Source organism: Schistocerca americana, chromosome 10 (assembly GCF_021461395.2).
Source record: "Schistocerca americana isolate TAMUIC-IGC-003095 chromosome 10, iqSchAmer2.1, whole genome shotgun sequence".
In the NCBI taxonomy this organism is placed as follows: domain Eukaryota; kingdom Metazoa; phylum Arthropoda; class Insecta; order Orthoptera; family Acrididae; genus Schistocerca; species Schistocerca americana.
Window position 1 is genome coordinate 169,243,503 of NC_060128.1, and position 72,089 is coordinate 169,315,591.

Sequence of the window (72,089 nt, forward strand, 5' to 3'; positions counted from 1 at the left end):
TTTTCCGTATTTAATTATTTTTGTGCACTGAAGACATAAGTTTTATCTGGTAGAAACTGCCTGCATATGGCAGGGCGCACACAATTTCACACATTTTTGCACTCAGGTTGCTAAGTAATCGAAAAAGGATTTCCACACTGTATGTTGACTGAAATACTTTATCACATTTCCAACCTTATTCAGGTTGGCTACTCAATCTTGGATTAAAAAAAAAAAATCCCCGAGAATTCCAGGAGTGAGGAAGAAGATGTCAAGAAGATCCTGATAAATTAATGGTGAAAATGGAGATGGAGGGCAGCATACCAAAACAGTGGCCTTTTCTTTTCCCCTCAGTTCAGTTATATGCCAGCCATAAACAGCAGTTTTTAAACATCGATAATTTATATGGAATAATATTCATATAATTAACACACTTTGAGTATTTCAAAATCTGTTATTTGTAAAACTCAATAAAATTCAATTTCAATGCTAGGTCAAAAACACAGAATATCCTGAGTTTTCATGAACTTCCCTGAGATTTCTCTGATTTTTCCAGGCGGAATGTAATTCTCTGAGAATTCCAGGTTTTCTAGAAGAATTTGCCGCCATGTTATTATGGAGGCCTGGAAACTCTTCCTGAGGAAAACACTATAGACCTCCTGGAGAGTTCTAATTTCCATGAATTTGTCTTTTAAACGGGAATTACACTGTAGATCAATCAGTTCCATGTGCACATGAACAGCGGGTTCTTTCAACTATAATGGCAAATAGTCTCTACAAATGATGTAGCATTGCCAGTGTTCTCAAAACATTTAGAAAACTATCAATGTAATTATTTCATGGCCACAATAAATCCTTCAAACATCATGTTTTCTTCATGGCAGTAAACTTAGGAAAATTGATGGTGTTTTTTTGTCAGAATTCGTTCCTTCCACAAATGCATTCCCATCAAATCAGAAACAAGTTGTTTCTCATAATAAAATGTCTTATTGTGGGCAGTCAAGCCCACTTAAAATGCGAAGTATTCAATCCATTCTGTATGTTCTAATTTTCATTCCTACTCTCTTTTCCTTCATAAATTCAACAACAGCATGACCCTTGACCTGACCAATTTACTTCACAGTAAAAAGTCTCCATATTCATAATTCAGTTCCACCGACAACTGTTCGAACTGACAGTGGAATAATGTGTGCGACATCAGAAAATTTGCTACTTATTTTCCCAATATCATCCCATGCTCCATGCCTGCAAATTTAGCACAAAATGCTCCTTGACGTATAGAACAATGAATCCTGTCAATCAATTGTTATAATCTTTTGCTCTTCCAACATCAACTAAATCTTTAAATTCTTTCACACGGTGTTGTAACAAGTGTTCCATGGCAAATTTGCAGTACCCATTGATTATGCAACTATACATTACATAATAGATAATGAGAATAATTATCCTAATTTTATGTCATTCTCATTTACTTTTAAAGGCTTGCGATGATAAATGGCTACACTGCCTCTTTCTGTGCAAACAGCCACTGGAACTGTTAACTACTTTTGTACCTCGGACAAATAGTTTACGATTAACAGTGTGAACACCACTATTCTGCCAAAATGTGTCATGCAGACCGAAGTGTGCTGCAACGCAATGCTACATGAAATGTCGCACTGTACCAAGTACTTCTTTTCACGCAAACCCAAGACAAGCCGAACCTCTGCCCAAAAATCGTGCTCTCATGACATTTGGCACAAAGTGGCCAACTCTGCTTTAATGTGACAGGCAAAAGTTAATAAACCTCCAATTCTCACGTATGGTGGCCATTTCTCTCTCCCGAGAACCTAGATTGATTAAATCTTCAGCACCACTACACACCTCTACACAGCTAACTATAAACGCAACAGTCTACAAACAATATAGTGGCTTAAGTTTTCAACATATATCTTCTATCCATCTAAAGTGTTTACACTACTGAATTACATTCATTTTTGACCCTACATCATAATTTGATCAAATCACTTCCTACATAAGTGGTTTCTTAATACAGTAAGTGAACAAGACTGTTGCAATGATATGAAGAAGAATGGAGCTTCGTGGTTGGAATGCAAGCACGAACCATACTAATAACTTTCTAGCCGATTTCTACCATATGTGCTCATCTTTGAAGAGCTCCAACAGAAAATTAATCTCTTACACAAATAACTGATCCCACTATTTTAATATTATAGGCCACAACTTGTATTGATAGCTCACCAGAGACAACAATCCTCCAAGCACGGTTATTCTCCTGCTTTCATTCGACTGTACTACCTTTGTGTGCTTTTAACAGTGAAAGGAACCTTTCTCAGCTCTTCACAAACTACGTAAGTCTATTCAGTTTTTCCTTTACTAATGTAAACATCTCACCATTATCCACCTCCATGAAAAGATATGTTATCAAAAATTCCAAGAGAATAGTCTCCCATGAATTTTCTTCAGTACTTTGTGAAATGCAATATTCAAATGTAAGATACCAGATCTTTACAGCAACTACTTCGAATCTCACTCTAACAGTAATTCAACTTTGCTACCATGACTGTCATAGCACCTTCAGCTTACTGAGAAATTTCCCACAGAAAACGACTTCTTACCATAAGAAATATGCACTCAGAAGTCGAAGGCCTCAGACACAACCAACTGGTTTGGCTCACTTTATGCAGGTCACTTGTCTTGGACAGAGAGTCATCATCAGTCATAGAACTAACTTCAGGTGTGCCCCAGGGAAGTGTGTTGGGACCCTTGCTGTTTATGTTATATAATAATGACCTTGCAGATAACATCAATAGTAAAATCAAGCTTTTTGCAGATGATGCAGTAATCTCTAATGAAGTATTATCTGAGAGAAGGTGCATTAATATTCAGTCAGATCATGACAAGATTTCAACATGGTGCAGAGATTGGCAACTTTATGTCTATGTTCAGAAATGTAAAATTGTGCACTTCACAAAACGAAAAACTGTAGGATTGTACGACTATAATAGCTAAATGAGTCACTGTTGAAATCGGCCCACTCATACAAATATCCGAGTGTAACACTTTGTAGGGATATGAAATGGTATGATCACATAGTTTCAGTTGTGGGTAAAGCGGGTGTTGGACTTCGGTTTTTGGTAGAACACTGGGGAAGTGCAATCAGTCTACTAAAGAGATCGCTTGCAAATCACTCATGCAACCCATCCTAGAATATTGCTCAAGTGTGTGGGATCCGTACCAGATATGACTAACGGGGGATATTTAACTTAGATAAGAGCAGCACATGTGGTCGCAGGTTTGTTTAATTCATGGGAGAGTGTCACAGAGAACCTGAAATGGCAGACTCTTGAAGACAGACATGCACTATCCTGAGGAAGTCTGTTACAAAGGTTTCAAGAACCTGCTTTAAATGATTACTTTATAAATATACTACAACCCTCTATGTATTGCTCACACGGGTTAGAATAATTACTCCATGCACAGAGGCGTTGAAACTACCATTCTACCCACACTCCATATGTGAATGGGACAGGAAGAAACCCTAATAAACTGGTACAGTGGAATATACCCATTGCCAGGCACCTCACAGTTGTTTCCAGAATACAGATGTAGAAGGGGAAAGCACAATAACAGCGAACTAGTTTGGCTCATATTTAGGATGTCACTTGGGGACAACTTAAAATGAAGGATTAAGATGTCTTTGTGCAATCCCCCTTCCACTCCACTGGTTCATTTTTGAGAAAACCATGTCTCAAGCCCATGACACATAATCGACTCAAAATTGGCGAGACTGATAGACAATCGAGCATTTTTCGCCATTATATATGGGACCAACAAACGTGTACTTTCTTAGAAACTGAAGGAAGAAACAGTTACGACTTCCATGTACGTAACCATGCTGTTCAATGAAAGCAATGCTCATGAAATGACCAAAGTGTCCGGCTGGGGGGAAGCAGCCTGTTTTCAATTCACAGATACATATTGCTGTTTTACTTTTATTCTTCCCTCATCCAAATTTGTAGGAATAAACAGTTTAATTAAGTAAGCCATGTGGAATAATAACAAGGTAGGCAAATAAATTTCTCCAGCTTTAATTAGCACAGAATTCAGATTTTAACCCCAGCTTCCTTACAATGGCTCTGTCTCCACTCTGTAATATCTTTACTTTCTTTGAAAGACATGAATGGTACTTGTCACATAAACATACAGAGCAAATAGTCATCCAGCACCAAGAACATGTAATGAATGAAATGTTTGCACATCATCATCATTACTTTTGATGTTTAGTAGAATATGGACTTTGTTCACATTTAAAAATACATTTTTTTCTGAAATTTTAATGCATGCCATGACACCGTCTGAAAAATTTGTGCTCAAAGTTGATCAAGAATTACATTATGAATCCATGCAGTTGTGCAATTCCAGCTGGGTTTCCAGAAGCACACAGACAGCTATTTTGAAACCTCCACATAAAGTTCTGTATTGCAGCTGTCTACAGTCCCTCACAACAAATTCACACCAGTATAAATCTGAATGGTTCGTACACATCATGTTTTGGTGACGGTGAGGAATCCGTTGATCCATCTGATGTAAGCATTCATTGTTGCAACAGCAGCATCAATGTCATCCATTAGGATGAGGTAGGAACAAATACTCTATTCACATGCAATGTACCTTTGTTACATTCGATAATCAATCCACAGCATAGTACGACATTACATTGCAATTATGTGCTACAGAAAATGGGGTGTTGCTCAACTGTGCATGAACCAGTCATTCTGCAAGAGTAACACTCCAAAGTTACTGGGGAGAGGGTGTATCAGTGATGAGAAGCACCTGTTTATCTATTTGGTACTGTATATGGCCCTGTGAATCTGTTACTGACAATTCCTGCCCTGAACTTTGGGATTATTGAAGGAATAAATAAGTTTCCACGTGCAGAAATAGCTTCAGCAATAAGCTCTGTCACTTGTGGCAGCAGTGCACTCAATGTCCAGAGTGGAGTATAATCAATTTAATAAACACACTGTGTGTGATTAATAGAAGCAATGCACCTGGGTAAGCACAAATCGTATGTGTCAGCATATTCCTTCAATAATTCCAAATCCCCCAAAGTTCAAGTCCGGAATTGTCAGTGACAGATTCACAGGGCCATATACACTACCAAATAGATAAACAAGTGCTGCATATCACTGATCCCCTGCCCCACCCCCTGTAAATTTGGAGACTGTTACTCTTGCAGAACAACTGGTTTATGCACAGTTGAGCAATACCCCATTTTCTGTGGATCTTGCAACGTCTCATAAGAATGTTCCATGGGTGATAGATTGGTAGCGATCTGGTAGTGTGACCTCTGTTCACTGGGCCTGAATCCAGTCAATTTCTGGATTAGGAACATTTAAAGGTATCAGTGTACACAACCAATCAATGATGTGCCAACATTACAGAAGCGTGAGATCTTTGTATGACACATTACACATGGAGACTTGGAAGAGAGCACGATTTTCTGCACAGATCTTCCTAAAAAGTTACCATTTCACCTATTCTAAAACTTTGTTGTCTGCATCATTGCAATACAAGGAGAAATAAAATAAAGAAATTTTTTACATTAATTTTATCTACACTGCCTCTTGTTTACCTTCTCATCTGGTTAACTATTTTCGATTATCATTGTCATCAACCTAACAGAACAATTGTGAAACTCAGTCGTCACAAATATTTGGCTGTTTCTTCTGAATATGCTGTATGTTTTTCAACACACAGTGGATTTACCTTCTATACTGACACGAGCAGAATGTTAAAATGTTCTTTGCTACAAAAACACAGTGACTTCCCACTGCTCCCTCATTGGCTGTGTAGAACCAGCAGCTGATACACCACCTTCCATACGCGTCATACCTCACCTGAGTCTCGACAACAATAATGCACAAAACACAAAGTTATACCTCACCTCTGGCTCTAGTAGAGACTGTTAGCACCTTCTGCATAAATACATGCTATTGTTGGATATTTGTCCAATTTTAAAATTGGATTCAGGCAAACTGCAGTTTAAACGTTACAAGTGCATAAAAAGCCAAAGTGGGCAGCACATATTGCCATGGCTGGCACAAGAAGAAATTTGCTGTCCCTCACCATTCACCTCGACACATTCATTGTAGTTCTCCACTGAGCGCATCACTTTTCTCCCTGCAGTCCTTCCAGAGTGCTGTGCTTGAGCAACAGTGAATGTTTCACTGTAGATCAAACAGCACTATGGAAAGCCTGGAGGGGTAAGAGCGTGACATGAGCTTAGCTAGGAACTACAATCAGGGTGTGGAGGGGAATGGTGACGTGCAGCAATTTTCATCTTGTGCCAATCATGGTAATGTGTATTGCGTACTTTGGCTAATCTTCTAGGTCACAGGTCACACATCACAGCAGCAACCATTACATAAATAAAGACTAATCACGACTCAGTCCAATCCTCGAACTTTCGGTCATCTCGTGATCTCTTACTGTCTGTTGGTTCTATCTCCACAAGTCTTTCCGCTATAATTTATCCTTGCAATAATTGTAGACAGCTTACTGTGATGTGTTTCGTTGTTAGTCATTTAATTCTGGATTATTTTCTTTCTCACTTCATCTAAATATCACCATCTTGTTTTAAAGCTGATTAAAACTTAGTGATGTTTTTCCCCAGTATTCTAATATGAGAACAGCCAAATTTTTGTTTGCAATGCACGTTGAAAATCAATGTCTCATAACCAAATAAAATACTGACTAGGGACTTTTGTCTCAATGTTACCTTTCCTTAAAAAGCAGTATAAATTTATGTGTATGGTATGCAGTATGTACGAGAACTATTGCATACCTATTCAAATACAACACAAGTTTGTGAGTTGAAAGAATTTAATGCTGTTTCCACCTCTGTTCCACAAAATTGTCAACTTTTTGAGCAAAGCTTTAGACTATTGTTGTGACTAGTTCTTAGCTTCTCAGGTATCCACCTGTGCACTAGTGCCATGAATCAAATGTCGCAAGTGCTTGGAACGAACATACTGTTTAAGAGCTTCCCTTCGAAATTCTTCAAAATAAATTCATACAAAACCTGAATAGCCAAAGCTGCATCTGTACGTGTAAAATGAAGACACAAAAACATTCACCTCAGCAACTATAGTTTGGTCTGTGAATATGAAAAACCCCTATTTTTTGAATGACAAATTTGGGAAGAAACCATGTCTTATAATCGGCTAAATATGGTCTTATACAGGCTTTCGACCAATACTGCCTCTTGTAGGAATATGCGACTTATTTTTAACATCATCCATGAGAGCCAAGCACAAAATGCCAAATAAAAAGAAATGAAACTACTGGATCTTGCTTCAATCAGGTGGGAAGTAAACTAACGTCAGTATATATCTATTACAAGTAACATGAAATTAAAAATATTTCAGAGAACATATCATTCTCAAGGCTCATGTTGAAGATAGCTGGATCACCATTATTTTAAAAACTGAGATAATCAAAATGACAACCTCCACTCCAAACATACCAGATTCTGTCGAGTAAGGTTGAGAATTTCATAAGGTTCAAGAAAAATAGACACTATCACTATCTCTCATAGAATCTTGCAAAACATAGCCCTCTTAACCAAAATAGAATTTAGTGAACTGTTTGTGTACGAACTATTTTCTATGTGTGCACCTACAGGGTTGAGCTGCACAGTGATAGCTGTGGATGTGATAACAGAAAAACAGTTTGGGCGGTATTCAGAAATAGGTAAATTTTAAAGTTTTCCCTTGAATAAATTTTATTTCTTCCATTGAATTAACATACAATTTGTCCTTGTTTTCGATGTTTTATTCAACATCTGAAAGTGGTATGTCAAAAGTAAGATATAAACCATACTTATGACAACTTACAGCCATCAATCAACCTGTAAAAATGAGCTACTCAGACTACCCAGAAATATTCCACAGTAGTTCAAATAGCAAATTTTATCTGCTTTTGGGTTTTGAAGCTGCAAACTGACAATGCAAATTCCCTGAAATACTTAGGGATATAATTTTCTCATTGCCTCAATACTTACTTCAAATCTGGAATTTAGTATAGCTAATTCACATTCACACCAAACAAGTTAAACGAACAGATTTTCATGGTGTGTTTGGGGCCTGCCAATTGCATGCAAGCCATTCGGTGATATGGGGAATGCCATTGTTGAATGCCTATTAGCTCATTTCACAAGTCTTACACTGCTGTCCTGCCACACCACTCACTTTTTAAGTCTTAATCTGTACTCCAACACTCAAAGGCCTCACAGGATTGTGATGTCAGAAGGATGTGTACATCATAAGGCAGACTTTACGATAATGTGTCGAGAAGTTTGAGAGTTTCCAGTCTCAATTTCCCATTTATACCACCACACAGGTTATGCAAGAGGTTAAAGGAACATTTTCATGTAGCATGAATTTTGCTTTGACATCTTCCTTATGTGCATTTCCACAGACTAAGCACTTTTATTAGGAGACTGAGGACATTATCCAATACAAAAGCAATTTAAATGTAATACAAGTACTAACATCAACTGGCTTCAATTGCCAAGACCCAAAGCATATAGTATTTTTTCAAGTTTCATTGCTTGTGCCACTTTGAAATATCGCCCTATATTGCAATGAAAAGCCAACCAAAACTATCAACTGAGATATGCACATATTTATAATAATGTTAAGAAAGCTGGGGTTGCAGAGCTGTGATAAATCCACTACCTCCACACTTGCACAAAAATGCAGACATTTTTTCTCATCCATAATTTTGCTGGTTCTGTCATCAGCAACAAACTCAACACAAAATCCTATCTTAATATCACAGTTTTCCATTGCAACTGGGGGGGGGGGGGGGGCGCATGCTTGCTACACAGAGAGTCAAGTTAGTAATAGTAAACACTGACAAACTGTTTACAAATTACTGTTCACTTTCATTTGGTGTAAACCGAACTTGAGAGGTAAAGGGGCCCAAATCCCAATATCTGCAGTTTAACACCCATTTGTTATTTTCACTGCTTAAAATTTGAGAATTAAGAATACTAGTTCTGTTTGTGCCCAGAGTCAATACAGACACAGCAAAACAGTTTTCATTTTTAAAATTATTTTAATATTTAAACCATGGAAATGTGACTTAAATCCCTTCACTCAGGCACGGGAATATTTATTAGTAGCCTAGAACTGTTTGTATTAAAATCTACCCTTATACGAGAGCAACAATTCAATTTTCAGACTTCAGACAAATTTTAAAAACATTTTATTACAACAGAGATTGATACAGAGCTTTGGATTCATCTTAGCTGACAAAATGAAAACTGCAAAGAAGTAAGTTTGAAATGACCCAATAATTTATAGTATGTGCAGATCACAGAACATTATCACTAAAAATTGTTGCCAAGTAGAACTTCAGATTTGTTAACTATGTTGCCTAGAACAGTTGTGTAACGTGCCATTCAAAACATTTAACAAATTTATGGGGTGTAAAGAAACTTTTCTATATAATTTAAGAATAAGAACAGTGTATTACACAGTTATTTAATATCAATAACATAAGTCATCCTTCCGAGGCATTGTCAGATTGTCCAAGGAACCAAACAAAGGAAAAGCAGTATGGTCCTATGTTGTACAACAAGGAAAAACGAACTAAAAGTAATAGATTACGTGATCCACCCAGCATGAAACCATATAAAATGGACACAAAAGTAACAGGATATTAACCCATCTGTCATAAAAACATAAAATGTAAAGTGGACCTAGTTGAAAGAAAAGAAATGCAGTAATCAAAAAGGTAGAAGATGGTGGAAAAATTTCAACAACTGTTGCATGTTACCTTAAGCACACCAGCTGATTACAGCAGCACAAAACAATGCTACACTTACAAAATAATGTGCCATGAATGGACACAGCACAATGTCCATTTAGCACACACAAATATTACTGTTAAGGGTTCCTGCACCATCCCACCACAATGGAATGGAATAATATTCCTTCTCAGTCTTACGTGATTAGCTGCTGACCAATTCTAAATGTTCATTTACAATAAAATTTTGTTCATAATTACCTGCAGCCCTCCCTCCCACTGCAGAAGCACAAGGGTGTGTTCAGTCATACACCACACACAAAAATTAGTTAATGTTGATTTTTGTTACTTGGCTTTATAGGATGAACTACCCTGTACACCATTTCAATGATTTTCAATCAAATCTTAATTGCATATTCATACAGCATGAGCTTACAGTAATCTTAAAAATACCTTGGGAATTAATGGAGCTTAACATTAGGATGAACTTTTATAATAAAAGTGAGACACCTATACATGCAATTACAGGATTTATTCAGGGTGTATTACATTAACATTTGCAAGCTGTGCAGTCATGCAGGCAGTAAGATATTGTACTTAATATATTACAATCCATTACTAAACACAAATATAAAAATTACTTTAAGTTACAGGCCCAAGAGACTCATCCATATAGATGGGTAAGTGCTCTTAATGACCAGGCATCACACTACAGTTAATACGATGCAGTACAGAATGCAACATAAGCAAACATTCAACAACGAACAAGTATTCTGATGTAAACTAGACTTCCATGAAAAAACACTTTTAATCATATTCTTTTCACATTTGCTTGTGTTCTACTGGTTAGTCTTTTAGCAAACCTTAAGGGAAGTTCACATTCTCTCCATTTCACACAGAAAGCTTTCATCTGCCATCTTTCTACTTTTGACAACACAACTTACATAGGTGATGGAAGTGGTAAGGAAAGACTAATGTTGCTGACAGAACACAGATGCAATTGCAGGCTTCCTCAACATATTCCAATGATAAAATCTCCATGATCAGCTCAGTGGTGGTGTTGCCATGTTGCAACATTTTAGTGAATTTCATGCTATGTTCTGCATATCTATAGCTGCTGGCTCATTGACCTCTTCTGCAGGTGGGTCAATCACACTTTCAAAAGAGGGTGCCACACCACTGGAGTAGGAACGTAACAGCCCTTTTGACACCACCTTCAGGACAGAAGGACCCTGTTTGATTATAATTGCAGAATACCACACTGCTGAGTTGATATCTGGTTAATAAGTTGTCATGAAGACACTTCTACCACCTCAGTGTACCAGAATCCATTGGCACTGCTTAGCTTCTTAAGTTTGTTCCAAACTGAAGCTGCATTGCTCACTATACCACTATAGATTTGTCCATCTGCCCTGCCCTAGTCAAGAATTTCCAATATGTTCTGTACACAGCTGTGACATGCATCACTGCATCCCAACATACTGCATCTCACATTCACACACTGTGTGGTAAACATACAGAATCTGCAGTATATAGGTACACAGAACACAGCACCCCAATACTTTGCCTAAGATGATGGGTACAAAACTCCTTGGCACATTGTGACAAGACACCAGCACTCTGCTGATCATCCAAAAAGATTGCATCAGAATACATATAACCGCTTCTGGGATCACACATCCACAGCAAAAATTCACAAGAAAACAAAATATGATTGCTAGAAAACTGCAGAAACACTAAAAAAGGTCCCACTGTGTACATGAGAAAAATTCATCAGCTCTGTCAGATGAGCAGAATGAATAAGCATACTATTTGCTTGAAAGTAACAAGTGGGAATATGTACACATTTCTTATGCTTTTTAAAATTAAATGTACAAGGTCTCATTCTCTTAGCTTACATAGATGGCTGATTTATCACATCTGTAGAGTTTTTTTTGATAAGAATGGTTTACCTGCAACAATGCTGTTAACATACTATACCAGATTGTCAAATATGTTGTGTGACATCTATTTCAAATTTCTCTAACTATTTTGACATCTTTCCTATGCATAAGTTACTAAAATCTTCAATGCTTTGTATTTTACAGCACACAAATTATGAAATATACAACAGCATAGACACAAAACCAATGCATGTCAAGCTGCTAGAAAGCAGAATGTATGTGTTATCCTTTCTTATTTGGTTATGTTCACAAAGTCAGTAATACAGTGTTCTGCTTTTAAATTTCCTCAACTCTGGTGAGTAGCCAGCAAAACATGTCAAATATGTGCAAAGTTTGACTAACCTTAGGGAAAACACTGTGCAACTGATGGTTAAGCACACTACCTCTACACATTACACATTTATGTAGAATGTGAGAAACCTGAATTCTTTCTTTCCCATGTCATTTTGCTTACATCACTGAAACTGCACTCACCCCACAAAATAATTATTTCTGAAAATCATGATCTTTCTATCCTGGCTCTAACCATAATTCAGGTGCTTAAAACCAATAATGCAATCATGGTTGATGCTTGTTCTAGTATTGTGAATTCACGTTTTTGCTTCTATTCACTGTGACGAGAATAGAAAACTAGTATGTGTTATGTTTTCTGTTTGTTCCCGTAAGAAGTGTACTGCCGTATATTATTTAGTTTGTTAAAAAATTATGACGTCCAAAGCTGTATTCTTTCCCTACTCTAAGTCTTAACTGCAACTTTGCATCACTCCAGGTTAGTTGGACCAGCTAGCTGGCCAGTGCTCTTCAGAGTTAAATGCAGCAGTAAAGCTGTCTTCTCACATCACCAAGTCAAAAATAAAACATACCTTATCGTACTTTACTAATCAAGACAGCTTTGCTTCCTCTCCACCTGAAACTAAATCCAACGAGCCTCCAAATATTAAAGCATGTATAGTGTAATGTCTGCATCAGGTTTACTCTTCATGATGAACACAGTATAGTAATGATAATTGCATCATTACAGTGGCAATTCATATCTCTCCTGGAATCATACAGGCTCCATCAATGACAGTTTACTGGGAGTCTAAACTGCTGCCATGACATCTTGCTCTCCTTAACAATTCTAGAACTATGCTCTCAAAATCAATAGACTTCATTGAGTGATTACTTTCTGCTATTTTGCCTATAACTGACATGGTGAGACGTGAGTGTGGCTGTGTACAATTAATGTAGGCTGATTCTTGCAAAGACAGAAACAGCAGTATTAACAGTGGCTTGTTGCTGTCTTTGTTGTAAGAGTCTACCTACAGTGATTACTTCCTGCAAGGAAAAGTCAAAACAGGCCATAACCAGTAAATCCTTCAAAGTGCCAAGTTGTGAAGTAATGAGAGCTTTCCAAGTTGCCTAGCTTTTTCTTCCTACTCCAGCTTTGAAAAGTAAATAATTGTTTAAACACTGGGTTTGCTCTTACAACCACGAAGTACCATTCAGATGTACACTTCTGTCTAGAAGTTTACAAAATAAATTCAAATTTAAGACACTATTCAGACTGCTGCAAAGGCAATCTTAGTAACATCACGTTATCTTACGCTATTTTACGTAAGGTGTCAATTTGATGGTTCAAGCATAACACTATCATTTTTAAGAAATTGAAGGATTAAAGAGTTACTGCATTCTTCGAAACAAGTAACCCACATTAATCTAAAGTGAATGTTTCCCACTAAAATACAATTGAGTAATTGAAGACTTTGGTAATGTTTCTGTCCTTATAGTGTCAGTTTAGAATTTCAATGTATCAATAAGCATTGCAGAGCTTTCACTATACAATGTTCAAAACTGTTCATAATATACTAATGTGAATTGCAATGACATTGCTGTATACAGAAAATTTGAGATGCAGGCAATTTAATGTCACAAGCTTATTGAAATTGCACAGAGCGAACAAGTGCATGTGCGCGCGCACACACAGTCTCATGTACTTAAAACATTCTGACGAACACCACGGCACCTTTATACCTCTTGTGACCTACACCAATTCTCAACCATTTTGTCAGTAGAACTTTGACAACCACCTTTTTTAATCTCACTATCGATTTGAAATTAAATTTATCAAGTTGTGTGAACAGCAGCATTTAGAGAATCACCTCATCTTGCATGACAGAACTGATTAAAGAATCTTAATTATCAATACCTCTATCTGACATCTGTTAAGTCCAGAACAAATTTAAAGAAAACCAAGTACTGGTGACAACCATCAGTTTCCTATGCTACAGAAGTTATGAAAACTTAAAACTAAAATTTTATTCAGCATCAAAACTGCTTGACATCAAGCCTACATACCATAAACACCTGAAACACTTTTACAACTCCATGGAATAGCAACAACTGCACTGCCAAGATGCAAAACTAACAACCACTGCACTGAAAGATGTACATACTTCTTACCATGCAAGACTTGTATCCTGTCACACAATCCCAAATACTTCTGCCAACACTACCACAGTGAGAAAGTTCGACACCTAGCGACAAAACTGGGTGATCAAGAAACTAAAGCCAATAAAAGTGATTCATATTTATTTAAAATTTGTAGTCCCTTTATTCTAACAAATGGCAAAGATTCTTGAAGTCTACATATTTAAGAACAAACATTTGTATACAGTTTCCACTAAAACACAAATTGATAGTGACATACACACACAAAGCAAGTGAAACTGGCTGACAAATATAAAATGCAGATAAAAAAAATGAACTCTGTGGGACGTCCTTCCCTACTCCCACTGTTATGAATACAATAAGGAAAAAACCACCGCAGTTCATTTTCTCGTTCGGCCAAACACTAGGGCAACCTTCTGAGAGATGATACTTGCAGAACCCTAGACTCCGGCAATGACCCTGTCTGTCAGCTATCCTAAGGTGAGCGGTGGTTCGAGCCTGGACAAAACAACACACATAACAGGAAACTATCAAAACACAATAAATTTAAAGTAAGCATTACACTCTTCTTCCTACAGATACAAGTACTTCAAATTTAAGAACTACAGATCCTCAAGCAAGAGCTAAGGCTTCATTTATAAACTTAATTGCAAAATAAGATTGACGACCTCTCAACACACGAATGACTTTCTGATCAATTCTGTGGTGTTGCCTCACAAAGCATATGGGCAATTAGTTTTAAAAAAGCAGGCACCTAAATGTACCAATTAAGTAACATGAAATATGACATGGTGTACACAATTTCAGAATGCATCTAAAACCTAATTAAGATAGTCAGAAGTTGAGCTTTACCAGCCTTAAAAACCTGGGGTTCCTTCATCTAATCCCAATATTACCAACTCTTACACAAGGAAAGTCACCCTGCCCCTCAAAACCGAAGGCTACTTTCCCACATAATTCTCAAAGTGTTTCCTCCGCCTATTTCCAAAGCAATCCCAGGTTAGAAAAGCTAGTGAATCTAACTGATGTATAGTTACACTTATCATATTTGATAATTGTACTATAGTTTTTAAATACTGCACTGAGGCCAAGCAACCACCTTTAAATTTGGTGCATTTCATTTATGCCTTTATAATAAAAAACAGCAAATTTGCCACACCAACCACTTGTGCAGTGTAGACAATACTTACCTCTGGCTCAGGTTTATTAGTAACGTCGACCACCATAGCCACCACCTCCATAGCCTCCACCTAAATGCAATTATGGACATTTAGAAATGAAGCACACCCAACAAAATCTGAAGTCTAGTTCTATTGCTTATTTAAATGGATAATGCAAAGACCTTACACCACTCAAAATCTATGTTCATAATTTCTGTTCTTTGACCTGATTCCTTTCTTAATCAAATATACGGTCATTTGACGACTAGCAACAGTTTCCCTTTTCAAAACGTACCATCTACTTGCACTTCATGTAAAAGTGTTACATGTCTAGTTATGAAAACAAAATTCTGAAATTCAATTAAGAATTTTAAAGCCTTATCTATCCGTGCAAATCTCATTTGAAATAAGTACAACAAATGTGAAATTAGTTCTACAATTTCAATGCATACAGATGGCAATTTCTGAAAAGTTATGCTTGCTGAATATGTTCATGGAAAGGATGATACTCATGTTTTACAGTACACTTAAGTGCAATTTTTATAACAAAATAATCTCCCTCACAATCAGTATTTTTTATCAGGTGTGGATTCACATAATTGAAGATTCCACTGACTGTACATAAACAATTGAAATTAACAAGGAAACTACAAAGTGATATGACCTAATTGCTGACTTATGCCTGGCATCAAGAGCAAATTTCACTGCAGCCGAAAGATGCAAAACTCACAAAAGTGGTAGGTCACACAAAGTTAAAGAAATAGCAGAACAGGGCTGCCTATTTTTGCAACAAGTGGATTTCAACCTGGGATCTGAGTGACCTACTCTATTAGCTCCAAAACCCAAATTAATTATGCATGTACTAGCTGTATTGAAATTACACCTGCTGGAAAGTGAGTACTTAACAACTCTTAAGATTACATTTGATGTTCAATCTATTTCAGTGATAAGTGTCAATATATTGCACAGACATTACTAATGGCACACCCATTATGATTCTATGAATTAGCCATTTCTTTTAAGAACATTTTTTTGCTGGCACTCAGACATGCCAACTACAACTCACCTCCTCCGGAGTACGGTGTTGCACGGCTGCCGCCACCATAGCCTCCACCAGCTCCATAGTTGCTGCCACCTCTGACTGGGCCACCACCGTAGCTCTGTTGGTAACTGCCACCAAAACCTGTGTCTCCAGCCCAGCTGCCACCACCAGCACTAGCTCCACCGCCCCAGCCACCTTTCTCCCAAGGATCAATGCCACCTGTAAACACAACCTTTCTCAACTTTTCTACATCACCAGCACAACTAATACAATCTTAATATGACAAATTAACAGTCTGTGCACAACACCAATCAGCTGTTAGTAAGCAATAACATCTTATTCGTATATATTAAACATTGTAAGTTGCATTATATACTGGAACTATAACCAGTTTACAGCACACTGGTACAGTGTTACTAGTGCTGAGTATCAAGCAGCATATCAGTAAGTGGTTTGGCTATGTTGCAGCATCCTTAACAATTATGCACTAATGAGCAAAGAGCTTAACACTTGTTCAGAATACCATCTCACTGACAATTCTTTACAATTTAGAGACCAGATTACATGCATTTGAATGTTGCATATAGTGTTTGCACATTTGATTTCTTGTCATTAGTACTGAATATTTGAACTAAAAACTAATGTGTATTTTGTTCATTACAATATTTTAAAAATCTAGATGGGTGGGTCCTGGCTCAACCTTGTTACGATGTCTCAGTGACAACCTACAACTGCATGTGATCACTAACACAGAGGCTACTAACTGGTAGTTGAGCAGGCACAGGCAATCAATGCACATGCCACTCACACCCCCCCCCCCCCCACTTAATTCCATCCCATCATACTGATTCCATCCCATCATACTGCAAGCATTGACAACAAATTACAGAAGTTGTTAGACAAGTATCCATTGTTTCAGTTTAGTTTTTTTTTTTAATTTAAATAAAGTTCAGTGTGTATGTGTAGTTGTGTAATGTGTCCTACACCACACCACCAGAAAAAAGTTGTGGATAGCTTACCATCATCATAGAACGTTTACAAATGACAAATGTTTTGTATTGTCTCATGTCTACAACGAAGTTTCAAATAGACCACAGAATGTCAAGAAAAATCTACATGTCAGAAATGCAACATGAAGGCCCAAAACTTCCAACAGCAGCAAGTAACAATAGCTGGGATGTGACAGCAGCAAGTAACAATAGCTGGGATTTAACCTCCTATGGTAAACAAAAATCACTTGCTTAAAATACAGAAGATTAATCGAATGAATTCAAGGGCATAATTTGTATACTTTGTATTTCAGTCAACTAAACTACCAACACGTGACTGTTACACTTCATATTTAATTGTTGGTGCATTGAAACTATAGTCCTTCCTATTTACCAGCCTGCAAACAACTCTGAAAGAAATCACAATCATATTTGGGAATGAGGATATAGAAAAATATTTCCAGAATCTTCTGGATTAATCTTTTTCAGATGTTACTTCCTACATGATCTAAGTAGGAAAAGCCCTCCAAGTATTTTGTAACATAGTACATTGTCTTGCTGAAGTATAATCCATGTTTGGGAATGTACATAAACAGACTGGATCCACAAAGAAAATGTTTACAGCACCTGCTTGCAACAAGCCCTGTAAAAAGAAACTATTAAATGTGCCTTTACATCCCAAACCAGTGGTAACTTGTTGGGGTACATGGGTCAAAGCTGTGTTTTACAATGCACATTTAGAGACCAGGAGAGGTGTAGTAAACGACTTCAGCAGTGCGAGGCTTTGGCAATTTGCATGTGCAACAAAACATTAAATGATTCAGTATTAAAACATTGCTATGATTGTCACCCATTTTCCCCATATGCCTATGAATATTAAACAGTTTGAAACTAAGGCTGGCTCTGAATGAATATTCAAGTTAATCCAGTGCCAATATAGCACCCAGGGAACTCAAATAATCCCAGTTACCTCAGTTTATGTACAACAGCCCTTTTCTGCTCAAAAATGTTTTTAGTGAGCAAAGACACTACTGAACATTTGGAACAGTACTTCATTTATGTTTACAATAACAAATTCTAAATTTGTAAATGACACTTTAATCTTATTTAATGTTAGCACTAATCAAAAATTCCTAATTGTACATTTCTTAAATAAAATATTACATATTTCTTGTGTGTGGGAAAGTTGGATCTGCACATATCAATTGTTTTGCAGTGATTTACGTGATCACATTCACTTGTTACCAACATTATCGAAGAAAGAACAATATTTGAAACATTGCAAGAAACTGCAGAAGGATGATGTGCACAAACTAATCTCAGAAACAACCCTACTTAACCTCTACTACAAAGCATGCAGATAATGAGATTGGAATTCTAAATGTCCTGATTTCACATGTGGCCAGAACTTCCTCAAAATCTATATGCACAGGTCAAACTTTAAGATATATCACACTCAGCAACTTATTTTATCTTCCATGTTTCAACAATTTTCATGCATATTTAAGCATTTTTTTTAGCTTTTTACATCACATAATTTAGAAAGAGACATAAGAAAGGGCAATATTTATTTCTTTGAATAACTTTCACACCTGTTCTTATAGCACTATCCCTCCAAATCAATTAGCAATGCCTAATATCAAGTGTCAATCATCTATTCATTCTGTCAACTACCACACCAGCACCGAAACTGAAGATAACAGAAGGCCGAAACACTGAATTTGGTCTTCCAAAGTACTTTCTCCACAGAAGATCATAACACTGTCCCTCCTTTCAGTAGTCTTACAAACTTCGAAATGGCAGATTGAGATAATTGATTGCAGAATTGAAAATCAGCTACAATTGCTCAGTAGCAGAAAGGCTTCAGGACCCAATGAGATACCACTAAGATTCTATAAAGATTAGGCGAACCAATTTCTCCCCTTCTAGCAATAATTTATCGTAGATTACTTAAGCAACGAAAGGTACGTAACAAACGGAAAAAACCCAGGTCATTACTGTTTTAAAGAAAGGCCATAAGACAGATGCACACAATTATAGGCCTATATTGTTGACGTCAGAGAGTTTTAGAATAATGGAACGTATTTTACACTCAAGAACTACGGCATTTTTGGAAAATGATCGTCTCTATAGAAATCAACATGGTTTCACAAACAAATATCCTGCCAAAAACAGCTCATTCTGTTCCTCCATGGGATAATATGGTGGACAATGGCACTCAGGTTTATGCCATGTTCCTTGATTTAAGCGAGGCATTTAACACTTTCCCACATTGCCGTTTAATGAACAAAATACGAGCTTACAGAGTATTGTAGCTGACCTGTGTTTGGAATGAAGACTTTCTTGGAGATAGAACAACACCTTGCTCTTAACACAAACCAACAGTACCACAGGGAAGTGTGATAGGACCATTTCTGTTTACAATATATATATAAATGATTTATTAAAACACGTGGGATGCTCTAAGGCTGTTTGCAGATGATGCAGTTGTCTATACAGAAGTAGCAACAGCAGAAGATCTTAAGAATTTGCAGAACATGCAGAGAATTTATGAATGGTGCAGGCTCTGGCAGTTGGCCCTGAATGTAAATAAAAGTAACATATTGCACACAGAGGAAAAGAAATCCACTACTGTGCAGCTACACCACTGATGACAAAAGAGCTGGAGACTGCTGTAAAATATCTAGGCATAACTATCTAGAGCAACCTTAAGTGGAATGACCATATAAAGCATAGTGGGAACAGCAGACACCAGGCTCAGATTCATCAGAAGAAGCTTAAGGAAATGTAATTCAACCACAAAAGAAGTGGCTTATAAGGCACTTGCTCACACAATTCATGAGTATTGTTCATCTAACTGGGATCACTATCAGGTAGGACAGATAAGATCCAACGAAGAGCAGCATGTGATTGTTTAGCTGGCAAGAGAGCATTACAGATATGCTAAACTCCACTGGCAGACATATCTGAAGACTCATTGTGCATCACGTGAGATATTTACTATTGAAATTTGGAGACAGCACTTTTCAGGAGTCAGACAACATTACTCCCCCCACCCCACATCTCACATATTGAGCACAATGAGAAAAATCAAGAAATTAGAGAGCCAATATAGAGCCTCACTAACAATCTTTCTCCCTACGCACTATGTGCTAGTGGAACAGGGTTGGAGGGATCTGATAGTGGTACTGAAAGTACCCTCCGCCACACACCATTACGTGGCTTCCAGAGTACCATGCAGATATGTACAGAGCACACCTTCCCATCCCAAAATATTTCAAACAGTTTGCAATATAAGCACATTCTGACCAGCCAAGTGAAGTGAATTAAGAGCATGTTTAACAGAAAACTGGTCACCAGACATCACTGAACCAACAAAACTACCTCTATAAATATCAATCGCACCATAGTCACCTCCCCATCCTCCGCCACGTCCACCCCAGTCGCTGGTTCCTCCTCGACTGCCCCACGGCCCCGAGCTGCCACCACCTCGCACATCCCTGCCACCAGCTCCACCACCTCTTACTGCATCTTTCTTCAGAGCCTTCTTCACATCGACTTTCTTCCCTTTGACTTCATGGGTACGTTGCACTGAAAACAGCAGTAAATGTCATGCCACAATTTATAACAAGAGAGTTAAGGTGAAGCAGAAAATTTTACTCACTGCATATTTTGTCAACTGGGTCATAGTCATCAAACTCTACAAAAGCAAAGCCTCGCTTCTTGCGGGTCTCTTTGTCAACAACAATTGCCACAGAGACAATCTTGCCAAATGTCTTGAAGTACTCTTTGAGATCATCTTCTTCAATGTCATCTTTCAAACCACCCACGAACAATTTCTGAACTGTAGCACTTGCTTCAGGTCTTCCAACATCCTGCAATTAATAAACACTGGTATTAGGAGTACCTCAACTGAGAACAAGTCAATGTGAAGAAACTTCTGGAAATCAGTACTACAGAACACTAAGGGCACCTTTGCACCTTACAGCTAAGTAAGTCTGTGCAGTTGTAACAGGAGACAGTACAAACAGATGTGAATGGAATCACATGCTTATTGTCAAGAAAGAGGCATGCACCTACACAAATGTTTCGTCTTGTGTGTGGTGGCCAGCAGTCACATGACAAGCCACACAGGGTAACATTTAAGCAGCACTAACACAAACAGAAAAAATTAAAGTTTAAATTAACATACGCTGAACCATGGACCTTGCCATTGGTGGGGAGGCTTGCGTGCCTCAGCAATACAGATAGCTGTACCAAGGTTCAACCACAACGGAGGGATATCTGTTGAGAGGCCAGACTAACGTGTGGTTCCTGAAGAGGGGCAGCAGCCTTTTCAGTAGTTGCAGGGGCAAAAGTCTGGATGATTGACTGATCTGGCCTTTTAACACTAACCAAAACGGCCTTGCTGTGCTGGTACTGTGAACGGCTGAAAACAAGGGGAAACTACGGGCGTAATTTTTCCCGAGGGCATGCAACTTTACTGTATGATTAAATGATGGCTCATCACACAACTCATCTTGCGTAGAAGGAAATTTACTTTGAAATTAACACTTTAAAAACCACCATTCCCAATATTTTCCCCACAACCAGTAAATTGGTTCACTTCCAGAGTTGCCAGCATGTGGCAGAAAACATGTGTTACTGGCATGTGCAGTTATGATTAAGAAGCCCATGCATTCACATATATATATATAGCATGAAGAGCTCTTACATTATGTCATACATGAAACAGAACATCAGAAGATACCTCAAGAGCATCAGGATCTCTGAAACCTCATTACAATGCATAATTTGGCTTAAAGTGCACATTCATAAGTCCAGATTCACAATGAAGTAGGCTCCAACCTGGTATTAGACTTCAGTGTGGTTTTAAGGAAGGAAATGTTTGGTTCTTTATTATGGCATAATGCCATATGTGCCAGAACATTAAAATGTGCACTTGCAACACAGAAAGCAGTAGATAGTAGCCAATGGTGTGGAATGAAACTTCATTTCAAATAAATGACTGCCTCCACAGAAAAAAATTCCTTTTGCAAACTGAAAAATAACTTCACTGTTCTGCAAGGCAATTAATGCTAAACTGCCGAAAACATCGAAATAAAATAAAAAAACTGAAACCTGTAACATTTTAGTGTCTACAATTAGGTGAATGTACTTAAGTTCACTTCATAGCTCCCAGTCACAGAAATTCATTTTGTTTTCATTTGACATGAGAGCTGTAAAGAAGTAGAAACAGTGAAATCGCAATGTTAACAAGGGTCATGACTAGAGGCACCTGTTTGTGGTGAAAATTTTTGCCCAATTTCATCATTTTTAAAAAGTTATTTCAGTGTATTTTCACTAGTTTTTTCCATTTTGTCAACAATTTTGCTAAATTTTTCCACTTTTCAGCAGTAAAAGGTAAAGGAAATACATTTATGGCACATTTGCAGTTAAAAATCTTATTTTACATAAATTGAAAAGCATAACAATTATAAATCTTATTAAAACACAAATACCAAATCATGAAAGTTTCAAAACATTTATCCTGTCCTAGTCTATGTACACAACAGTCTGAGAAAAATAAGGATAGCGTAACTTCCATATTACTGGGAGTCAGAGCTGTTCTCCTGTCAGACATTACATTGTAATATCTAGAAAATGATCTCACTATCGACATTACTGACTGGGATCCACAAAGCCTTCATTGCAGCTTCCACAAAAAGTCCATACTCTGCTTTCAGGGAAAGAAGAATACCAATCACATCAACATCTTTACCTTCTCAACAAGAACTAGATACTAAATCCCTAAACCATATGTATGGTACAAGAAATTCTGACACTGGAAGTTCTTGTAGAATGGGAATTTTCTGTATCAGCTGAGAGATTTCAGCACTGTCTAAATTTCCTTTTATTATGTTTCTCAGATCAAACAATTTACCTATACAAGAAATGAATTTTTCCTGTATCACACTCCAAGTGGTTCAGTTTTGTAAGACTTGCTCTACTTACAGACTGGAAGAGTGATGTTAACTGTACTTGCATATGCTCTGGCAGTTTAAGAAGTTTTTCTGAGGTCGCCTAAAAAAATAATTAAAAAATGCATCCTCTAGTAACAAAGCCCTTTGCAAGTTCACCAAGCATAGACTCCAGAAGATTAATTAATGGTATCTTTGAGCCCTCTAATGTCAGCAGCAAATTGCAACATTTTGAGCAGTGCTCAACAAGAAAAACAGCTAGGCATTGAATTTTGTTTCAGCAGAAGTCAAAGCTTTAAAATAATTGACAGCTACACTCATCTTCAACAGTTTCTACAAATTCTACTATATCAGATTCTCCAAGGTACTCGACACTTGGAAACCACGAGTTCCACCTGGTGATGACAGGAATAGGGAAAAGTTTAGCTTTTGTGGGTACACCTATATATTTCTGAGCTAAGAACTGAATGTACACATGCTTTCTCTTTCGGGTATTAAGGAAGATGCGTTTTGTCTGCAAACACAATGGTTCAAATCACAAAGTTCCACAGCCCATACACTGCCAACCAAATTTAATTAATGAGCCCAGCAGTGTGTGTGTGTGTGTGTGTGTGTGTGTGTGTGTGTGTGTGTGTGTGTGTGTGTGTTTACACGTGCTAACCCTTCTGAAACTAAAACCCTAACTGCATTTACACACTTGCCCATATAACAGGCTGAATCTGCACTGAATTTCAAGTTTCTGTATTACACTTAATTGCTTGCACACATTCTGTAGTATTTGCAATAACTTTCACTCCCCAATAAGTAATTTCTTACCCAATTATAAGACTTCAAGAGTGCTCAGGGAAAAATTATTTTTAATATAGGCCTATTCTGAACAACAAAAATTATTGGCTATCAAGATTACCTAACCTTTGCTGCAATTAGCAGACAGTATAATAATTACACAAACGTGGTATGTATGTATGCATAATCCATTAAATTTCGGGCCTGCAGCCGCGCAAATAAAACTTCTACTGATATTTCGACCGCGTATCGTCCGCCCATCTTCAGAGCGAGTCACAAATGGTGTACGATTGATATCTGGATTTTATTACCATAACTACAATCAAATTTCTGCAGTTACGTTCAAATGACTAGATTTTCGTCAATTATTTTGCGATTTGCCTTAAAAGTAAATAGTTTCGCGTTTTCAGCAAAATGTGTAAAATTTTGTGATTTCAAGCTCTGCGAAAAACAGGTGCCTCTAGTCATGACAAGATTACCCCTCTGCACTCCAACTGAGACTACTCTGCATATGCAGGAATCTGGCAGCTTTGGCACAGCACAAAACTTTTTCAAGTAGCCAAACATTGTAACTACTCAAATGAACCTAAGAAACAGTTGTGGCTTCACTCATCTGAAGTAGTTCATTATGAAATATTGCACCATAGGAAAATCTTACAACAATGCAAAGACTTAGGTAATTTCCAAGAATGATTGCCTATTGAAATTGTGCGGTGCAAACGATACATATCGAACGTGCGATTGTAAATCGGGCAGGCGACTTCGGTCGAAGGCGTTATGAGTATTTACAGTGGTCACTACAGCAACATCAAAGAAAGGGCGTTAGAAAAATACGACGACTTATCCTACTCACTGTCGGTGCTGTCATGTGACAATCCATGTGATGTATACACTTCAAGAACAATACCCTTTTCGTCATAGCCTGGGTAAATTCGGCCAATATCAGGCAAGATTATCAGTATAGTGTCACATGCGTTAACTTTTCTTTGCAAATGCATGTTGTGGAAATAGATGTACTGGAACAAGTATAGTTTGTCTCTTTGTCCAGGACACCCTTCTCTTTTAATGGAAGATTTCAGATTTCCAAAGCCACTTTTTTTGCACGTGCACACTGAGGCCATCCGAAGACAAACTCTACAGAGTGGTTGGACTCTTGATTGAATTATCCTGCTTTGAGTGTGACAAATTCGTCTAATGACTACTACCAGGCAGTATGAAGTGCTTTAACAGATGCACTAAAGCGACCTTGTCTCTGGACAATACTCTGACAATGAAACACTTCCAGGACTATTCCACCAAATACCCAAATATGATTGGTTTCACTCTTTGAAAGTCATCCTCTCTGGTTGTTCCTTCTCGCCATGTAAGATTCGTCCACTTAAACTTTACTTTGTCCAACCAGGGCACTTGTTCGTCACTACCACATAACACACTTCTCAGCAAAACCTGAAATAGTCCCACCCCGCATTAGCAGAAGTCAGTTTCTGATGCTTTTGCTTGCAAGGTGTAGTTTCGAACCCAGCAAGATAGACAGAATTAGGCTGGTCTAGATGGATAATTTGGAAGAGTTGAACCATGTATTCTTCCTGATACTCATTTCCCACACTGTCCACAATGACATTGTAACTGTATTTCAGCATTGAAACTCTTCTTACAAAGTTTTACACACTTGACAACACAAGTTTACACATTAGATTTTTCCATGTGAGAGAATCCGCCGAAGTAACGCCAAGAACACTATACATCTCAATCACTACCGACAAATCGTAGGGTTTCCCTAGCAACTCACAATTCGCACAAATGTGTAATTTATAGCAACCAAGGGAATGACATGAAACAGAAAAGTGATGATCACAAACAATTGATCATAACACCTGCCACCAGAGCCACACGATCGATTTACAATTACACATTCGGTATGTATCGTTAACAACCCGCGACTTCGACAGGCAATCACCTGTTTCTTTGTAACTGGGGAGGGAGGGGGGGGGGGGGGGGGGACGCAAGCTCCCATTTCCTCTAGTTGGAGAAAGCAGTTTACAACCAAACAATATATACATAGAAGATATGCTAGTCCACTGTAGGTTCATCTGAAAGGCTGTGATGAACTTAACAAGCATCACCACAGAGCTGATATCATGAAATACAAAACTAAGAATACTTCCACAGCAGTGATAGTAAAATTCTTCCGTTTGTCTTACCACGTCATTGTATAAAAAATTTTTCCATTTGAAGCTGCTGTCAGCATAATCAATGTAGATGTTGCAAAAACTGGACAAAGCAGTTAACAGCAACATGAAGTGTTCAATAAACCCATCTGTCCACATTGAAGTACTAAGGCCATTGTAATAATCTTAATTGTAAGGACATCATGTCCTATTTCTGAACAGTTACCAGGACCAGATCAGAAAATGCACGGTGACCAAGTTGCATCTGAAATCTGGTGATACCTACTACTTTGCTCTTTCTACTTTTGTATGATACTTTGGCAACATACTGCTTCAGATGAACTTTTTTCTTGGTATCACATAATGACACTACTGCATTAGCAAATTAAAAATCACTACATATTTGCATACTGATTGTTGGCTTTGAACTCATGGTAAAGTCACTGAGCACTTATTGGATACATTTCATGAGCCTGACAACCCTTTACACAGTATGAAATTTGATGAAATTAGAACAAGAATTGCTGAACCACAGTAATGTTCTAAAAGTAAAACAAACTACACCAAAATGCTTATGCTTATAATGAAATAAATTTCTCTGAATTTGTTTTCTTTAAACAAAGTAAATGCATAATTAACATATGACACATACTTCAGAAATTGGAAATGATTGGCCTAATCAATGAGCAAATAAGTAAGGAGTACTGTTAACCCACTTGTTTGCAAGGTTTCTGTACATCATGGAGGCATTATGCCCTTGCCTTTCACCAATCCCGAAACTGACAGTATGCAGTAACTGGACAACTAAGTTTAAAACAATATTAACCACAACACTATACTTAACCATGGCCCCAAGTTGATGCACTAAGTGAAAAAAGTTGCAGGGCAGGTTGAGGTTTCATCGCCAAACATTGGCAGCTTTAGTTCGAAATCCAATTTCCATGTACAAAACTTGGAGAAATGTTAATAAACCCTGACTCTTGACTAAGAGGTCAGGCACCAAACCCACTACGAGTCCAGTCCTACTACCCCACTATTGATGTTGCAAGTACCCAGGTGCGGTACATGTTCTCAATAATAATTGCAGTATCACAAACAAATGTCAGTGATATTGCCTTTCAATCAACTGCTGTCAATCAACACTACAGACTTGTTTACAAAATTTCTATACTCTATATGAAATTTTATAAATGAAAAAACAAAGAAACTTAAAGTATTATTAAGCAGCATTTACAAACCTGGCGAGAGATAGCTCGCTTTGTTTCCACAGTTCTCCCATCAATCTTGTGAGGTCTAGCTGCTTGAGCTTGGTCAACCATAGATGCCCTTGAATAGGTGATGAATCCAAATCCCCGAGACCTACAAAAAAGGTAAAGTAATACCTCCCTCGCAAAGCAGAAATTACAGTGGGCTAAATGTTACAAGTGTATGCAATAAAAATGCTTGCCTTTTGGTAACTGGATCTTTCATAACAACAACATCAACAATGTCTCCCCATTGTTCAAAGTGTTTCTTCAATGATTCATCTGTGGTCTTATAGTTCAGACCACCTATAAACAACTTCCTCATTGGTTCAGGTTCTGGTCTTCCATCCTGCTGAAATAACATGACACTGTAATAAATACTCTCAATAATCTAACTTCGGAAAGCTTCAGAATACTCAACTTCTATTTCAAATTGTACACCTTAGCAATAACTAAGTTATAAAATTACTATAAACCACCCCCCCCCCTTATGAGAAATTTCACAATTGACAAAAATCAAATTTAAAAGATGTAATCTTTTGAGAACTAGTTCACATGTTTCACATCCAAGTCATGCGACAGTACATGTAAACACTGGCTACTTTCCATTACCAGTAATTACTACCTCTCTGCTAAAGACGCCGTGACATCAGGAAGTAACTTTCAGCATCAGCTGCTTACAGGAAATGAGAGTCAGGCTTCAATAAACCCTATATTCAAAATTTTACGAAAATAAAGGAATTTACAAGATTATGCATAGTTTCACCAAATAACTGTATCGCTAGCGACATAACACCAGAACGCGAAACACGTGGACCGCATCATGGTGTCGCTATTGCACAACGGACTCCACACCGAACAATTTTTCCCCACCCACTACCAATCTATCGCAATTTTTTTAATAAAAATCACCCACAGGCCTAACATGGTGCAAAACTAATGCTTTCAGCAGTATCCACTGGAAATGGCCTGTAAAATAGTTACCGAAACACACATATATATATATATAATTAATAATTAAATTCGTTACGAGTAAAATGCTTTTACTCAAACCTTAACCACCAGCCTAGAAAGAAAGCAAACCAAAATAAACTCTATATTGTATCCCAACTCCCGAGTTCACGGAAAACATGTCCGTCTACCGCTACATAGCGGGCAGATGACATAGTTGAAATTTCTTATCATTTACCTCGTGCTCCATCTTCACCATCGTCTAGAACAACAGACTTAGTCAAAATACCAAATGCGCGATGGAATGTTATTTCTCGTACACGAATGCACACTCAGCAACCAAAATACATCGCCAACTACCCTTCGGCTTGGTGTACGAACAATGGCAGCTTTCCGCCAAAGAGGCTTCGGGATGGCGTCAGACAAAGATATACGACTAGCTCAACTTCCTGTGGTTGACACGCTTCCGGTAAAGACAGAACACAAGCTACAAATCAAAAAGTTTATACTACTCCTTTGATAGAATTGCAGAGCATTACTTCTTTGTTATTTTATTCAGACCATTTGTAGATTAGAAAATTTAATTTTCAGTTACAAGCATAATCTGAAGATAAAGTGCAAAGATGGATATGGCGAATGTCTTTCGTTAGACATAAAAAAGAATGATTCGTGAAGCTCTCAAATATTATCTCTGATAGTTTTCGAAATTTTACAATTTTGTAAACATGAAATATAAATTTATGATAACTTACAGAAAATACTCTTTTTTCTTTATTAATGAAAGATATTTTGATATATGTAGCTCTTAATGCTGAAGAATTCGCTTTATTATTTCCATGTCTTTTCACACTATACGATAACTTAAGTACTAACTTAACTTAACTACTAAATTAAATTATGATATTTCTTTTTCACTGAAAAATATGTTATATTCACTGCAATTTAGTTTTTGAGAAAATTCGTTGCGGCGTTAACAACTTTGGTGTTTTGAGAGTGAATACCTTTGTTTAGATTTTAGAAGCTACAGCAATTTCATCCCGCCAACTTCTCTTTGGCGCCGAAAAATTTCTGAAGGCTCAAATCAGGCGAAGATAAGAAGGTTTGTAGCTATATGAAACATCGTTTATTATAATGTAGTCTATTTAAAAATAAATTACGAGCTTCCTTTTACGTAATTGTTATTTTCATTGCCATTTAATTATTAACGCTATTATCGTTATGTCACGCTTTCAAATCTTAAAATATCGAACTTAATTTGTATGCAACGCAGAGCAGACATTCTTTCTAATGCAAATTTATTGGTATTGCTAATAACTCATATGTTAAAAATTGGCTGTTGTTTCAGATCTTCTGCACCAGCTCAACAAAATGTCGAAAAGTAAGTAATACATAAATTGATAGTATTTTAATTAAGCAAAAGACTTGCTTCCATGTAGTAGATTCAAATTATTCGTCATTTTAAGTATTCATGTTAAGAATCAACATAGTGTTGTCCGTCCCTGCAACGTCGGCAGTATGAGTTAAAATATGTTTAATTAAAGACTAATTCATTTGCAGTGTGTAGTTTGCTAATTCTGCCTTATGTTCATGAATGTATAACTGTAAAGTTATGTAGGGGACCATAGTCTCCACTCTCCAGTTTTCATAGTTTGTTTACGGTATGTTTAAATAATACGCGTTGGAATACCTGCTGGAGCCTCATAAATAATCTAATACAGATTTTGTCGTGTTAACATTCAGTTTTATTTTTTATGACGAACGTTACTTTCGATATGACGCGAACGTAAACATTAATATGTTAAGACTGGCAGATTTTTTTTTTTTTTTTTTTTTTTAACCATTGATATAGCACTCCACTAAAAAAAAAAAATCGGAACTGAATATCGGTGCTTCACTTTTTCATTGATTCCAATGCGAAGTAGTAGTTTGCTGACGTCCTTGCAGTGGCATGCTGAAATCATAATATGAAGAGTGCGTGCCTGGAAACATGATTCATCATTGGTATTCTGTTGTTACATTCCATGATGCTTAAATGTTTGGAGAATGTTCCTGTCAGTATCTCTTATGCACTTGGGATTAATCCACAGTGACACAATAGTAATCAATAATGGCTGCGAAGAAAATTCCAGGAGCAGTACAATGTATGAGTTGATCAAACTGTAAATAACTTTTATGTCGACTGACTCTGGCCACGGAAGCCTACACGATTATATTTACGTTGACATGTCATTAGCGACATTACAGGCAGCCGAGATGGGGCAAGCCTGAGTCCATCCTCCCTGTTCAGGTTATTAGTGTGTTCAAGTGTTTCAATGGTCCCTCTGATTTTGCGTTTCGTCATAACTGGCTGCTTGGCCAACACACAGGCTTCGCTGAATTTTATTTCTTTTCCACAGTCTTGCTGATGTTCTGCCACTGCCGATTTGTTGTGTTGCCCTAGACGAATATAGCGCTCGTGTTCCCAAATGCGTGTTGCTGTTGGCCTACCAGTCTGACTGATGTATGCCTCTCCACAATCATATTCCACGTTGTAAACTCCTGCAGTGTGTAATGCATCCATCTTGTCCTTAGCGGAGCCTAGCACTTCCTGGATCCTACGACCACTATAGAAGACAGGTTGCACCCCAATGCTGCGAAGGTGTTTGCCTATTTGGTCAGTAACATTTTTTACATAAGGTAAGCACGCTGTTGGCTGCAGTTTGTCTATTTCTTGTTTATCTTTCTTACTTTTGTTCGTCTACAAGGCTGTGTTTATCGACTTATGGCTGTAGCCATTTGCTAGAAACGTTGTGAGTAGCCTTTTAAGCTCAGGTGTGATGTTTAGAGCATCACTACGGTGCTGTGCACGGATTGCCAAAGAACGGATGACAGTTCTGCACTGGGTGGCGGTAGGTTTGGACGTGCAGATACCTGTCTGTATGTATAGGATTGCTATGTACTCTGTGCCCCAGTGTGCCCTCCATTATCCCGTATACTTCAATGTCTAGAAATTGAATTGCACCATCCTTTTCTACTTCAAGCATGAACCACATCTTCCCGTGCATATTGTTCAAATGTTTGTGAAACTTGTGTAGCTCTGTTTCACCATGAGGCCATATATGAGCATGTCGTCCAATGAACCAGCAACGTGGGTGTAAAGGCAAGGAAAATACTATGTGCAGACAGACAGCATAGCAATGGGCTCTCCCCTATCTCCGCTGACAGCCGAAATATTCATGGAAGCCTTTCAAGCAGTGGCCCTCAGTTCAGCTCCTTTACGCCCACATTGCTGGTTCAGATAATTGGACGACATGCTCATGGTGAAACAGAGCTACACAAGTTTCACAAACATTTGAACAATATGCATGGGAAGATATGGTTCATGCTTGAAGTAGAAAAGGATGGTGCAATTCAATTTCTAGACATTGAAGTATACAGGATAATGGAGGGCACACTGGGGCACAGAGTACATAGCAATCCTATACATACAGACAGGTATCTGCACGTCCAATCCTACCGCCACCCAGTGCAGAACTGTCATCCGTTCTTTGGCAATCCGTGCACAGCACCGTAGTGATGCTCTAAACATCACACCTGAGCTTAAAAGGCTACGCACAACGTTTCTAGCAAATGGCTACAGCCATAGGTCGATAAACACAGCCTTGTAGACGAACAAAAGTAAGAAAGATAAACAAGAAATAGACGAACTGCAGCCAACAGTGTGCTTACCTTATGTGAAAAATGTTACTGACCAAATAGGCAAACACCTTCGCAGTGTTGGGGTGCAGCCTGTCTTCTATAGTGGTCGTAGGATCCAGGACGTGCTAGGCTCCCCTAAGGACAAGGTCGATGCATTACACACTACAGGCGTTTACAAGGTGGAATGTGATTGTGGAGAGGCATACGTTGGTCAGGCTGGTAGGCTAACAGCAACACGCATTCGGGAACACGAGCGCAATATTCGTCTAGGGCAACAAAACAAATCAGTAGTGGCAGAACATCAGCAAGACTGTGGAAAAGAAATAAAATTCAACAAAGCCTGTGTGTTGGCCAAGCAGCCAGTTATGACAAAACACAAAATCAGAGAGGCCATCGAAACACTTAAACACACTAATAACATGAACAGGGAGGATGGACTCAGGGTTGCCCCATCTTGGCTGTCCGTAATCAGAGCCCAACAGACGGCACTGTAAACACGAGGCACGAGCACTACCGGTGAGTAACTACCGACGTCCAACAGTTGGTAAACAGCTGCCAACTTCTCATTCGACGGTGACCACCAATCATGGTACATAACACAAGAGCCAATAGACAACAGAGGTCACTTTCTCCCTCCACCACAATAACCTATTAAAATAAACTTCCCTCTCCTTCTTCCTTAAGTGACCAATGAAACTAACTACCTTTTTAAAATTATGACATAATGGCATGCTCAGTGATCAGTAACAACAAAATATAAAGGACGCTGCATAGCTAGACCGCACCAGAAGAAGGCCTCTGCAACCGTGACTGAAACATTGGTTTTTTTCTCCAGCACCATTAGTCTTTTACATTATGACACAGTACCATACCCAGAAAACTTTTATGTCATATGTCATCAGAAAGTTTTTCATTAAGGCCATAAAAATTCGTACCCCAACATCTGATGATTATACTGCAACTCCTAGTCAGGTGCCTGGCAGAGGATGCATCGAACCACCTTCAAACTGTTTCTTTACGTTTCCACTTTCAAGTGCTGGGGGAAAAACACACACTTAAATCTTCCCGTATGAGCTCTGATTTCTATTATTTATTTCTCCCTATGTATGTGGCCACCGACAAAATATTATCACTCTCTGAAGAGAAAGTTAATGATTGAAATTTCATGAGAAAATCTTGTCACCATGAAAAAGCCTCTAATTATTGCACCCCCATTCTTATAACCGTGGCATTGCCCCCTTCTACTCCCTATGCGCTGCTTTGATGTGAACTTTTCAAATGTCCTCGGTCAGTCCTACCTGATGATACCACACCACAGCAATTCCCCAGGACACAGCTGACAGCTGTAGTGTAAGCAGTCGGTTTACTAGACGTTTTGTATTTTCTCTAAGTCTTATCTGTTGTCATTTCACATTATCTGTAATTGTAATTCCTGAGTGTTTGATTAAATTTACAGCCTTTAGATTTGTGTATTTTACCATGTAACTGAAATTTAGTGGATCGCTTTTAGTACTATGTTGTCGTCTTCATGCTCTCTGACATTTTGACACTTTTCGTTCCGAACATCTATCTTGTCTAAATCATTTTGCAATTAGTTTTGATCATCTGATAACTTTACAAGACAGGAAATGATAGCATCATCTGCAAATAATCTAAGAGAGCTGCTCAGATGGTCACCTAAATCATCTATGTAGTCAAAGAGCAGCAAAGGACCCATCACACTTCCTTGGGGAATGCTGGGTATTGTTTTACTGCCAGTTACTGTAACCATTCTGAAAGGAAATCACAAATGCTGCCTCACATCTGAGATGTTACTCCTTACGCATGCAATTTGATTTTGAGTTGCATATGAGGACTGATGTGAAAAGCCGTATGGAAATATAAGAATTTGGAATCAAATTGACATTTCCTGTTGATAGCACTCATTACTTTGTGAGAATATAGCTAGTTCTGTTTCACTAGAAAGATATTTTCTGAATTAAATGCGTGTTGGCCATTTGTCAATAAATCCTGTTCTTTGAGGTAATTCATGATGTTCGAACACAATATGTTCCAAAATCCTACTGCAAATCGATGGTAGCAATATGTGTGTAATTCATTGGAACACTACTGTTTTCTTTCTTAGGTGTTCGTGTGACTTGTGGAGCTTTATCGTCTTTAGGTACAGATCTTTCAATGAACAAGCAGTTGTATATGATTGCTAAGTATGGCCTGTTGTAGCAGCGTACTCTGAAAGGAACCGGACTCGTATGCGGTTTGGACTGGAGGCCTTCCATAATGATTTAAGTTGCTTTGCAGCACCGATGATACCTTCTCCTAAGTTACTCATGTTGGCAGTTCTTGATTTGAATTCTGGAGTATTGACTTTCTTGGTGAAGGAATTACGGAAAACTGTTTGATAACCCTACTTAAGTGTCACTCTCATCAATAACATACCCAATAGTATCGCACAATGAATGAATTTCATTAAATCTTACCACTGGTGTACTTTACATACGATCAGATTCTCTTGAGTTTTGTCAGATTTCAAGACAGAGTTTCATTGTGGAAACAATTACAAATGCCTCACATTGAAGTTCACACTAAAATTTGAGCTTTCATAAAACTTCACGAATCTTGGGGTTTACAGTTTCTTTTAAATTTGGTATGCTTTTTTCGTTACTGTTTACAGTTTCTTTTAAATTTGGTATGCTTTTTTCGTTACTTCTGCAACAGTATTCTGACCTGTTTGAGTATCGTGGGGGTCAGTATTCTCTCTTATTGTTTGGAATATATTTCTCTATAGCCATTGATACCATTTCCTTGAATTCAAACCGCATCAGGTCTATGCTTTCGTAGTCAGATTGAAAGGAGTACAGACTGTTTTAGGAAGATGTCAAGCTTCTTATCTGCTTTTTTAGATTGATGTATTTTGCATTTGTTTTTGGTGGTTTTGGATGTTACAGTATTGGGGCACTAATGTGTTATGATACATCTTATTTTTTTAAGGTTAATCTGTTATGAGGTCAAGTGTGTTTTCACAACCATTTATATTTTTTTGGGCTCCTGAACTAATTGTTCAAAATAATTTTCTCAAAAAGCACAGAGTATGATTTTGGACGAAGTCTTTCGTGTACCATCGACTTTAAACTTATTTTCACGTAAATATGTATTTCCCCTAACATATTAAGGATAGATCGAAGTAATCATCAACTGTAACTCTAAGAGTGAGGTACCTATTTGAAGTAACTTCAATTTTCTTTGAACTGTGCAGCAACTGATTCATCAGAAGCCAGTAAAAGAAACCACTCATTTATTTCAGTTATCAACTATAACCCCAGCATACTAACTCACAGGAACTATCTGCTTCAATTTATCTACAAGGTAAACTATTTTCACAGCAGTAAACACTCACCAAGAATTATATTTTATCTGTCTTTCAGAAATATGGTTAAGCCCTTTGTAAAAAATAGAAATTCGCCTGAATTTTTTTGGCTTTGGCCAGCTGTGTGTACTTAAGATTTGAGCTTAAGTACTTTGTTAGTGACTGGCTCTGTGGTTCTTTCCCAACACAGCTACGACAATTTACAGCAGTACTGATCGTTGCTAGTTGTGCAGTCATCTTCTGTTTGCCCTGCACCATTTTGGACTGACAATGAGCTGTGCCTGCCACAAGCCATTCTGGCAGTCTTCACCATTTCAACTACCTGCCCAAAACCATACAAAATTTCTTCTGATCCAAAGTGACACACATTGCTAGTAGTTACATAAGCCACTACCTGCAATTGGCTGTACCCAGTGCTTTTCTTGGCATCTGGGAGCACCCATTCCACATCTGGGATGACTCTTGCTCATGTGCACACAGGCTTCCGTGGTCTCCTTTTGCAGCCATATCTCAATGCCCTATTACACGCCTACTATTGGAGCTCCAAACTACCAGTAATCCCTCCCTCAATGAATTCCCATACCTTGCAGGCAGAGGCGTCCTCTGGAACAGGGCAAGTGACTCCACTTGGCTTGGGGGTTTTGGCAGCCTCACAGTGCTCAGAACCTGCTCATCCAACGAGCCAGAGAGGCCCTCCGATCGTCCCCTCGGAAAATTCTTTGCTGCCTGCCACACGTTGGACTAACCTTCCACTGAACAACTGGTGGGGGCAACCTCAGTGTGGACACTACCTGGTGCAGCTGCAGTAGTTGACCAGTTAAGACACTTTTGTGAGATGCTGCACTCCCTCAGATTACCATATCTGGTCCTCCACATTTATGCCTATTGGCAACAGCCTGAAGCTGTATGACCAAACCCAACACTACCTTAAGCTGTAGGCAAAGGGTCACACACTCAGCTTGCATGTGTAAGAGCAATCAAAGTTCCTATCCATACTAAAAACAATGGAAATATACAATACACACTTCATAAAATGTGGACTTCCACCTATATACAACAAAAATAAGTTCAGAGATATTCAGAATTTGTCTGGAAACTTCAATGAGATCCATTGCTGAAACAATTATCGATCTGAAGTAGCAGTAATGGGAAAAATCCTGTAATTGCACTGTGACATTTCATCACAAAGATGCACTGTTATCTACGTTATATTCTGTTCTTCCACTGAATTTCAAGCTCATGTGTCTGGTGATTATGATTTGATTTTATGGCTGTCATCTTTTTCTGCAATTTTATTAAATTCTTAATGTTTGACCATCAGCTTTGTTTTAGTAAGAACGTTTGATTTCGAAGTGTGACGCTGTAGATGTAATGACATGAACATGAAACTGTATTAGTAGAAGTAAAGGAGACCCTGACACACAATCATCTGCTGTCTAATTAAGAATATGCTGACAAATTAACAAGACTCCCTTTTTTATTATTTACCATTGATTTCTGGATCATTAAATTTTATTTTTTCAGATGATGGACGATTAATTTTGAAATTTCAGGTAATATGAAAAAGATCTGTGACTCTGAGTAAAGATATAAAAAGTAAAATTACTATTTACAGAAATAGTGTGGGTGTTTATATGTGTGAGGCATTTGGTTTAGTTATAAGTGGTATTCTGATCATTAGTGATGAATATTTTCACTGTGGAATTTTCTGTTAGACCTATTTATTAATTAATAAATAGATTTCTTTTTAATAACACTACCTCGTATGGAGTGTAGCCATGTATGGAAGTGAAACATGGACGATAAATAGTTTGGACAAGAAGAGAATAGAAGCTTTCGAAATGTGGTGCTACAGAAGAATGCTGAAGATTAGATGGGTAGATCACGTAACTAATGAGGAGGTATTGAATAGAATAGGGGAGAAGAGGAATTTGTGGCACAACTTGACAAGAAGAAGGGACCAGTTGGTAGGGCATGTTCTGAGGCATCAAGGGATCACAAATTTAGCATTGGAGGGCAGCGTGGAGGGTAAAAATCATAGAGGGAGACCAAGAGATGAATACACTAAGCAGATTCAGAAGGATGTAGGTGGCAGTAAGTACTGGGAGATGAAGAAGCTTGCACAGGATAGAGTAGCATGGAGAGCTGCATCAAACCAGTCTCAGGACTGAAGACGACGACGACGACAACCTAATCTCGAGATCCATGAGTGCTATAGCATAGCATGGTAAAGCGAATGGCATGGCAGGTTTTGTTCTATTGGTAAAATACAAAAACAAAGTATCCGCAAATGTCTTGTTTCTTTTGACATAATGTAAGATCTTTTAATATTTTCATGTATGAACGTACGGGCTTCCTGCGTCATCGTAGCTGCACAAGCGTGGCGACGCCTGTCATCTGGCGCGACTGCTGAAACTATCTATTTCTAACAGGTTGCAGGAAAATTTTCGGAATGGTTGTTTGAAAAGCATTATTTTCAAGTAAGGTAAATTTCCATTTACACAAGATAAATTCTGTGCGCAAATGTCCGATGAATTTTTTAAATTACAGTGCGTTTGACTCTCATTCAAAAATCAGTGAGCTACGGCTGGCTTACAAAAGCGCATGACAATCTAGATTTCAGTCCTTCGGAAAGTAACATGCAGTGTTTGGTGGAATTCGTATTTATACTTTTGTAATACGAAAATATGCAGTGTACATGTTGCTGCATATCAGACATCTTTCCAAAACGTGTTTTTTCCCGAGTTTCGTTTTCTAAAGTGCCGGGAAATTCTACGCCGGTGTATAAAACCACTACCATTGAAAGGATTAAGTTTTACAGTTCAGAGGAGAGGTATACTGTTACTTAACTCGGAAAAAGTGTATTTTCATATGGGAGAAAGTGTATTTTTAACCGGAAAATCCGGGAATTTTCTTCCTCGTCCACATATACACCCTGTGTTAACACTTATACTGAATTAACTAAAAAGCTGGCACGAATGTACACACGCCGTGCTGTTGCAGAAGGTGGCAAAGGCAGCAATATTTAGAAAATTATATAGTAAGCTTGTTAGCAAAACAGTGGGCTTCCTCAATACTATTTAGCACATGTGTGTCGTGTTAGACATACTTTTGGGTGCTGTGCCTCAACAACTAGAAACTGAATCACTGTAGGATAGTTTTGTTGTCTGTCTGTTTGTTGGTCTGTATGTCTGACTGTGAAACACTTTTTCTCAGTAACAGGTTGATGTATCAAGTTGAAATTTCTCATACACTAAGGTTGATAGGCCTTTTGCGTTATAATAAGCATTAGTTTCTAAGTCGATGCAGTCACAAGTATTCCCATTTTTCATATTTTGATGATGCTTGTGCAAACTTATAATACATTTCCCATTGATAACAATGGTGAAATTTTGCAATTAGTAAGGTTTCACAGTACAAATGAACGAAAACCTCCGGAAATTGTTAATTTGTAGCTATATCACATGAAATAAAAGTTTCCTTTATCATTTGTTATCCGATGTCAAACTTGAAATTAAAGAATTAGTAGTTCAGCATTCTGGCAGAGTGGGTCGCAATAGTAAAAGTTAAACATCAGGAAAAAAAGACTTGCTGATATGAAACGTTTTGGAATTTATCCATCGTCAGATATCCAAGAGTGATTACTGATGGATATATGGCAATAAAAGCTGTATGTGGAACAAATATTTATAGACTAGTCTGAGAATGAAACTTCTGAAATGAAATGTTTGTTTCACATTCAACTTGAAATGTCATATCTACATGTGGAAATCACTCCTGATATCTGATGATGGATAAATTCCGAAATCCGTCATGCGAGAAGTAAAGTCATTTCTTGCCTGATGTTTGAACCATTGCAAGACTGTCGAAAAAGAATCCCTGGGACTGATATCTTGCTAGTATCAGTGTCAATAACAGGCATAAATGGTAGAGATTCTAGATTGTGGAAGTGGGTAAACTATCTATATACTCGATTAATTTTGTAGGGAGCCCTCAGTGCACGAGTCCTACTTGCACCTGACCAATTTTTTATTTATGAAAGTGGTCGAGAAAAATGAAGATAGCAATTTAACCTTACATTTGAGATGTCATAGTATGTAATGGTAAATAACTGGAAAGAAACTATCAAGAGTAAAATGCAGAATAATGTGAGCTTCAAGTCAAATGAAGCACATTGCAGAAGATAAGGGTTAATAAGATTTCCTACAGATGATGTGTTTTGCCAGTTTCCCTGAATGATTTCCTTGTCTAATCTTACATTCATCCATTTCACTTCCATTTCTCAAGTGATTAAACATTTACCATGTAGAGCTAGCATTGCTCTTCTCATTTTCTGCTCTTGTAAGTATGCATTTTTATTATTTGATAGTGCTTGCATTTTGTAAAGATTTCTTTAATGAATTGATTTTTTGAATGACTTGAGGTGACGAACTTTTGTTTAATAGCATACTTCTTAAATTTTTTAGTGGAAGGCCCCAGTCGAAAGACCAAAGATAAGGATGCTGCAGGAAATAATGCGGATGGGGAGGAGCCAGAGGAAGAATACTCAGTTGAGAAAGTGTTGGATAAGCGAATACGCAATGGCAAAGTGGAGTACTTATTGAAGTGGAAGGGGTATTCAAAGTAAGTGTTGAATAACTTGTCACACAGTAACATGATTGAGTCAGTTTCCAGTCTTCATAGGAGGAATAATAATAATATATATAGAGCAACAAAAATAAACAGATATTTTTGCTATTTTTTTTTGGGGGGGGGGGGGGGTGTCAGTTACTATTGATCAGAACTGTGTCAAAGTACTTTTATTTTCATCTGTCACTCCAGCATCATTTGTGAGAGGGTCATAAATTCACATTACTATCTGTGATAAATATAAAACAACTAAGAATCAGATCTTTGAATTACTCCTTAAACTGTTGTTATGGGAGGCTAAAGCATGCAGTGTATCAACTGTAAGTTGGCTGATTGGTGACCTAGGTCCGAATCTGCAGAATTTGGAAGGCTTCATCTGGGAGTCCTTAGTTTTTAATTGCAGCCAGTGTTCCTCAACTTAAAGTACTTTGTGAGGTCACCATTGTTATCTGCTGTGTTGCGCTTCAGATTTCTACTGTTTCCTTTCCTCGTTGCTGTGGTTATATTCATGTTAAAATTATTTTTGATTGACATATTTTGGTGCTGGGATCAGTGAAATGTCAATCACAAAGTAATTTTAATCAGAGTATAGTCTCTTTATTAACCCTTACACTGTTACAGACATGCTCTCCGCATTCTCTGTGGAGTGTGGCTTTGTTGTCACTGTACTGATAGCTAAATGCTGCTACCTGTGCTGGGACAGTGTTCCAGCTGCTATCAAATACTTAACCATCCAATTTTAAGAAATCTACTTGGTGAAAAAGTTTTGTTTTTCTACATCTTTCTACATATCTGCTTAATAAAAGACTGGATTTCTTTTCATTATTCATCATATTTACTGTGCTATGTGAAATTAAGTAAAACATTGAACGAAATTTTAGAGTTTGCAGAGGTAAAAGTGCAAATACATAAACTTTGTGTATGCTTGCATTTAGCACATACATTGCTGTGTGTATATATATTGGGCAGATGGTAATGTGCAATGTGCCCATTTCTGTACCTGCATGCCAGGAATTGTGCGGCTGTAACAGTCATAATATTTCATAAACAGTTCAAATTGTTGAAACAAAGTTTTCTGCAACCAATACCATGCAATAATAAATACTAGAAATATGGAACTAACTTGTCCGCAGCAGTGAGAAGTCAGTGGAACAAGATGCTTGATCCTTTGACTGCTGTGGACGAGTTTTCCTCATGCTCCCCAGGTGCTGAGGATGTGCTTAAATGCCTGGGTTTTTAAGCGCTGTTAACATGTTTCTGGCCCATTCCACTGACCTCTTACTGCTGTGAATAAATTACTTCCATATCTCGGTGAATAAAACAATTTTAAAATATAACCATTTGTATAGTTTATGAAATGCAGTTTTTAGCACTGCAAACGCTTCAGAATATTTTGCAATGATTTATTTAATTTGATACAATATGGTAACTATGACAAATAGTGAATAGAAATTCATTCCTTTATTGAACACAGATGTCAGACTGTTAAAAGGTGCAATTTTTATTTTTTTTTCCTGGATAGTTCTGTTAAAAGTATTTCGTAATGGCCAGATTGCCATCTCTCAGTACAGGTAGCAACATTATATGAGCAGTACAATGAAAACAAAGCCATACTCAGTGCGGAATGAACTGAGCATGTCTAGCAGTCAAAGGGTTACGGAAAACCTGGGGGGCTGCAATTAAGAAATGTATTCTCAGCACCTGCGGAGCATGATGAGTTAACTTGCCTATAGCAGTCAACACAGAATTTGTTCAGTTTCCAAGTTGTAAATAACATTTAAATGGTTTTTATGTCTGTGTGTGACCTGCTTTCACAAAAGTGCGACCTCTGCACGGCTTCTACTACCCCCAACTTCCCACCTCTCCACACACACACACACACACACACACACACACACACACACACACACACACACGACCCGACCCCCTCCCCCTCTCACGTGAGGGTCCAGGCTTGCTTTCTCTGCTCCCTGCCATCCCCTCCGGCTGTTGGCCAACTTACCATTAACATTCTGGAAGAAGGCACTCAGCGAGGTGGCTGATGGGAGCAGCTGAATCCAGTGTTCTTGCCAGGTATTTACTCTTTCTGGTAGCTGCCAGATTTATTAACTAACAGGCAACACTGTGTTTACTGCGTTAAATATTGAAGTATGTAAGGAAATTTCAAACACAACTGCACACATTTGGGCAATTGTTGATTCAGTGTAACTTCTGTTACTGCAGATACAGATGTACTAAACATAGTGTGGTCTTCTAGCTCAAATTAGCAGCAGCCAGTAATGTCTTTTTTTTTTTGTTACACGAAATAGTAAAACTAAGTGTGGTCTTAGCCATCATCAGATCTCAATGTGAACCTTAATATACAAAGTACCTTCTCACAGTTGTCCTCTGCATGTGGTTATAGGTAAATATCTTGTATAATGGTGTTAGCAGATTTTGTTCAGCAGCTGGCTCAGGTCTTGCCATACTTGAAAATACATTGAATTACTGCATTGAAAATGGAAACTGGCTTAGTCACAGTGTGCATTGTGATTTTTGGATGTTATGGAATTCTCAGAAATTATTCTTTAATGCTATCATTGTAAGTTAATTCCATAAAGTGAAATATTGAACCTAGTGATAAAACCTGTCTACTTTGACCCACATCAATGACTCACTGAAATCTAGTATTTGTAAAATACATTCTGTAGCAAGAAATGTAGTTCTTTTTTGTCATCACATTCGTTTACTTTGCCAGCTCACAAATAATCACCTTTCCATCAAACCCCTATGTTTATTTGCAGATAAGTGTGTTACAACAATTGTAGAATTGAGATAAATAAATTTCCACTATATTATTAACCACTGCAGTTGCATCAGATCCCAACCAGCTGCGTATTCAATCACCGATTATCTCGTAGGCAATTGCTTCAATGTGGGATTATGCTGATAGTTCGTAACTGGGGTCTCTTTTTTTGCACAAATCGTAAATTTTTTCTCACCTAGCTTACTTTGTATTTTATATTACTGCTGCTCAGTTGGGTGCTTGACAACACAGTGTATCACTGTTTTACCTGAAGCAAATAATGAAGGAATAGGTATCGGTAGTAGTTATAAAATTTTGGATTGAAGCGCCCTATAGATTGCTGCTGTCACTTGTCAAAGCTATTCGTCAGTCTATGCTTGCATGGTGTGCTCAATCATTTTCTTACCTCCTCCCTACACAAATGTACAATTTGGAGTCATTGATGAAAAATCTACCCAACATTACTATTTCTTAAAGTAGCTCTATGGAGAAGATGGAAGATGGTAGAATAATGGAGCATACTAACATCCCCAAAATGAAAAATTACACATAATGTATCCATACTGGCAAACCATGTGTGCTGTGGCATAATCTTAAAAACAAACATTGGAATACGACCTTTCAATATAAAAGCTGTGGGACAAAAACTTGTGTAAACTGCTGTGCATTGGTAGTAAAAGATTTACCATTCAGCTAACAATATAGGTTCTCAACTCGTTACGTAATTTTTACTGGACACAAATCTTTCCTACTTCGCTCTGAGGTTTTCTTAACATAGAAAATCAGAGAAAATTGATATTATCTTTCAGAATATTATTAAAATGCTGAGCAATTCTGAATGCTTTATAATGAGTTCACAGTATTGCAAACAACTCGTTATCTGGTGTTTAACTTAAGGAAGTAAATTTCTGCAGGTTAGACTTCAAATTGTCAAAGACAGTTAGTCATCTGTGGTCCTTGCTAGAAAGTTCTGGGGATTGTCGAACTGGGCTAGGGAATTCAGAAAGGGCACATTGCTCATAGTGCCCAAACTGTATGTAAGAATTAGATTGTCTGGCTGGCGAGCAGTGGGGTGCCGGGCTCTCGGCAACCTGCCACCGGATGTTTCCAATGTCTGGGAGCTCTGGAGAATCATTGTCCAGGCAAGTCAAACACCCACTGCATCCATCATTATTTTATTGAAAGATGTCACAGAGACCTTGAAGATACCACTGTACTATTGAACTTACTGACTGTGCGAAGCAGAGCTGATAATGTTGTTTACCCAATGGCACACCGCACAATAACTCAAAGTGTCTATTACATAAAAAAGTGACAAATGCTCTCTGAAAACGCCCATCACGGAGCAGTTCATGACAAAGCCAGCATGATGGAAAGATCAGAGATACTTAGATCTCCAAAACGAAATTGAATTGAGACAATTGGCATTCGAACCAGTTGGCAATGCAGGAACGTGGGGAATTTCCATGGTTTTCAACGGAGGAACTAATTGACAGAGAAAAGTGTGGGGGGGGGGGGGGGGGGTCTTCCCAAGTGTGACAGAAAGTGAAAAAGAAACATATTCCCGAGCTGCTAGCTGGGAGTAAGCTATTTGTCTGACAAAATCATAGGCTAGTAATTTTTAATAAATTTAATGTATAAGGGGCAAGTTTCCGTCTGAAGGTATGAGCAGTGTAACGTGACTTTGATGCATGTGTATAAACATTGACATTTATGCAAGGGATCAGTGTGGCATAAATGCCTTTCTGACGTGTATGCAGTAAATGCAGGAAAGAGAACTGTGGCAACATTATTATCAGATGCATCCAAACCGGACCAGTGCTGTTGTTCTTTCCTCGGCTGCCGAAGGACAAACACCAGCAGGCATCCACTGAAGAGCGAAGAATCTTTAAGCGGCAGCATGTCTTTTGAAAACTACCATTGGAATGGTGCACCAAGTTCTTTGCAATTAGACCAGCACATAACCATTTATTTGCTAGCAAAGGATCTCGAGAAGCATGCTGCACACTATCAGGCAGGAGTTCAGGCAACCTTAAGGTCTGCAGCCAGTGGATATCCCAGATGTTGAATGCTGAACAAAAAGCAAACCAGATAGCTGTTGCCTTCAGTATTGAGCACATTGTTGCAGGCAATGAAAGCTAGTGCAGTCACTGGAAACTGGAGTCAAAAGCATCAATGGTGCAGTCGTCTCATCCATAGCCTCGCCCCCCCCCTCCCCCCCAAAATCTCATAAAGTCAGTCAGCCATATCCTGTGAATGTAATGCTTACCCAGTTCTCATTGCTTATTGATTTCAATAAAGATGAGATCTGAATCACAGGGGGAATGGTGCTGTGGCATGGTAGATAAATTATGCTGTGCACTCAAGTCAAAATGTCTGGAAAAGCTGCGACAAGGGGACTGCTGCTTTATGCCCACACAGATCCCCATATCACAAATGTTGTTAAGCAGAAGTTTCACGAACTCAAGTGGGAGACACTATAGTGCTGATCCCTCCCCACATGATTGTCACACTTTTGGTCCCTTGATGATTCTTGTTGGACAAGGATGTGCACCAGGCAGTTACCCTTTAACTCATTTTTGTATTGATTAGATTACACCAATAATTGCATATATTTCAAGCATAAAGCCAAAGACCAAACAAGATGTATTATTTCAGTTTATTATGTGTTTTTACAATGATCGGCTGCATTTTTTTGATGGCAAACCACAAATTTGTTTTCAACTCTACGAAGAAATTTTACTCTTCCGCATCTTCTTAGTAAGGCTTGGCACTGTGTACTAGATGACTGGACAAAGATTACTGAAAGCTGTTTCACCTCAGAATGTGATTCTGCACACAATATACTGTATGTTAGTCTGCATGTACTAGACCTTTTCCGGTGATGTTTTTCCTAGTCCTTGTTCGTCACTTCAGTTCCTTCTAAATATATTTTGGAAAGTTAAAATTTTGGGCCTATTTTGATGAACTCTGACATGCAAAATATTAGTAATTTTACACACACACACACACACACACACACACACACACACACACACACACACACACACACACACACACACACACATATTTACAAAGTTACAAAGCCTTTGACATTGACATATTGGCTGGGGGTGTAAACTTAATTGTTTGTCAGAAATTTTTCAGGAACAAAAATTGTCTATTGTAAATGTTTCAGTATAGTGCTAGCTTTTACGGAGACATCTGCCACCAGTGTTTTGAATACTAACATTGATTTTTGTTTCTGTAAGTCACAGGTTCTTGCCACAAGGACAGAAAAATCAGGGAAATAATAAATTGTTGGGGTCATATTATTTCATGAAGAAATTGTGTGTGCATGCATACCAGGTGCAACTTGCAAAGCAGGCTAGGTGTCCTGGTTGCAGGCTCTGACTGGAGAAAGAGTGTTATTTGAAGTTAATCAGCAGTTCCAATGTTATGACACTATAGCAAGCACAAATTCGTAGAAAAACAAGAAAATTACACAACTTTATCCTAAGGGTGGCAGGTGTAAACGTAATTGTTTTAGGTGCAGTTGAAAAGATTGCGGGCTACACTGAGTGAGTCTTCTTTCTTTCCAAATTGATTTAGCCATGATCTCTGATTACTTTTTTTTTCCAAATTTGTAATTTATTCTGGGTATTTTTCTAGGCCTTTTGATTGTACTCTCCATTGTTACTTCGTTTACCTTTCTTGTGTCATTTGAATTATATAATTTTTCCCCCTTGACTAATAACCTGTTTCGCCTGAGTTAATTTGATATTTTGTTTAGTTATTAGCAGGTATTTAGTTTTGTCTGTCAGTTCTGGTTTGTGTGTGTGTGTGTGTGTGTGTGTGTGTGTGTGTGTGTGTGTCTTAGTATATATGATTCTGAGGTTTTCCTGGGGAAACACATACCTGAACAATTGTCAAGTGTTCAGATTACACTGTAGAACTCTCGTGGTATTTCAGCAGCAAACGTGGTGCCATTATTAGAGATACGTATATCCACCACACAAATATTGTGCTACAATAAAATTTCTAGGTGCACTGGTTTGACTAATCAGTTTACAGGAATTAGACCAAACCAATGCATATTTATGAAGTGGTTTTTTGTGCTGATTTTTTTCACAATACATTTCCAGGAAGAAGTCACCAGTCAGTAACTGTGTGTCATATTGTTGCTGTGCAAACAGATCTCCACAGCAACAGTTCACAGTTCTGAAATATCGAGAGTTCTACTAAACTTTGTGACAGCTGTTCGAGGAACTTGGCGTAGTTTGTAATTGGTGTTTTTTCTCCTTTCTCTTACATGAGCCTTAATGGAATTCCTTCAGAAAGAGGTAATGTGCCATGAAATGTAAACAGATCTTTAATTGCCATTTTTTCCTCTTAAAAAGTTGTTTGCTTATTTTTGCCTTCTGGCTTTGTTTCACCTTTTCTTAATTAGTGAACGCTCTTGCTATATTCATTTTAAGTGCTGTTAAACTTCTTTCTGCCTCATAACAAAGTTAACTGGAGAGTTCGTGTTATTAGACATGTTAAATTCTTTTTTATGAAGTCTAGCAATTCATGAGCATACAACATGGACAGGACACTGTATTTGCAATCTGCTAGTGCTCTTCACAGTTCTTCGCAGTTCCTCTGGCTTGTGAGGCAGTTCAGGAGGCGAATTTTTGTGTCCCATTTCCATTGTTGTAGTGACGATAACACGTGGGAACCAGAGGAGAATTTGGACTGCCCGGACCTCATCAGTGAATATGAGTCGAAGAGGGCGGAGAGCAAGAAGGGAGGAAGCGGTAGTGACACGGGGTCAACCAGTGTGAAAAAAGAAGACCGCAAACGCAAGTCGAGTGCTGTAAGCGAGGAGAAGAAAGGTTCCAGCAAGAAGAAGCACACAGAGGTAAATTGAAACTAAGGGTTCCTGATACTGCAAGTTAGGTTCAGTTTTTTGAGCATTCACTAAGGCACAGGCATTGTTGAGTAACAGGTGTAGTATGGAAATCTTCTAACTCATTACCAGCCAATAATGAAATGAGTGTCGTGATGAAGGTGGTGTAGTTACGAACTCCACTGCGCATTCGCTTTCGTTAACTGTTGGCCGCCAGTGAGGTTTAGTCTCTTTTTTTCCAGGAGCCTTGACATGAGTAATGCTGGAAATTTGTCACTGATAACTGCCAAATACTTCATAATGTACTGTTTGTCAAGGGCTTTGACTGATTAGATAATACACAAGAAGAAATATAGTTTTCTGCTTCAGTCACTTTTAAATATCACTTCACATTTTAACGGACACAGAAGATATTTGTCGCATAAATTTGTCATCTATTTCGTACTGAAAGTTGAAATTAAAATGATTCTTATTTGCTTTCTTTGGTATATTTGATTGTTCTGAATTCTTTGAACTAAGAACTTTGTAATATTTATTAAATTACGGATTCTTGTTTATTTTTAGATTATTGCACTCTCCCTTTCCAAAATTTCGTGTGCTAAAAGCCACATAAACAGTGATTCTTATTCTTCAGTTATTCAGTGAAAAAATAATTCTTCTATATTTGGATGTTGAAATATTAGGACATTAAAGTAAGTTCAAATATCGTGTATGAAGTGTAGTTAAGCTTGTACTAAACTGAAAGTAAGACATTAATCATGTTTCTTCACATCAGTGGAAATACATAGGGAAGGTGTAATCTTGAGGTCCTCTTTTGCACTCCGTTTAATGATGGTAGCTCCGTGCAGCATCTGCTATGACAGAGAGATTTCGTTGTCGAACTCCACTTAGTGTGTCCTGCCCAAGTAATCATTAATTTGGAGCATGAGCAGCACAGCAGAAGACTCCCAAAGGATTGTTTTCTTCCCCCAGCATCGACAAACTAGCATTGCCATTTCTGATGGGCTCTCCTATGTGAGCTAAATTCTAACCAGTAAATTGGTTCCTCACTGTTAACAAGGAAAAGGCACTTAACTCCCCAGAAGTCAAAGTAATTTTGTCTGTAGACACATTGTGCTTCATCAACGTACACCATTATTGGTACCCATCCATTTAAGCATAAAAATTGTTTCCAAGATCACAATATTAAATAATGCTAGGTCTCAGTGAGTCCTCACCTGACATAATTCATGACAGTACAGCATGATTAGTACTGCCTCTGGCTCAGAGGCTCCTCAGATGAAAACACATTTGTGTTCATATGTGTAAATACATATATAAACTAAAGCCGAAACCTACACTTTCCAATAGTTTTCCGGCTCTCTACACTAAAATTGCATCTCCCGTTTTCATCCTTTAACATGCCACTACAGTTAAATAGCTTAAACAAATGTGGTTATCTGTCAGATCCTCCAAAAATTACGTTGTCAAACATTTATCCTCAGCCCAGGTTCCCATCCATGGTTTGAAGATACTTCAGTGCCAAAATTTTTGAGATTATTTCTCTAATGTTTGTACTTTGTCTGCTCACCAACAAATAATCATACATTTTGTGTGCTGAACATCCACTGATCTTTCCAGTGGTGGGATTACAAAGATGTTACTAGCTTTCCTTTTGTTTCTCTCCCTCCTTGACTAAACATATGTTAATATTTGTATCTGCTTCATCTGGAGGCCAGTCTACACGTTTTAGGTGGTGGTGTGTTTCAAGCTGCTATCCTGCTTGTCCATAGGAGTCAATTTCATAACTGACTGCAGCAATTCGTGCATTTCATGTTGCTTGGTGTTGAGCAGTGCACTATAGTACTTCCACACACTATAACATGATCTGAATTTTTCTGCTTCTTGCAGATTTAGTCTTCACTATGGTTTCCACATAAAAAGTCAAAATTCTGCTATGGTTGGGGGTCAAATAAATGATTAATATTTGTTTTTTAATATAGCTCTTTTCCTTCCTGAATTTTCAAAACCAACCATTTCGTGACATTGTAACATGCATCAAATTCGGACTACTAGTTGTTTAAGGAAATGGGCAATCTTGCAGAGTAGGTGGCTCTCTTCTAGTAGACGAATTGAAGAGGGGTGATGGAAAAGGACTGATGAATTTTAGTAAATGGGAAGTGTTTGCAAAAGTCACTCTAAACCCCGGGTCGGGGGAAAGTTATCAGATTGGTCGAGAAGAAAAGACTGTTTGCTGGGGATGGCAGCAGACGAGATTTGTGAAAACCTGAAAGCTTTAAGATGGAAGAGGGGTTAATAAGCAAGACAGAGGTTCCTGACAAGACATGCAAGAGTTAATAAGGTTGAAAGCTAATTGTTGTGTGTGGTAGAGATAAGGAAAACTAGATAAGTGAAAAAAGAGCTCCAGAATACAAAAAAGGATTGAAGAAAGGAATGTTTACCGAGACCGAAGACATTAATGTACATCAAGTCCACCTGGGTAGCAAGAACCAAAAACATATTGTAACGTCAATTCTGACTTGCAGAGTTCTGAGAATCTGGTGTCTGAGGAAAGATCCACATGGCACATTTGGTGAAGCAGGCACTAAGGTCACAACTGTCATGGTGTAGAGCATACTGTGCAATAAGATATTGTATGCTGCCAGTATACACCCTCTGCATACCCAATTCATCCTAACTGATAACTAGGTGGTAGTCATATCAATGTGAAAGGCTGGACAGTGTGTGCATAACAGCAGATGGTTCTTCCTTCAATAGTATATATTTCACCTATGGCCGCCACCCGTGACTGTACCACTGCAAGACTTACCCTACACATCCTCCTACCACCACATATACCAGTGCTGTTACTGTACAGTGGAGGTATTGATTGCATCTTGCCACTGGTTTACTTCACATACAACGAGAATCTCCTGGTCTGCCAGATTTCAAGGCAGTTTCATTGTGGGAAGTATTAAAAGCACTTTACATTGAAGTTATGCTAAATTTTGAGCTTCCGTAAAACTTCTACACTCTCGGGGTTTTTGCAACACTCTTCGGGTTTTTTGATTCTTTCAAATTTGGCATCCTTTTTTCATTGCTTCTGCATCAGTGTTCTGTCCTGTTCTGTGTGCCATGGGTGATCAGTACCATCTCTTATAAATTTGTTTGCTATATATTTCTCAATAGCTGTCTACACAATTTCTTTTGAATCCAAAATGCATCTGGTTGCTAGGGTTCAGTTAGTTTATAAACTACATAGTTGCTGATTTTCAGTTCCAAGAAGTTTGTGAACTCCCTAACTCGAAAAACTCTTTATGTCTGTAGAAGTAGTCTATGTACATCAAAACCAGAACTCGTAAACTTTGATTTGTGTGAAGACTTTTATTATGCCTTTGATTATGAGCATGATCTGAGGATTATCAGTTGGTATATCTCATTTTTAGCAAACTTCCAAAGCAAAAAAAAACAACACTATCCATACATCACTATTTACATTATTACTCTTCTGGTTCTTCGTATTCTGTATAACAGACCCTACATTCATCTCTGTCCAAAGGCCCACATTCGGTTCTGTCAACAATGCTGCAGATGAGCTCCCTTTAAATCTCACAAGTAAGATTGGCAGTCTTCACCATTTCACCTGGCTGCCCGAAACCAGACAAATTCTTATGATCCAAAGCGATACACACTGTTGATACAGACATTATCCACCACTTGCATTTAGCTGCACCCTGTGCTCTTCATGGCATCCTGAAGAAGCAGGCTTGCCATACATATGTAATGACCCCTCCCAGTATGCACAAACCGCCCACAATTCTTTCCCCTCCTTGGCAGCCATATTGCTTAGTGGGCCCAATCATGCACTAATTGTTGGAGCTCCCACCTACTAGTAATCCCACCCTCTGAAGTGCAGACCTCACAGACCAAGATACTTTCTCTGGAACAGGGCTACAGACTGCATCTGGTTCAGGGGCTTTCAGCTGCAGGTAGTGACCCAAACCTGTTCATCAGATGTGGAGGCCCTCAGATTGGCCCCTCGGAAAGTCCTTTACTGTCTGCCAAACTTGGGAATTGACCCCTCACTTGGCCATGGGTGAGGGCAATGCCAGAGTATGCAGTACCCAGGATGGCCTCAGTAGCTGACCAATCGTGACACACATGTAACTTTCAGGACATCCTGTGGATCCCTACGTTTGGTCTCCCATAGTGATGCCCAGTGGCAGCACCCTCACACTGTGTGACCGAAGCCAGTGCCACTTGGAGCTGTGAGCAAATGGTCAGAAATTCAGCTCACATCTGAACATAGCAATCACAGTCCATATCCATACGAAAGACAGCAAAATTCTTCACTACAGATTTATTAGAATGCTAGACTATGCCTAGTAAGCATGCAAACACTCAATGTATTGATCTAAACTAGTAATCACACAGATAACTGAAAATAAGTCACTCGTGTGAGAAGCTCATTAAAATAATTCACGAACAACTAGTGTACTCATCTTAGCTGCAGCAGTAATAAAAGGAGCGGCCTCACTGACAGTGTAACAAACACAAAGCTGTTCTAACCAAAACAAAGAAACAGAAGCATGTGAAAGATTGAGGGTTGACACAAGTGGTAATACTTTAAACAGAGCTGCTATTAACGAAAAACTATGACCACATAGAAAGCAGCACAGTGTTTGCAACTTAGTTTTTAGATCATTTGACTGTGTCCGCAGATAGCCCTGCCTCTGATGGGATAGTAGATCTGTGAGATGGGACTGGAACTTTTGGTGGTGGTCGTGGTAGTGGTGGGAGGATGTATGAAAAAGGGCTTGCGTTTAGGTCTGTTGCAGGCATATGAGCCAGAGTTGAGGCTTAGAACAGGGATGGAGTAAAGATCGACAAAAATATTGAGTAGGTTTGACAGATGGCAGAAGAAATTTCCACCATTTGACTGTTAGTAATAGCCGACTGACCGAGAACTGCAGTGTATATTCCTGCAATAGATTAAGATGCAAGACCTGTCCCATACATCCTCACAACACCACCACCACCACCACCACCACCACCACCTACTCCAGTCTGGTTGCAGGTGTCTCCTACCCCATCAAAGTCAGGGATTATTCAGAAGCTGCCAGACTACTGCTGTCCTAATGTCGTGATCGCTTTCTCAGCAGATATGCATGCCGTTTGTCTGTCGTGCATGGCCACCCATCCTATGCCGCCTCCTTTGATGAATCCTTTGTTCACTAGTAGGGGGTGTGTCCCTTTTCTCTCTTGCCTCCTGGCATTTACTTTTGGCTCTTGCTCCAGCAGCTTAACTGAACGTTACCTGCCACTTTCCTGATGGCTGTGAACCCTTCACCACCTTGGCTTTGTGCTGTGGCATGTGTTCACCTTGGCCTTCATTTGCTTCCTAAGGACACTCCTCCAGCCTTGCTCTATCACCTTCAGTTTCACGACCTTCACAAGGAACTGCATGATAATACTTTTGTGTATACTGATGCCTGTCGGACTGACTGGGTGTCGCGTGTGCCTTTGTCATTGACACCAACGTTTTCCAGTATTGGCTTCGGGAACACTGCCCGGTATTAACAGCAGACTTCTTCGCCCTGTATCATGCCACGGAGTACATACTGTGATACAGGCTTTTCAATTGTGTCACATGCTTTGACTCTCTGTACCTTTCAAAGCCTCTATGTGCTGTACACCGTCCATCCCTTAGTGCAGTGTGTCGAAGAGAGCTGTCACTTACTCTTGATGGAGCCACTGTGATGTTTATATGGGTTTCCTGGTCACATCCAGTCTGACAGGAAACGAAGCCACTGACACTGCTGCCGAGGCTGCAGTCCTCCTACCTCAGCCTGCTAGTTCTTACACTCCCTGTCAGCAGGTAGTGTGACTTTGGCATCACCACCGGTACTCCATCCGTAGGAACAAGCTCCAGGTTATTAAGTCTCTCCCAGCGACCTCTTCCCGGCTCTCTTGCCGTGAGATCACCATTTTAGCTAGGTTGTATATTGGGCACTGTCTTTTTAGCCTTCGCCATTTGTTAAGTTTGCTCTCCCACCACTTTGTGCTCATTGCCTCAATCCTTGATGGTCCACCATTTCCTGGCAGAATACCCTTTTTTTTAACCATTTACATTCTCATTCGTATTTGCCATCTGAGTTTTTGGCTGTTTTAGCGAACGATGCGCTAGCTGTCCACCACATTTTGCTTTTTATCTGTCATAGCAATACGGAAAAGGTCATTTAATCTTTAGTTCAGGACCTCCATTTCTCTATGGCGTATTTTATACATCTTTCTCCACGTCCCTGTTTTTAGCTTTCTTCTCATCCGTCAATTGGGATTAATGCATATGACCGTTGTTGTTTTGCACCCTAAACCAAAACAAACAGAGGTGGGGCTATCTATGAAAGCAGTCATGTAATTTGCAAACTATACTGCAATCATTGCAGTACTTTCTGTGTGGACAAGACAGACAAGTTGTTAGTCTGCATGAATGGCCACCGACAATCTGTAGCGAAGACAGGTGGACCACCCTGTGCTGAACATGCTTCATAACGTAATGTGCATCACTTCAACAATTTCTTCACAGCCTGTGCCATGTAGGTCCTTCCTAACACCAGCTTTTCTGAATGGCATTGGTGGAGAACTCTGCCTACAATATATCCTATGTTCCTGTAATCTCCCCATGACTTCGACCTTTGATAGACCCTGTCCACCACTTAACCTGCTCCTGCTCCAGCACAACAGTTTGCCATTCCACCAACGCACCCACTAGCCCTTTTCCTCCTCCCCCCCCCCCCCCCCCTCACCGCACCCCTCTCTCCAAACCTCCCAACTGTATCTAGCAGCCCTACCCTGCCCTCAACCATGTCCATGCATGTTCCCACAAGCCGCACTAAATGTTCTCGCACCAGACCCTATTTCCCCACTGCTCCCTGCCTCCTCGTCAACCCAACCGTCAGACTGCCCCATGATCCAGAGACAGCAACACTAGCCACTAGACCACGAGCTGCAGACAGGTGTTGTGGACATGTATATGCTCATCATTTGGATTTTCCTGCAATGTTGGCAGGTCTGAATGTATGCTGAGCTGCCAGCCTCTTGTTGCTGCAAATAAGTTACTTCAATGTCTGTGACTGAAAAAAGTTTTGAATATTTATCATACAACATGTGCCTCATTGTGAGTTATCATTTACAGTAAATATCATTTCGATACCTTGAAATGTTTGACATTTGATGATTACTATGAACACAATTCACAGTGCCCTCAATTTTAAATAAAAATGTAGTATCTTATCTATATTTCATTCATTTCCAATGTAAGAGCTAAAATCAACCATACATAAAGTTTATGCAGTGCATTTTTACCTATGCAACCTCATTAAAATTTCATGCATAATTTGATACAGCGCATTAATAAGATGGATAACGAAAAGCAGCTCAGTTCTTCGAGTGGAAATATCAGACAATAATACATCCAAAAGTAAAATTTTTCACATACTAGTTTTTGAAAAATTGGATGACAAATATTTCAAAATGGCCAAAATGCCATCTCTCAGCAAAGGCACCAGCATTTGGCGAGCAGTACAGCCATAACAAAAACGGTCTCGGCACGGAATGTAAAGAACTACTTTGTTGCAGCAAAAGGGTTAAAATGACAGTATGTGGGCAGCTTACTCATAGCTGCGAAGTTCTGGAATGGAGTATGTGTGCGTCATCTTGGTTGAGAGGTTGCTTTTGGTAAATGAGAAATCCATGTTTAGAAATGTGGTCTGGCACATATTTAATTTTTGCAAGAGACAAATAATATTAACATATTTTCACGTATCAATCTCTTGCAAGAGCACAAGAATCTTAAATTTGATATGTTTCAATGCAGACAAAATTCTGTGTACACACTAACTGCAAAAGGCATGGTAATTTTTTCTTAGCGTTCAATGTTTATAATCTTCTTGGTGCTATCCTATGAGTATTGAAACTGTGATGCTGTTCTGTTCCCTTGTTAATCGTCATAGGTGTACCCTATTTTTATGTAGGCAAATGTTTACATATGCTGTATGCAACTGTTCTGGACAATTTTATTGTTTCCTGTTACAGAATATTATATTGAACACAATTATATCTATAACTTAATTGGAAGGAGAGACAGTAGATAGCCAGGACTTGTCTTCAGAGGATATAATTTTAGGCGCTGCCATTAGAAACAGTAGTAAATAGAAAAAAGGAACTATTGCAAGCTATCAGAGCTCGTATGATCCTCTGAGAGAAAAGATGGATGGAAAGGGGTTGAGGCTGAAAATTTGAAATGTTTCACAACTTTTTGAGATGGTATTATTCTCTTCAAACTGTCTAACTGTGCACTTGTGTTGAGGCAGCTACAAGTTAGTATGCAACAGTTCATTGTAGGCCATTGCATAACAGCTCCTTTCTTTTATGAGAAGGTGGTTTGTTTTGTTTTCAGCTTTATGACAACTTGTGTGTTCCTAATTTAATTCCAAAGTGTCGCATGTGTGTAAATTTTCTACAGCTGTTACTTACCAGTATAATGTGCTGTCATTTGCAGGAAGACAACAAACCAAGGGGTTTTGAACGTGGTTTGGAGCCAGAGAAGATTATTGGTGCCACAGATTCGAGTGGAGAGCTAATGTTCCTAATGAAGTGGTAAGGATAACAGAATACTTCTCCTTTAAATTTTGTGGGTAAATAGTAGCCTGCTGTGAACAAAATTCTAAAACAACAAATACTAGAACCTATATTACATCCAGCATAGGTGTCGGGTTATTCTAAAAGCTTATGCCTCTCTTGCAAAAGAAAAATGTTTGAAGTTTCAATGTGATGAGTCAAAACTTGGGTGCACGGCTAGGGATCAAACCTGGGTACTGTCTTTCGCTGTCAGCTAACTACCACTTGCAAGATCTGAACATGTCTCAACAGACAAAATTGGAGCTTTCCTTTATCACTGCATTTTCCTCTTACTCTCAAACTGCGAAGAGGCTTTTCCTCAATACAGTAGGACTGTAGTTGTGTGCACATAGGGCAGCAGTCAGTGGGGCAATGTACAGTGCCATGAGCAGTGTACTATATGACACTCCAGCCAGTAGTATCATTCCGCTACATCTACCTTTAGTGTGTATGTGGAACATGTATTTGCACATTACTTCATGTATGGTGACATTACTTAGTCACTATAGTGTTCATTATGGGTGGCATAAAGCAATCACAATAAGTATTAAGCTCATAAGGGACGGCAATAATTTTCTGAGCATATAAATTCTGCTAGGGAGTCAGAAGCAGGAAAAAAAACTGGCCTGGTGTACCCCTCACCATAGCATTGCCAGTTATCACTGCAGAATGCAACGTGCAGCTTCCTCCTTACATACAAAGCACTATAGCACCTGTGAAAGTTCTGTAGCCTAAGTTTTCAATACAAATTATATCTCATATTTGTAGTGAAAGTGCTGAGTTTGGTAATTGTGGACACACACACACACACACACACACACACACACACACACAGTGATGACACTGTGAGTTATCTGGGAACACTGTGTTGCACTGCTTGTGTACACTGGTGCATTCACCCTTCCCAATGCTCGGAGTTTAATCTCCATATAGCAATCATGTAATTTTTTAGAGCACCGTCAGTGACACTGTGTTTTCGTTGTATCTTACGAAAATGGAACAGTGGAATTTAGAATAAAGTTATGCAGTCAACGAATACACTAACAGTATGTATGCTATTGTGGAATCAGATCGACATTTAACAATAAGGATGATTGGTGACCTTCTAAATGTAAATACTTTCACCGTACATCAAATTTTGACCAAAGTCTTACACATGCAAAAAGTTTGTGCCAAAATAGTGAGGAAAATCCTCACAACAGAGAAAAAGGACAATCGAGGAAACGTGCATTGATCATTGCCGTTGACCACTAATGGTTCACTCTTGTGATCACAGGTAATGAACCTGGATTTTTTAGTACGATCCTGAGATGAAGTGGTAGAATGAGGAGAGGCACATTGAGACATTGAGCCCGAACAAACAAATATCAAAAGAGTGATTACTTTCTTTTTTGACAGCAGAGGTGTCGTGGATAAACAGTCAGTTTCTCCAGGACAGACTGTCAACCAGTTGTTTAACATAGGTGTCCTTTAAATGCTCAAGAAAAACATGAATTGAGCAAGACCAGACATTACAGGCAAGTGGATGCTGTATCAGGACAAAGCCCCATGTCCCACGGCCACATCCATCACGAAATTTTTGATCTCGAAAGGCATTCCTGTTGTTCCACAGCCGCCGCCGCCCCCCCCCCCCCCCCCCCCCTTCTCTGTTGACCTGATCGAAGTGCTTGCGACTCTTTTCTTTTCCCAAAATTAAAAATGTATTAAAAGGACATCATTTTATGACTCCGGAGAACATTCAAAAGAATGGCCAACGTGTTAAAGGCCCTACAAGTTGAAGCCTTTCAGTGCTGTTACTAAGATTGGAAATGACTCCGCCAGTGTATAGCTGCTGAAGGGAATTACTTTGAAGTGGACAATGTTATTTAAAAACTTGGTAGATAAAAAATCAGCCTCATCACTTTCTCCACACAACTCGTATACAGCCACTTAGAGTGCATGTTGAAGGTTGTTTCAGAACCAGTATTAATGACTCCTTACAGAATTCATTTACTGTACACGAGGAAAACGTGCCTTTGCATGTGTGCTCTAACTTTTGTGGTGCCTGCTCAAGATTTGTGGTTGTTGAACAGTCTACTTGAATAATTAGTCCTCTAAATTTACCCAGAGGGTTTTCAAGAACATCATCAGTCTTCCAAAAATTTACGCTTGAGTTCATGAATAATATCATTTAGACTTCAAATTTTCACCTTACATTTGTGGTGCAATCCTCACAGCAGTGAGATAGCTTCGTGGGCTTTCAGGCTCCTGTATAGTGTTTCAGCTTTTCAATAGGTGTGAAAGGGATTCTACCAGTAGCTGCCATTGCCAAATTGTGGAAGCCATGGGGAGACATTGTACTCGTGTAAAAGTGAAATTTTCGTGTCACAGCAGTACTTGTGTGTTAATTACTTTTATCTGCTGCATACTCTGTGGTAGCTAATAGTGTGTGACACTTGTCTTGCAGGAAGGGCACTGATGAAGCAGACCTTGTACCTTCAAGCCAGGCCAATGTGAAGTGTCCTCAGATTGTGATAAAGTTCTACGAGGAGCGACTGACATGGCACACGTCCAGCCACGATGAGGAGGAAGGAGGCAAGGCTGAGGGTGCAGCCTAACTGTGGACGCAGGCCGCACTTGGGGGTGCATTCCAGCAGAGTTACTTCTTCTGGCTCCATAACTAGTTCTAAGACAAATTCCCTTTAGATATTTTAGATCAGTTTTCACTTTTAATCCATAATGCGCGTGCGTGCGCGCGCGCGCACACACACACACACACACACACGGTTTTAATTGCGCAGAGCACTTGGTAGTGTGAAATTGACACCACACTAAATTTCTCAGTGTTGCCTCTTTTGTGGCTGTGTTTTCAGTAGAGTGCATAATAAAACACACAGAATAGTAACTTCACATTCATGAATTTGAAGTGACTGAAAATGACTTTAAGAGGAGGTGGTGGTAGTGGGAGATCCTCCAGTTGATCAACATGTCTTCTGGAAATTCATTTATTTTTGCATTTCTCTTTTGTTTTCCTTAGATTTGTCATATTTGCAGTTTTAAATGTTTGAAGTAGCAGTGTTGACACTGCTTGTTGATAGTAAATCGTGTTATTAACTGCAGTACTGTCTCCCACATTTGTACAAAGGACATGTTAAGTCTCTGTGTATATTCAGTAGTCTCCATCACACAGTTTCACTTTTTGCATGTATAATTGTCTGCTCTTATTCACAATCCTTCATTCATGTGGTTAGGTTTACAATCAGAATGTTTTATATTAGTGATAATCTTGTATGATAATTTAGTAATGTACAGGTTCCAGTTTGTGCAACTTAATTTCTACTGCTATAATAAAGTGCCCATGTGATCTTCAGTTTTGTTTTAGAGTTTGTCATTGTACGTTGTGAAATGAATGCTCTGAGTATGTGGTATAGTTGAGTGTGTAACATCTCCATAAATTACATTATTCAGTGTGTAAACATAAAATGTTCATCAAGGGAATGCTTATTACAGAGTTTCAGTATATAATTTGTAATATTTCTCCAGCTGTAAGCTTGGCTTGTTTAATTGCTAAGATTCGTGTTATACTAGTAATAAGGATTATTTTTCTGTAAAGTAGTTTTGTTTATGTGATTTGTACATGTAAAGTATGGAGCCAGTAAATTTTTACTATTGGTTTATCTCTCGTTTCAATATTGGCTTGTCATGCTCCCCTCCCCCATTCCTGATCCTCAAATTACTACAGAATTGTCACTGGTTTGTTACTGTTAATCTCGCTTTTTTCTTCTTTTTTACATTCTAGAGGTGTGCTAAAGTTTATCTGAGGTGTTTATACTTTTCTTAACATGTACAACGGTGATGTGAAAAGTATGTGGAATCATCAGACGTCATAACTAGCGCAATGAGGTTCCTTTGTCATAACAGGTCATCCTGTGAATAAACGTGTAATGCATCAGAGCTCTGGATAGAGGTCTCTGGTGCAGACATTTCTTTGTTGTTTCCATGTAGTGATTTGTGAAGATAAAAAATTTTGAGGTTCCAGCAGTGATTTTAACTTCATAAGTAAATTTATGAACGAAAAGGAAATTCATGTCAGATTTTCCGAACACACTGGGGGACTCAACTCCTTGACATTCAACTGTTGCCAAGTGGACAAACAGGTTTAAATTTCATCACGATAGTTCCGGTGTAGTGGTTGGCCAAGATGCACCGCTATTCCAGAAACTAATGCAAGGATTGCCAACTGGAAGTGTGAGAAATGTGTGAAGCTGTGTAGGGATGTCATCGGAACGGGCAATTGCATTTTAATAATGGAATTGAATATGAGAAAATTACCTGTTAAATGGGAACCGCAACTTAACTGCAGGACCAGAAACACATTGTAATGGAATTGTCTGAACAGGGTTGGACACATTTTCAGAGCAACCAACAATCTTTTTTTGTGGCCACAGATCAAACTTGAGCCCACTACTCTATGCCAGAGACCAGACTACTGTGTGTGAAACATTGATTCACCACTACCAAAGGAAGCAAAGGCAGTACGGTCAGCTGGAAAGGTCATGGCACCAGTTTTCTGGGATGTGAAAGGGTCCTGCTGATGGATTATCTTCCCACAGGTCAGTTACAAGACATTACCACTATCCTAACCCTCTGGACAAACTATAGCCAAAGATACACAAAGAAAGGCATGGTTTGGCAAGGAAAAAGTTGTCTTTCATGTGTGGGGACACTGTCATTGCCACGGAAGAAATACACAAACTAAAATACGAATTCTTGCCACATCTGCCTTATTTGCCTGATTTAGCTCCACTAGACTTCCATCTCTTCCCCAAGCTCAAAATTTTCCTTGGCGGAAGAAGATTTTTTTGAACCGAAGAACTAGTAGCTGAAGTTAACATGTTTTTTGCAGGCCTGGAGAAATCTAATTTTGGAGATTGGAATGAATCCTTGGAACATCACTGGACCAAGTTCATTAGTTCACAGGGAGAATACACTGAAACATAAGTGTTCCTAAGGTAAATTGTATGTTTTTATTCCATTCCAAGAACTTTTCATACCATCTTCGTATCCATAGAACACAAATACGCATACTCATAGAACACAAATACTGATGTGACCTCAGTAACATGAACATCCTCTTTCTTTGTCAGGAACTAGTGAGAAAGAACAGTACATGTTAAGGTAAATTCTTGAATTTAACAGCAGTTACATGGGATACTGTACATACTTTTGATACCTACTCTGCCAAAAAATACGTTAAAATTGAGTCACAATCTGAGATTCTGCAACTCAAATTTTGTGTGTGAAAACAACCTTCCAGCTGATATCTGTAGGAAATACCTTATGACATTTTCTTAGTAGGCTGTAATTAAATTTACTGCTTACAGTTTTTTAAGTAAATTTTAATATGAGCAGATGACTTGTAGCCAAATGAGGAATGTAACACTTTTTACAATAATGTTAATACAGGGTGTACCAAAAAGAATGACTCGATTTTAACTTGTAATAATATTGAGACAAATATCACTAGGTAACTGAAACAGTGCTGGAGGTAATTGGCAAGGTCTAGAGTTTCAGAAAAAATCCGGTAGGTGTCGCTACGAGCATTGACCTGGAGCATGCAGCCAATCTCCTGCAATAAGGCGTTCGCGCAACAGAAGACATATTGTGTTACTGAATTTAGTCATACTCAGTGTTCGCAGTTCAGCTGGCGTTTCATATTCAATTTCATGCTAAACCACCATTACCAAAGAACATTTGACGGTGATATAAACAGTTTGAAGAAACGGGATGTCTGTGAAGGCAAAAGTACTTTCCGTCCCAAGTGTTCCTGAACAAATCCAGTGAGCATTTGACCGGAGCCGCCACAAGTCGACGTGCCTTGCTAGCCGAGAACTCGCATTACCGCGCATGACAGTGTAGTACGTAGTTGTTTAGCCCTCAGACTATACCTATTACAACTGGTACAAGCTCTTCAAGGTACTGACAAAGTGAAGCGAGTGGACTAGCAATGCTATTCTAGACGACATGGAAGGTGATACTTTTATGTCACTGTTGATGTTCAGCGATGAGACAACTTTCCTTATTAGGCGTAAGGTTCAGCGTCATAATGTGCGTATATGGCAGCTCGAAAATTCTCATGAAACAATTGAACACGAACATGATTCACCAAAAGTGAATGTTTTTTGTGCTGTTTCGCAAAGCAAGGTTTATGGACCCAACTTTTTTTGAGGAAGAAACTGTAACAGGACAATCGTATCTTGCAATGCTACAGAACTGGTTACTCCCACAACTTGACTCTGACAATTTCATACATCAGCAAGATGGAGCACCACCGCACTGGCACAATGACGTGCACAGTTTCCTCAATGTCAACGTGCCTCAACGTTGGACAGGGTGTACAGGACCGCGAGACCAGGCTTCACACTCTTGGCCTCCTAGGTCCTCTGACTTAACACCATGTAGTTTCTTCCTGTGGGCACATGTTAAACAATTTCTTAACATTCCTCCCTTACCTCGTGACATTGACGAACTAAAAACCAGAATATCAGCTGCTGTAGCTTTAGCGACAGAAGACACCTTACACTCACTTTGGGATGAATTCGGCTATCGGCTAGATGTCATCCGTGCAGCCAATGGAGGATATATTGAACATTTATGATGGATTTTTATAAAATCCTGTATTTTCTGAGTAATTTAGTATGCAATTTGTCAGTGTTAACCCCTTCTTCCTGATAAATAATTCTATTTAAAATCTGGTCATTCTTTTTGGACACCCTATACAGTGACCTATCCACCACACACATGATGGTCATTCCTGATTGAAACAGAGAAGACACATGCACACCTATTAAAATTGTATGTACTGATTCTCCTGATGTTGACTTCATTCTCTCTTCTCGGGGATATGGCATTGTCCGCAGGTTTTGCTTGTACAAAAAAGGGATACTGTTTCCAGGATTGTGAAGTTGAGTGGTACACCAGCTACTAACTGAAGAAATGATCACACTTTCGTGTATTTTGAACTCTTCAGAAATCTGATTGACAAAATTTAGCATCTATTCACCTTCTTGAGCTTCAAATTCCAGTGACTAAAAATCCAAGTGTTTCCTGCAGCAACTGGTACGTAACAGCTTTATGTGTGTAGCAAGTGGACCATCAGACCATTTAGCACAGATTTTTTTGAGTCTTTGGTATTCTGGAGTGGTATCTGTCCTGGGTAGCTATAAAGCAGTTTTTCCTGTAATGGCCCCCTGGTTTCTGGGGAAATTGATATTGAATTTTGATGAGAACAGTCTTCACTCATGTCGTTAGTTGTGTTTCAGCAAAGTGAATGTACTGCATTGGATAAAGTTTACAGCTACCATCGTGGTATGGATTAAATTCCTGCATGTGAACTTTTTCCCCAAATTTCATCATACATTGTTAAATAGTAAATGTAGGGACAGGGAAATTTCACAAAAATGATAATGCAGACATGGTATTTTTTGTGAAATAATGTGGAATTGACATTTTAACAAAATATCTTGAAATTAGTCACTTCCTTGCATAAAAAACGTTACAAATCTGAGGACGACAAGAAACTTCCTGACAGATTAAAACTGTGTGCCCGACCGAGACTCGAACTCGGGACCTTTGCCTTTCGCGGGCAAGTGCTCTACCATCTGAGCTACCGAAGCACGACTCACACCCGGTACTCACAGCTTTACGTCTGCCAGTATCTCGTCTCCTACCTTCCAAACTTTACAGAAGCTCTCCTGCGAACCTTGCAGAACTAGCACTCCTGAAAGAAAGGATATAGCGGAGACATGGCTTAGCCACAGCCTGGGGGGATGTTTCCAGAATGAGATTTTCACTCTGTAGCGGAGTGTGCGCTGATATGAAACTTCCTGACAGATTAAAACTGTGTGCCCGACCGAGACTCGAACTCGGGACCTTTGCCTTTCGCGGGCAAGTGCTCTACCATCTGAGCTACCGAAGCACGACTCACGCCCGGTACTCACAGCTTTACGTCTGACAGTATCTCGTCTGCTACCTTCATTCTGGAAACATCCCCCCAGGCTGTAGCTAAGCCATGTCTCCGCTATATCCTTTCTTTCAGGAGTGCTAGTTCTGCAAGGTTCGCAGGAGAGCTTCTGTAAAGTTTGGAAGGTAGGAGACGAGATACTGGCAGACGTAAAGCTGTGAGTACCGGGCGTGAGTCGTGCTTCGGTAGCTCAGATGGTAGAGCACTTGCCCGCGAAAGGCAAAGGTCCCGAGTTCGAGTCTCGGTCGGGCACACAGTTTTAATCTGTCAGGAAGTTTCATATCAGCGCACACTCCGCTGCAGAGTGAAAATCTCATTCTGAGGATGACAGTTCACCAATATTTTAAATTTATTGAATGTTGACATTGTAGTTTGCCCTTCGAGTTGATGTATAATCTTAAAATGACAGTTAATTTTGTGCTTAACTAATTATGATATGATGCCAAAAATACCACTGAAATTAGCAAAAGAATAAAACCGAATTTGGCAAAAAATAACACCAAAAAGCGGAAAATAGAATACCAAAATTGGTAAAATAATACAAAGATAAGAAAAAAATATAACAAAAAGTTGTCAAACAGAATTAGACAAATAACTAATTTGGCATCAAAATTGTGCTGTATATGACAAGTAGCACCCAAATTCACAAAATGACATGAAAATTGACAAAAATTATTTGGCCATAAAATAAAGATTTTTCCTGTTCCCAAAATATATGCCATTCAAAATCACTTATTTTTACATAGTAGTGTCATTAAAAATCAGTCATTGCAGCAATAAACTTCTGTATTCTTTGTGTTACAGAACTTTCTTACTAGCTATTGCTCTCTGTGCCAGGACTGAGTTCCAGATAGTATTTGTCATAGAAGCAACTGAAACAGAATATTTTAGAGCACCATGCACATTTAATCAGAGCTGCTGCCTTGCAGGCACACAGATTTCAGATGTGATGCCTGAAAACTCCATTTGCATTCAAAAAGACTATTCTTTCTTCGTGTGAGCCTTGTGTACTCGATTATTTGTGTGAAGCCAAGCGCACTAAATCGACACAGAATTAAATAGTGTATTTTTATGGATTTCTCTCTCCGTCTTCAGAGAGTCGGGGACATTTTGAATTTTTTTGTGAAAATTTTAATGTAACTAAAAATAAAAAAAAACATAACAGGGTCGGCAAAGTGGAATCCATTTTGGTGGCATAATTTTTATGCTGCAGATACGCCATGAAGTGAGTGATCAGCCTGCCTTCCCGTGAATCAATAATGTAAAGAAATTTTTCTTGTCCGACATATGGGAGAATGACAGATTTAAATAACATGCCATACAGAACTTTCGGGAACTTTCTCGATTTTGCACAGCTCACAAGCCTTTTTTTGAACAATCTGACCAAATTTCCCAAACTGTTCTTGCATACGAGAAAACATCTCTCCTGATTCAGTTTTTGAAATATACCGTGCTCTGACGGAGTGACTAATGCTGTTCAAATCTTTTTTTTTCTGCTCAGGTACAGTTTTCTGTGCTTGTCCCATTGTTTGTCGATTGGTCTGGCAACAGTTTAATTAGTATTAGTTACACAGTTGAGGTCAAAAGGGCATGGACAGGATTTGAATCCCTACTGTCAGCATGGTAAGTACGAACCTTAGCTGCTGTGCTATGCTTGCTTGCTCAAAATATGTTTAACAGCACTGGTACAGAAGGTACACCTAAAGCTTCAGTATTGATTTTCTCAGAAACTAAGGGTAATCGTATGAAAAGCCGTGAGGCAGCTACTGAGGACAGATCCCTCTACAATATACCTATCACACAAACGTCCACATGTAAGACACTCAGATCGGTACCAAACGTTGATAGAATATCAAACAAAACTCCAATTTAGTTCATACTACATGCTGTCATCCAGCAGAACGGGTGTAAACGTTAAAAGTAATACCAGAACTATGGAGCACATCAAAAGCATAACTGTAAGAAACCATCACACACTGTATCTGTTGGAAAGTTGGTAGAGCCTTAGAACCTCCTACCAAGGGTCCTGGATTCAAACCCAAATGACTAAAAATTGTTTTTACTGTATTATGCACAATAGTGTTATATGGGAAAATGTGTTTATGACATGTAAAAGGTGGCAGTCTGCTTTTGCTTCGTTTCTTTCAAAGTAGTAAACCTATAGAGCACTTTTGTAGTTTCACAGAATATAGAATCAAAACAGAAAAATAAAGAAACAATTACATCACACATGCAGAAGTAATAGTAGTATTAGTAGTAGTAGTAGTAATATTAATAATAAGTACATAACATTCAACTACCAAAGTGAAGGCAGACTACCAAAGGTACATTGTCACAAAAAAAAATTGACATCAACATGGTTTGAACACAGGACCTTTGGCATAACGACTGAATGCTCTACCTTCTCATCCACTTGAGATCGGCAGTCCAATTACTCACAGATACACTTTTTGTGTGCTCTGTTGCTCTGGTTGTACTTTTAATTACCTTTTACACAAGTTCTCCTGGATGACAGCACAAACTAAATCAGTGTTTTGGTTTATATACTACCAACATACGTTTGGTACAGCTCTGAGTGTCTGACATCTGGAGGTTGGGGTGTAAGAGTCATCAAAATCCATGATTAACACATGTGGTGGTCCTTTTATAAAAAGTAACTGCATCTTACAGTCTCAAACAGGACTGCTTCTTACAGGTCTTGCCACCTAAGTGTGAGCAAAGACAGAGACAATATACATATAATCCTAAGATTTCAATTATTTACCCAGATAATCATCAAAATGTTCAGTCTTACATAAACTGACTTGTAAATATTACAGAAATCTATGTAAACATTAAGCAAATGGTATAAAATTGGCATATTTATATCATTGTTAATGTAACTACACAAATGTTAAATTTGCATGGAAGTGTTACGTGTTGAGTTGCAGTTGTGATGTGTTCCACTTCATGGGCAATTTGTCACCTCATTTATATATGCATGCCAACTTTCACCTTATAATTGTCTTGTGCATACCATTCTTGAATCTCTTGCTGTAGTGGACCTGCTATGCAGTGCCATTGGATCGTGACACGTGGCATCTCCACCTTCTGCTGTGGGTGGATATTGAAAAAGATGTCGGATCTATTCAGGCTATTAAATGACATAAACAATTCTGCAGTAAATCTTCTGTATTTCACATGCTGTCATTCTGTGTACAGCTTCTGCTGCAGTTGTGAATGAACAGGTCTCTCTTAACTAGTAGCTCCAAACAGATCACAACATGTGTAATCTACCAATTTGACTTTTCAGAGAAGAATGACAGTTTTCTTTTTTGATCTTCAGTTGTTTTGGTGTTGACATTATTGCTCGCTCCCTTTGTGGCTACCAAGGCTCCAGGACACCAAAGCATAAGCGGGCCTCACAGCATGTGGAAACGCGCACTCGCCGTCGTGCCTTGTCGATTTCCTAAGCTGCCGTCTTTTACATCCATCTACACATATGGCAGACCTCAGCGCACACAGTGGCATGTCCTACACTTAACTACTAGCTAAATTATGTTCCTGGTTTCCACAATGTTTTTAGTTGGCCTAAGTTGTTACAAGTGAAACATGTTATTCCGCAGAATCGCCATGTTATACCACAGCATTCAATAAAATGGTTGTTCACAAGCTATAAAGATCAATTTTTTTTAAAACTTCTGTTTTGTTTACACATGGAGTGATCAATTTCCACCATATCGGTGGTTTCAAATTGTGTATTAGTCTTAACTATTTCCACACGTGACTCCCGTGATGAAGAATTGAGAAAACTGCTGAAATATCAAACAAGAGCTTGCAGCAAGTTGGGAGCACTAGTACTCTTTAATTCAAAACAATACTTCAAGTATGTTGTTAGTGAGTGCCAAGAAAATGTCGTTGCAGTTGGAATATTTTGCAGTATATTTAACCCACTCATTCTCCTCCAGCAACTCCCAAATCAGTATCTGGCTTTTTTTTATGACTCACAGTATGTTTTTATTTTTATAGTCTGGGTTCTCACTGCCAGTCTTTCCTTTCAGCACAGCATTGTTTCCTCTTTTATTTGTATATATTTTGATTGTTATCGCTTACAATTTTGCCACCCTATAGTGCCCTCCGGTACCACGGAAGTCATTTCCTGATATCTCATGTCCTATCAAGTTTCCCCCTCCAAGTTACTATTACCCACATATTCCTTTACTTGCTGGTCGTTTGAAGAACCACCTCATCTCTTATCAGTCTACATAATTTTCAAATGTAGCACATTTCAGATGCTTAAATTTCCTTTCCACCTTCACTGTGGATAGCAGTGTCATCTGAGATCCTATCACTGATATACTCAACCCTGAATTTTAATCCCACTTCTGGGTCGTTATTTCTTTTATTTGATTATTCAGATAAAGATTGAACAGTAGCAGAGAAAGACTGCTTCCTTACCTTTCTCCGTGTTTAGTAGGAGCGCATCTCTCTTGGTCTTTCTTCATGTTCCCTAATAGTTCGTATACATAAGAGCCCATTAAAGCCCAAAAGGTAAAATTCCACTTTCTACATATTTTTAATAAGGTCAGGACCGTGTTCAGCATGTGGCATTATGTTAATAGCACAAATGGTGTAACTTCCATAATAACTGTCATTGATAGCAGGTCAAGTAGCTTCTGTTAAGTACACACATCTGACAGCTGTAGTGCAGTTGGGAGCTAGACCACTTTGCTGCTACTGTTTTGAGCTTTCTTAGTTTGGTGTGGATGTTAGATCTGCTGACTGTTACAATAGCATTTTACTTTGAATTGTGTGTAGTGTGATTCACCAGAGTGATAGTGGGAGAAACAGCACCAGGGAACCAGTCGTATGGGATGGTAAGGGCTGCAACAAATGTAAATAAATTTTACACAGTTTCATGGTCTGATAAAACAGAAAACACCACTATCTCATCGACCAACAAAAGGCAGTAAAAATAAAAAACTCCCACTAACATTAATGTGACCATTGATACAGTATGCCATTCGAAATCTCTGATGATAGAACGATCCAAGCCATCAAAAAGATAAAACTTTCAGGGCATCTATGTGAATGTAATATGGCAATAAAGTTTCTGGTTTCTGATAACAAAATCGCAGAAGAAAAATGGTAATAGTACTTGATCGCACAGCGTCATCCCCTTCGTATCAATCACACTACAAGATTCCACAACCAACACTGAAAATTCACCAGAAAACTTGTTTATTCAACTGCTCTGTAATCTGTGCACAGTTCATGTTCAAAGTCAAAGAAAAGAGCTAGTTTCAGAAAACTGAGTTTTTCTTGCATTTCTACACTCCATTTGAGGACACTTCTGTGTTCACTGTGATACTTTCACAAATAAACTCAAGCATTCAACAGAGGAACAAGAAGAGAGACAGCATCAATAAGATCATGAGCTACATATACGTAAGGACTGAAAATCAATACTAACCGAAGAAAGAAGAGGGAGGAGTATATAGAAGGGCTGTACAAGGCAAATGTACTTGAAGATGACATAAAAGGAAAGAGGACATAGATGAGATGAGAAATATGATACTGCAAGAATCTGACAGAGCACGAAAGGCCTAAATCAAAACATGGCCATTGAATTACATGGCATTCCATAAGAATTAGTGATTTACTTGGTAGGGCCAGCCATGACAAAGCTATTCCACTTGGTATGTAAGGTGTATGAGGCAGCTGAAATACCCTCAGGCTCCAACAAGAATGTATTACAGAGGTCACTCGGAAAGTACGGTCCAAATCGCCGTAACTAATAGAATGTCATGTGAATATTGAAATACGCATATGCACAGATTCCCAGCATACCTCGCTAGTAAAATGAGACCATTTTCATTGATGTTGTCTTAGTGTGCTCTTTATTGTCAGTTCAAAATGTTGAAAACAGTTGATCGCCCCACCAACTGTGAAATACAGCCAGTGATTCATTTTTGACACATCATCACCAGTCAAAGTTAAGGCCAAGCAAACAACGCCAATGCACAAGGTTATAGCAACAGAGTGTTGGCATAGAGAGGGAGTCTTGTTAGTCGAGTTTATGCTGCAAGGGACGACAATAAATGTAGCCACTTACTGCACTACCCGGAATAAACTTTGATGTGTGATAATCAATGTGACATCTGAAGTTTTGCTGCACCATGACAATGCCAGTCCCCATTCTGGCATTCACACTCAAAATTTGATCAGATCTTTTGGATGGGGATAGCGTGTCCACACACTGTACAATCCAGACTTGGCGCCAAGTGATTTTCACTTGTCTGCTACCTAAAGGAGTTTCTTGGAGGGGAAGTGCTTTGCAAAATGGGATGAGATGAAAGAAACAGTTAAAGAGTGGTCATCCTCACAGGCAGCAACGTCTGTAACTTTGAGATTCAAAAGCTGGTGGACTGCTATGACATATGTTTAAGCAATTATAGAAACTATGTAGAAAAATAAAGGAATAGCCAAGGTACCAAATATAAATACTTATTTGAAACAAAAATCTGTTTTTATGTTATATAAGAAATTGCACCTTTCTTGCTGGATAAACCTCATAATTCTAATTTGGAAGGAAGCACGTGGTGACATGCTGGTATAACTGAACTATAAGTTGAGTAAGCCATGGTTGCAACATAATAACATGAGTGATTTACAGAAGAATGGGAAAACTGGTAGAAGCCAAATTTGTGGAAAATAAGTTTGGATTCGGGGGAAATGTAGGAACATACAAGGCAATATTGACCGTATAACATCTCTTAGAAGACAGGTTAAGGAAAGCCAAACCGACATTTATGGCTTTCCTAGATTTGGAGAAGATTTTTGGCAATGTTGAATGGAACACATTCTTTCAAATTCTAAAGGCAGCAAGGGTAAAATACTGGGAGCAAAAGGTTTATAGAACTTGTACTGAAACCAGATACAGTTGTGAGAGATGAGTGGCATGAAAGGGAAACAGTAGTTGAGACAGGAGTGATACAGGGCTCTAGTCTATCCCTGATGTTATTCAATCTGTACACTGAGCAAGCATTAAAGGAAACCAAAGAAAAATTTGGAGGAGGATGAACATTCAGAGAGAAGAAGTACAAACTTTGAGGTTTGCGAATGACATTGCAGTTGTGTCAGAGAGGCAAAGGACTTGGAACTGCAGTTGAAAAGAATGAATAGTGCCTTGAAAGGAGGTTATTAGATGAACATCAACAAAAGCAATACAACAGTAATGGAATGTAGTCGAATTGAATTGGAATGCTGAGCTGATTAGGTTTGGAAACAAGACATCAAAAGTAGATGAGATTTGCTGTTTATGCAGTAAAATAAGTGATGATGATCAAAATAGAGAGGATGTAAAATGTAGGCTGGCAATGGCAAGAAAAGCACTTCTGAGGAAGATAAATTCTTTTTAACATCAAATATTAGAAAAAGAAAGTCTTTTCTGAAGATATTTGCCTAGGGTGTAACCTTGTATAGAAGTGAAACATGGATGATAAGCAGTTCAGAGAAGAAGAGAATAGAAGCTTTTGAAATGTGGTGCTACAGGAAGAATGCCAAAGATTAGGTGGGTAGATCATGTAATCAACAAGGTGGTACTGAATATAGCTGGGGAGTGACATTCTGTCTATTTCAAATAAATGAAGG

At 38.7% G+C, this 72,089-nt stretch overlaps 2 protein-coding genes across 5 annotated transcripts; one reads left to right on the top strand and one right to left on the bottom strand.

Annotated features, from left to right (window-relative positions):
- Window positions 1–14,295: 14,295 nt before the first annotated feature.
- LOC124552744 (heterogeneous nuclear ribonucleoprotein A1, A2/B1 homolog) lies at window positions 14,296–28,894 on the bottom strand. 3 transcript variants are annotated; one of them, XM_047127087.1, is made up of 8 exons: window positions 28,710–28,894; window positions 27,724–27,869; window positions 27,515–27,635; window positions 21,027–21,237; window positions 20,768–20,953; window positions 16,398–16,592; window positions 15,362–15,421; window positions 14,296–14,669 (listed from the first exon to the last, which is right to left on the bottom strand). In XM_047127087.1, exons 1-7 carry the CDS (start codon window positions 28,728–28,730, stop codon window positions 15,378–15,380), a joined length of 924 nt encoding a protein of 307 aa, XP_046983043.1. In that variant the 5' UTR covers window positions 28,731–28,894; the 3' UTR covers window positions 14,296–14,669; window positions 15,362–15,377. The 3 variants fall into 3 exon arrangements, with proteins under 3 accessions (XP_046983043.1, XP_046983044.1, XP_046983042.1); XM_047127088.1 differs by having other exon boundaries at window positions 20,777–20,953; window positions 27,724–27,872; XM_047127086.1 differs by having other exon boundaries at window positions 27,724–27,872; window positions 28,710–28,893.
- Window positions 28,895–29,447: 553 nt separating this feature from the next.
- Window positions 29,448–60,111, top strand: LOC124552431 (chromobox protein homolog 1-like). Of its 2 annotated transcripts, none has more exons than XM_047126704.1 (6): window positions 29,448–29,570; window positions 29,817–29,849; window positions 39,980–40,136; window positions 47,605–47,809; window positions 56,337–56,434; window positions 58,902–60,111. In XM_047126704.1, the coding sequence occupies exons 2-6, from the start codon at window positions 29,840–29,842 to the stop codon at window positions 59,050–59,052; spliced, it is 621 nt and encodes a 206-aa protein (XP_046982660.1). In that variant the 5' UTR covers window positions 29,448–29,570; window positions 29,817–29,839; the 3' UTR covers window positions 59,053–60,111. The 2 variants fall into 2 exon arrangements, with proteins under 2 accessions (XP_046982660.1, XP_046982661.1); XM_047126705.1 differs by having other exon boundaries at window positions 47,608–47,809.
- Window positions 60,112–72,089: the final 11,978 nt, after the last annotated feature.

What these genes read in the sequence shown, in the direction of transcription:
- LOC124552744 (XM_047127086.1), bottom strand. Translation starts at nt 28,730, where the DNA reads ATGGTGAAGATGGAGCACGAG. An exon ending in TGGTGAAGATGGAGCACGAG is followed by an intron (nt 27,873 to 28,709) that starts GTAAATGATAAG and finishes ATGTTATTTCAG; the next exon opens with CAGGATGGAAGACCAGAACC. An exon ending in AGCGAGCTATCTCTCGCCAG is followed by an intron (nt 21,238 to 27,514) that starts GTTTGTAAATGC and finishes TATTAATTGCAG; the next exon opens with GATGTTGGAAGACCTGAAGC.
- LOC124552431 (XM_047126704.1), top strand. An exon ending in AAGTGGAAGGGGTATTCAAA is followed by an intron (nt 40,137 to 47,604) that starts GTAAGTGTTGAA and finishes TTTCCATTGTTG; the next exon opens with TAGTGACGATAACACGTGGG. An exon ending in GCAAGAAGAAGCACACAGAG is followed by an intron (nt 47,810 to 56,336) that starts GTAAATTGAAAC and finishes TGTCATTTGCAG; the next exon opens with GAAGACAACAAACCAAGGGG.